Source organism: Thermobia domestica, chromosome 10 (assembly GCF_964235325.1).
Source record: "Thermobia domestica chromosome 10, izTheDome1.hap1.1, whole genome shotgun sequence".
NCBI classification, from domain to species: Eukaryota; Metazoa; Arthropoda; class Insecta; order Zygentoma; family Lepismatidae; genus Thermobia; species Thermobia domestica.
In genome coordinates, this window is record NC_137463.1 from 211,086,882 (window position 1) to 211,158,970 (window position 72,089).

The window sequence follows — 72,089 nt, forward strand, 5'->3', positions numbered from 1 at the left end:
GCGCAATTAGTTCAGTGTGTGCAGTGACTACAATAATGTTTTTAGTATATAGAAGAAAGATTTGGACGTAAAATAAATTTACAAGGAAACAACAAAAAAATACAGGCACGCACCAAGATTCACTACATGAACATGTCTTTGAAAGTGTAAAAGAAGATCCGTGAGCTGAAATGTTTATGTTATTTCGTCATTATTTCATCAAAAATATAGAGTTTTGCATCACAAAAGGAAATATTCCTTATATTAACGCCTAAATTACATAAGAGATTATATGATTGGCATAAACACACCTGTGGGCAATATGCTTTGATTTGGCAATTTACAATTGGCTTACATTTTTGCGCATGAGAGGAAAAAGTGTAATTATTCAATTTACAACTGAAGAATAATAAAATTAAAGAAAAGTTATTGCTTCTCAAAGTTATTTCAAAGTTGTGGAGGATTCGTTATGACAATGAAGATGCAAGGACGCTTCAATACATAACAATCACCTCATCACAAGTTATCAATATCAAAATATTATTAGATATATATTAAACACATTATGATTTACACACATCGGTAACATGTTTAGGTTGTTTCATATATTGCATCGTACAAATACGTGGGTTCATTTCAGAGCTTTGATTAGAACATTCTGAGCTGAAGCGATCGGAGGCTCATTATAGTTGATTCCAATGTCACTTCTGTGCACGCATCACAAAAATCAATCAAACAAACAAACAAAAAACTGAATTGATTAACACCATTTTTAATATGGTGCTACCTTATGGTCCGTCGCCATCATTAATCAAATATGATTGACTAGAGTTTAGTTCTGTTGGTGAATGCCAGGGAAGTATGACTAGATGGGGCCTGGGGGCGAAGCTCTCAACGAGGTCTGGGGGCAAAATCCCCAGAATCGACTTTGATCTTACATTCATCCCAGCTCAATTCAAAAGCAGCACTTCTTCCAGAATGTTTTTTTTTTCTCAAACATTTTCATGCGCTATATTTCACAAAAATGCAAATATTTGCAAGTTTTCTCTTTGCACACAGTAAGAACAATGTTTCCGCTACTACATATTAAAAAATCACAGACATATTATGCCACATTTTCTACTAAAATGCCATTCTATCGTTTTATCATAGTTTATATACTTTCAGTACCACAACATTTTCCAAATATGATATTAAGTAGTACTACTACACATCACATCAGCATTCTAAATATGCAAAACGAACATACATATGGGTCGTGTGACCATGTTTACCAACCACTGAATATCTACACGCAATGTAGGGATAGTCGCATTCAAAGTCAATTTCCTTTCTTCTGTCACTAAGCGGCGCCTCTCCGGCTTCGGCGGATAACCAAGTTTACACGTGCCATGAGCTCATCGTAAGCTGCTATCACTTCCTTTCCTGCACACTATCTTATGTGTGCACTATTAACTAACTAACTAACTAACTCTATGGCTTATGGAACCCGGAGGCTCAATGCCGCGTTCACAAAAGCTCTCCACTGACTTCTATCCTTAGCTAACTGGATCCAGTTTCTACTTTGTATTCCTATCTCTCCGAAATCCATCTTAATATTGTCTTCCCATCTGCGCCTAAGTCTTCCTCATGGTCGTTTTCCGATTGGTCTTCCAGTCAAGACTTTGAAAGCGTTTCTACTTTCTTCCATCCTAGCTACATGACCTGCCCACCTTAGCCTCCTAGACTTGATGACCCTAACAATCTTTGGTAAACTGTATAAATTATGTAGTTCCTCGTTGTGAAGTTTCCGCCATTCCCCATTCCCGTTCCTCTTGGGTCCGAATATTCGTCTCAGGGTCTTGTTCTCAAATACTTTCAGTCTATGTTCTTCTTTCAAAGTAAGCGACCATGTTTCGCAACCATATAGAACAACAGGCGTGATTATCGTTTTATATATTTTAAGCTTCAACTATTAAGGTTTCATTATAACAAATTGTATCGAGTCCATCATTATTTCATTTTTCGAGTTTTTGCCTGGTTTGGCCCCACTATGTGGCGTAGTGGTGATTAAAGCATGTGAAGAGGGGAAGGTAGGCAGGTCGGAATCATATGAAGAAGGGGAGGTCTCTGCCACAAAAGTACGCTGGCACTGAGGACTTAACAGTTTGAACTTTAACAAACGATAGGGAAACGATAAGGAAAAATACTAGATATTTGATTGGTATGTATGATATAAACCAGAAAGATCAATGGTAGCATAACAAATTTGTGAACAATGAAAACTCTCCTCCAGGACACATCAAGTAGAAGACGTCCACAAGGAATAGACAAGACGGTGCTAATTAGGCAGAAAATGTTCAAAACTATTTGGAATTGGATATTCAATTCCATGCCAGAAACTTCAATACCTTAGGAAATGGTATGAACTAGTGTAACTGATGATTTCAGAAGATTTCGCCCAGTGATACTTTCAATATACTCAGAGTCAATGTAGTACTGTAATAATACTGATAACTCACATCAAGTACAACCGGAGATAGGCTCCGAGGAGATAGGCAAAATTTCGTAACTCCGGGGCGAATTCCCTCCTCCGGATCATCCTGTAAAATCATCACATACTAAGACCATGAACAAAACGGACGGCACCGAAAAGCATTATAAGTTAATATCTCTGTTTGGAGTTAGATGCCAACAATTGATTGTTTTAGTCCTTATTCTCATTGATCCTAAAGTGATAGACGTTGGATTTCTGTAGTTTGAAAGTTACCTCAATTTCACGGTGTGAAACGAAACTCACTTGTTTTGTTTCATCGTAACGAGTAATCTTCCATCGTGACATTCGTGTGTAGATCTTATTTCTTCAAAAGAACTTGATCAATTGGGAGGAAAATTGACTTTCTATAGAAGTCGATCAAGAACAAATTCCGAAGCCAGTAGCAGCGAGCGTGACTGTCTCATCTAGTATCTCGTCACGTAAATGTCTCTTTTTCCAGCTTTAAACATTCAAAATGTCTACAGAAACAATAGGATATTATAATTACCTTGCTTATAACTACTTTGGTCTATATTGCTTTCAACCCGACTTCAAACGGAGAGGGTTCTTAATTTGACCCATTTGTGGTCTCCATGTTGTGAATATGTTTAAGTATAAATCCGACATAAGTTCACCAATATTCATCATTCTTTGTTTGTTAAAAGAGTATATTTCCCAGTAGACTGAGAACATAATTCATTCATCAGAATATAATTTCCCAACTAGACCATGAAACACACCAACGACTTCAGTGAAGTGCGTTAATAGAGGGTAGCCCATAGTTATGTATATGATGTTTGACTGACTGTACTATTTGTAATTCTGGATAAAAGGTTTTGATATGGTAACACTGCGTAATCTGAGAGTGAGGTTAACGATCACTGGACTTAGAACCGTTAGTGTATGTCAGACAAGATGGCGAAACGGTTGTCTCTGGAGCAGCGTGTACGTTGTGTGGAACAAACGTATTCTGCAAAAAAACAATTAAGCGGAGTTGAGATGGAGAATTACATAGGAAATAGACCCTCTATATTAACAATTACAATAAATAAAAATTAGATGCTACTAGTAATGTTTTGATGCGAAGGGACCCTGTAGGTCTCGGCGTATGCATACCGATGATAACAGAGCATGTAAAAACGTTGTTCTGAGTCTTCAGGCATGTATTGATTTAGATCGTGCATTAGTGGACTATGCCATGGAGAACAGAAATTAAATTTTTTGTAAAGAAAGATACGGAAACAACATGCTTATATTCGAGTTATGTTGCTAGTTTCTTAACCGCAGTCTTTAAGACATCATAATTATGGGTCATCCTGTACTTTTTGTGATCCTGATCCTGATTTTTTTCAAAAGTTGTTTTGTTATACTTCATACTAAAGGAAATAAAAGATAATTAAACTTTCTGTTCTTTCAATCAAAGAAGTGTTACGGAAAGCCAGATTGCTTTAGGGTGATACGTAGTCAAAACATCAAGTTGTTATTTGTTTCTCTTGACCTTGAACTTAATAATTCATACACTTCTTTAATTTTCGTACTATGCTAGCCAACTCGGAAGACAATATTTCCAATTTGAAGTGCAAATAATATTGATAAAAGTATATATTGAATCACATTTTATTATGAAATGTATATAAAATGTTTATAAACTAAATTATATACAATATTTTACAACAATCTTAACAATATCATTTAACAGCATTATTAACAATAAGTACGTTTTAACTTAATGATGAGATGTTCATACCAAAGTGACCTTGTACTTCTTTTAACATGATCATATAAAACATTACATATATGACATTTATGTAAATGTAATGAAATAATATATAAAATATGGCAATGATTGCAGTATGACAAAATTATATTAAATCTAATACTTTTTAACAGACAACATATTTAGTCATTCTTGGTAATAATATTTTACGTGAAATATCTGAAAGATTAAAATTAACATTTAATTGTAAGTGACAAAGTAATTTTAAGTCACTGACTAGATTTTGCATTTCATATGTTCTATTATTATAATCCTTGTTTGTCTTTAACAAAAGTATTTTTACTTACATGGTTCATTCTAATGTTATGACGTTTAACTAATCATTATAAAAACAGTAACATAATTTTTTAATTTAGCATTTCCACGTTTAAAGATTTTCTTAACAACACAAAGTATTGAAAAAGTATAAGATTCACAAGTTAATATTACAGGTACCTTTTAACAGTTCTAGACTCAGGTCGTGGTACTTGTACCAGTAATGTACTAGGCCCACCAACTACGACGTGGATTTCTGTCGGTATTTTAACTTTTGCAGGTTTTTTGTCAATCCTGTCCTCGAATTTTCGTTGAGATTTCAAATATAGAGGAAGAGCCGGAAGTCTAAAGTTATCCCCATAATTTGATTCGGGGTAAAGTTCTACTTCGCCGGGTCTTTGTTGTAAAAACACATCACTTGGTTCATCCACAGGCTTTGAGTTGGAAGGCGCAATGAATTGATCGTGCATAACTCTTTCTTCTAGTCTATAATTATTATTACTATTGTACGGTTCTGGTTCTTGGTTTTCAAGAGCGACAGATTCAGATGAGTCCATGTCAGAAACACTTCCTTTGCGGAGAGCGTTTGAAGGTCCAGGAATGATTCTCCAGCCTCTTTGAAGCATGCTTCCATGCGGAACATCTTCGTCATCAGGAGATAGACGGAAAGGATGTGGTTTAATTACTTCTTCTTCTTGTAGTATGTCACGTCTTTCGGTGTTGTCACGTCTCCTATCTGTGCTCACAACAACTTTTATATGGTCCCTATCCTCATGAATTCTTCTAGTTTGTGGACCTTGAAATCTTCTTCTGTTTTCAGGTTCTTCTCTATTTTCTCTGTCTGCTTCTTGAAAACTTACATATTTTGGATCCTGAAAACGTTCGTTTTCTGATTTTTCCATCATTACGATTTCTGCTTGCTGGAATTGTTCATTTTCTGGGTTTTCAATCATTACCATCTCTGACGGTTGGAATCGCTCGTTCTCTGGTTTCTGAAACATTACAATCTCTGATGGTTGGAATCGTTCATTCTCAGGATTTCCGATTGGAATGAAGTCTGTTTGAAATTGAGGTGGTTGTTGTTTCTGTATTTTAGTTCCAAATATTTCATTTTCATTTTCAACTATTGATTGTGCTTCCTCAATATCTTTCTGGTCAAAATCATCTGCAGCATCATAGTCAGGTTGAACTACTTCAAAGTCGGGTTTTCCTTCTTCAAATTTTAGCTCCTGGTTAACATTTTCCTTTTCTTTAGGTATATACTCATCACTTCTTTCGATTGGAGTGACAGTTGTGAAGTGTTCTTCATTTTGGGGCTCAGGAACGCGCACGAATTGACGTCTTTCCATTGTTCTAGTACCAAATTTAGAATTTAAATCCTCAATGAAACTTGGAAATTCAAGTATTTCTTCCGTTGATTGTGTTCTTTGTGTTCCAGTCGATTTGTCATCGTTATCTGCAAACACAACGTCAAAGTGTCTCTCTTTAAAATTATGATTGTTAAGTTTATCTTCAATAGACTTCTCCATAGGGCTAAATGTATCTTGATTTTCATCCAACTTTCTCTCTTTCAAGCCTATGCTTCTGTTGGTTTCTTCGGTAACCTTCTTTGAAAAAGGATTAAATGTGTCTTGGTTGACTTCAAATTTTCCCTCATTATTTTCCCGAAACATGTCATCAAAATTTCTTTCTTTAAAGTTTTTACTTTTGATATTCTCTTGGGTTACTTCTTCTCTGAAAGGATTAAAATCTATAACATCTCCACCAAATTCCAATTTTGGATTCTCTAACTCTTTGCGTACAATATCTTGAAACTCTTTCTGGTATGTGTGTTCAACTTTCCCATCAGCTTTGTGAGCTATATGTACCTTGTGGCGTTGTTCCGTTGGAGCTGACTGTTGATCTGCAATTGAACCTTCAACCTTGTCTTCCACTTCCGCGCTAGATACTGGGATAAAGAGTGCATGAGAAACTCTTTCACGAGTTGAATGTTTGTCACTGCTTTCAGTTTTTGGAGTATGTAATGGAATGTTAGTATGTGGTATATGATGATCTTCATTTTCAACTACTTCTTTAACTTGGTATCCAGTGCTGAGTTCTGGAAGTTCTTGGACCACATGTGGTTTAGTAATATGTTTCGAAGTCAAAAATTTCTCCTCATCCTTTTGAAAGTTATTTGATGAAATTTCTTGGGAACGAACGTTTGCATTGCGTCTTCTAGCATAAATGTTTTCTCTAAATGGAATTACATCATCATTGTACTTATTTGTGGGTGGTTTATCTACAGTTGTTTCCTCGACTTCATAATTTCTGTTTATAAATTTATGGTGTCGTGGACGATCAATTTTGTAAGAAATGTCTCTAGGTAAAGGTGGATTTTGATTTCTCAATTTTGATTTATGGAAGTGGTACGAGCGCTCGTCATCAATAGATGCAGAGGATGGTCTGCTATGCCTTTCATGTTGCTTGATGTAAGAGTCAGATTTTTCTTCATGTATTTGCTTGATAGTTGCGTCGTGCTTCTCACTTGGCACTGTACTATCACCCACAAGAGGTTTCCGTATTCTGTGGTGTGTAAATTTAACATCTATATTAGCATCTTCATTTGTAAATGAGTCATCTTGATAATTATGTGCATATCTGATTGGTTCTTTTTTAACATTGTAGTTTAAAATGTCACTTTTCTTCTGCTGACGATCAGTATTTTCGTTCTTATGAATTACTTGAGGAGCTCTCTGACTTTCTTCAAAGACGCTGTCATTTACATCTCTTAGTTCACTCCAGTGATGTCGTTCATTTCCTTGCCTTCTGGATTTCGGTCTTAACGGATAAAATACCTGAGGTCTTCTATCATCAAGAGAGGAATGTCTGTTACTTCTACTTTCGTGTAAGGTCCTTTCTCTCTCGTACGGACGTGCACTAACTCTCCTATGTGGTTCCAATACTTTTCTATCTTTGAACAATGAACTCTGTACAACTTCTCCTTGGTCTTCAAAACTTCTAATGTATGATCTTTCCTCCGGCTGATCTGAGGAAATTTTCGGAACGTGCATTCTTACTGGAGAAAGTTTCTTCATAACCCTTCTGATTGTAGGTCGACGATTAACTTCAGATGAATCTTTCTCAGCAATTCGTCTCTCAGCTATGTGATCTTTGTCTTCAATTCTCTCTTGGATTTGATGCGGAAGTTCCCTAAAAGACATTATTTTCTTTACCCGAAATTCTTCAGGATTTTCTTCAGTTGCAGAAAGATAAAATGTTTTGTAATTATCTCTGTCTTCTGATTCTGGAACCCGTACGGTGTCCCGACTTGAAGAGCTACCATAAACAATCCGTTCGTCATCTACGTTATCTCTCTTTCTCTCAAAATTAACATTGCTGTACACGGTTGCAAATTTATCTTTAAAATTAGATTTATCATGTGATCGTTGTTCATCTCTGATAACATCTTCAGCTGTGATTATATCCAGTTGGCGATCGTGTCTTTGTTCGGGCTTGCTACGGTCGGTCATGGTATTGTATTCTTCTTCCTTAGAATTTCTAAGACCAAAGACTTCGAAATCTTCTTCATCTGGGCTGTAAAAATTGTCTCTTCGATACGCTCTGTCATGGTATGCTGTATCGTCAAGTTCGTAACTTCTACCATGGTTGAATTCTTCTGGATGGTCTCTCTCTAATAAAAAGAAAAAAGAAGTTAATTAGAAAAATTATCTGAAGCTTAATAATAAATATATTATAAACAAGTAATATTTTAGGAAACTGAAAAGACTTATGGAGGTAATGTGTAAGGAACACTATCTTTTTCACAATTGAAAACATTCAGTGCAAAAAAAGTAAAGAGCATCTGCTTAGAAGTGTCAATTTCGTCCGGTAGATGTCACTGCAGGAGGATGTTTACTGCCATCTAACGGTATAATATGCAACTTATAGTATTCTAAAATTGTACACCTTAGTTTCAATAGTAAGTAATGGGATATGGATAGCTATAATTAAAGTCACTTTTACACATGAACCGTGTGCGTGGGTTTTCTCGGGGTTCTCCCGTTTCCTCCCACTTTCTTCATTCCACCATTTCATTCATTACTCATTATCACCGTCTCCTTTAGCCTAACTGGCATAACCGTGGGACGTAAAACTCAAAATTTCATTTCATTTTTTTTTTTTTTTTTACACATGAAAATGTTAACGGATTAATCCCATATAAAACTCGGCCAAAATAATCAGTCTAAGGTATGTATTGCAAAATAGATTGAAAAATTCGCTTTCGTTCGAGAGTTATCGTGTGAATAACGGACGTAAATACATACTAACATTACAATCTTATAAGTCCCATTTACATGATCCTAATAAACAATTATATTCATTACACTTAATATTTACTCCAGTTCCATGTTTATATGTATAATAATACATTACTGCCAGCTTGAAAACCATGCAATTTCAGACTGGCAATAGAAGCATATAATTGGAAATTAGATTAAATTCTGTAGAAAGCTTAAGCGGCTTAATCACTGCGAAATTAAAATGCCGTTAATTTTAGAGTAATTATATGATATCTTCAAACACAGAAAAGATAATCGAAATCTGGAACAATAGCGCGCTAGGATAATATTTTGCATGAGGTACCGTTATCACGAGTCACCTAGTAGCTGTCCGTTTGCAGCCATTTAGAAACGCGAAAATAAATGCAGATTTTCTAAATGGCTGGAAATTGGAAACAGATAAGTGAGTCGTGATAACGGTATCTCATGTAAAATAATTTGTCTAGCGAGCTCTTGTTCCACTTTTCGATTATCATTTATCTATTTGAAAATATGCCATAATTATTGTAAAATTAGTGGTATTTTAATTTCGCCGTGATAGAGCGCCGTAGTGTACATTAAACAAATTTTGTAACAACAACAATTTTTAATGATAAATTGTTAAATATATTACTAAAATTCAAAACAAATTCTTGATATCAAAAGTGAAATGCAAAAATTCATGTTTCTCAATAATAGGGATCATACTAGCTATACTGCTGAGTGTAATTAAAAGATTCACTCCATCTGAGTTCCTAATGATAGCATATTTAAAAGATAATGGATAACGGTAATGAATTCAGAAATAACAATATCCGCGCACCTTGCACCCCCCGAAATAGTAAAATTGAAGCCAATGTTCAGACCATCCACTTTCCAAATGAATATAGCTTTTATTATGTTTTAAAATAACTGGCTCTGTTACAGTACCTATATTTTTGGAATGTTTTAGGTCAAGATTTACATCAGACTCGAAATTCAACTCTGCAGTTGATTGAAATTTATTCAAATTTGCATGAAATAATAAATGGAATGTTGATCATCTACATATGGCACCTCACAGTAATCCTTCCGTATAATTAATTTTCTATAGTTTTGTACATTTGTTGTAAGGGTCTAGTAGGCCACTTTATCTTTTCATTTCTTCATACTTATTCCTCTAATTATTTTGTTGTATTTACTTTTCGTTTAATTTTTGACATTTAAGGTGGCAATAGCTTGAAATTATGTTTTTGTTCAGCTATAAATCGAAAAGAAAATTACCATTTAAACAATAATAAACAAATAAAACTAAGTGATACGAAAGTAACATGGATACATTTCTTCGTCTTCATCCCACATCTAAAATCAATTAGTTGTGTTAAAAGAAAAAGATAAATTAGCGGTTTCAAACAGCCAGCCGCAGCAGAATTAATTAGCTTAGTTTCTAATGAGCGCCTTGATAAGATGGCAACCTTGCATCTACAAAATTTGGCAATGTTATACAAGGTCTTGAATGCACCTATAGTATATACAAGTTTAATTTGAGTTTATTCTTATGTATGTCCCGTATCAGCAGTATTTATTTAAGGATACTAAGACAAAATGAAATGAAATCTTTAAGTTTTACGTCCCACGATTATGCCGGTTAGGCTAAAGGAGACGGTGATAATGAGAGATGAGTGAAATGGTGGAATGAAGAAAGTGGGAGGAAACGGGAGAACCCCGAGAAAACCCACGAGCACGGTGTTTGTCCACCACAAATTTCACTTGGCGGAGGCTGGGATCGAACCCGGGACCCCAAGCACCAGAGGTGAACGCTCTACCACTGAGCCACCGCGCCCCCTGGATACTAAGATCTGCTACATTTTGCTATCTGTTAAGATTTTTATTCGAGTTATAACTTCAAGGTGCAATGGATGTAGTAGAGTGATTAAAGTGTCGAAAGTAATTCACTCATCTGTGTTCGAATTTAGGCCATGTTACTTTCTGTTATTTCTATTTCAACAATTCAACTGATTACCCTTCTTAATTCTTTTGTTTATTTGTTTCTATATAGCTTGTTGTTGCTCCTAGTGAAAAAAAAATAGAAAATGGGCAAAAGTAAGCACTATCTCCTTCTACAATGGTTCGCTAAATACAATGAATATAGCAAAAATGTTTCATAAAGAGAATACTTTATAAATACTTCTTAAAACTCTTTAAACGAACATTCATCGTTTATTGTAGTAAAATTTATGTCAAGAACATTCTCAAAATTTGGAACCTGATTCATGGTGTATCCTGATTTTTGAAAACATTTAATTGCAATTTAGTATATTTATTTTAACATGTTTGTGTGCGAATGAAATCATTCACATGATGATTATTCGATCATTAAATTTCAATTTATTGTTGTCACCGTTAATAATTTTTACACAACCTGCATTTCTCGCACGATAACCTTGAACTGCTGAAAAATAATGTAAGTATACCTGATTATGATATTTTTTATTATATTATATTATGAACAACAAGAAGCATTATACAAACATGTAAACAAAATAAATAATAATGATAACATGTTGGAATGTAAAAATACAGGCATAAGGTAATAGTACGAGCTAGATTCGAACCAAGATCTATAAATCATAAATCTGACGCTTAAAACACAATACTATAGAGGAAATTTTGGGTTATTATGAGCTCACAAGCACGCTAATGTCAATTTCAATTTTATGCTTTGGGAAGAACTTCCACCCCACTATTTTCTTCATCCTTTGAGATCGATTATTTGCCACTTCGTAAGTGGCCTTATAAATATCAACACCATAATTATAATATCACCTTAATATATTCAACAATAAATCCAATGAAACCTACATACCTTTAATACACACATTAGTTGTGTCAGGATACCATGAACTATTACACTGTTGCGAAACTTTGCAGATACAATGTTGCCATATCGTCAGGATGTACATTAGGGTGGTAAGACAATTAATTCCGTGAGTGCGCCAATGTTCTGTTTCATATTAACATTGACGATATTGCCATCTACCGGACAAAATTCAAATCAACACCTAATCAACACATAAGGTACGCTGATGGTGTGAAAGATATATGCTGTTTTTTCTTGAGGCGATGCCTACATCACGTGGGATGAATTGAAATCAGTAAACAAAGTCCCATAAATCTTCCATTCTTGCTTGATCATGTGCCAAAAAACCGAATGAAAAATCGAAACTAGATTGAAAATTCTATATACACACGAAATCATTTATCTTCTTTTAGAATCCTCCTCTACTTGGTCAGTGTACTTCCTACCAATCCTATTGTTTCTGTTTTAAGATATAAGGTCAAGGATTTAGTGTTTAATATCGCATATTAAATGCAGGTGACCTAAGTTCGATTTATGATATTTTCATTTGAATTCCGCACTGTTGAAAGAGATTATAAACATCAACTAACCCAACTACATTATACTTGTTAAACAGGGATAGTTCCGAGTCATAAACAAAGATTTATGCATCAAAGATAATAATTATTTCCTGAATGTTGTGTATCCTAAGTACTCCAAAGATAAGAGGATCTACGCAAGTGATTATATTGACATTTTTGGATACCTTGTACAAAGGATATGTTTCTGTCGATCATAGAATTGAAAGAGAATAAACTGCATTGTTGTTACTCACCAACAATATCGAGCCTTTCTTTAGGTAAGGGTACATCGCCATCATACGATTCTTCTACCAGACTTGCATCAGGCCCTTCCTGTGAATGTGACTTGTAAAATGTTTCTTTGTTTGGCACATGATAGAGTTTTCCATTTCGCATCACTTTCCACGTACAACCATCCTTTCCAACAACTGCAATAGAAAACTTATATTATATGAATCCATTTCCATACACTGTATATGATGGAACATGTTAGTAAATTAACCAGATTGAACATTTAAGCTCTCTTTATGACTAAATGTTTACTTCGTTAGTATGAAAATCTTTCTTGAGTTTTTAATGTGTATTCCCGATGTTCGGGAATTTCGTAAGAACCAAAGGCCGGACAATAATAAACCAACAAAACAAAAAAACTACATGCTATTCGTTCTATACCAATAAATATTACGCTAAGCAGCAATGTGTAATAAGCAAAATTGATCTTGGCCGTTTACCCATTTGATTTGACTTGATTTTTAGTTTAGTGTCCTTTTAGCAGCGAGGCTATATGAAACGTGGACTTATAGTTTAACGTGGAATCCGAACGACATGAACTAACACCGGGAGTCGAAGCAGGGTCTCCAACGTCAAAGGCGCGTACACTAACCGCTTAGCCACGAGGAAGCTCCCGTTTATCCGTGATAATAAATTAATCAACCAGTGCAGTTAAAGTAATTAAGTATATTTATGCACAATCAGATTATTGTTGGTATGATTACTCTTCAACCGTTAGGAAAATCAACTGGATAATCACTTCATTTTCCTCTATTCATTTTTAGAAGTATGTGTATAATTAAAGAAACACAACTGTCCTAAAAGAATTAAAACTTGCACCTTAACACTTACGAGATATCCTTGCCAAGAATTTCTAGATAATGCACAATTCTATGTTTACTTGTATTATGTAATTAATATTTAAAATATTCGAATAATTAATCAAAGCTAATTATAAATACCTAGCACCGTAAACGATATCGTAATAGATTGCTGTCAGAACTGCAACATCTCTCATAACATCATCAATAACAAATTGACACTTACAAACTGCTATTTTCATTTCCTAATTTCCAATAAACTTTACAGTACATCGTCATTATTTTTTTTTCCTGTTGCAACTCTATTTTTCCTGCTTCTATTGTCTCTTTCACATCTTAATTTCTCAACAGAACGAGAGATTCTTAAATTCTAGAGTGCGTATACCCTAAAATGTACGCAAACGCGAGCAGTTTTCAAAAGAAAATGACAGGATAAAATATATTCTTCCAAAATCGTAAGACTTTGAAACATGTACGTGGTAATTGTGTAAATACAAGCGAAAGTTGTACAGGATAGCTGACCTTAATATAGTAAGTAGAACTGTAGCTAGGTCTGTTACTAGTATATTTCACAAGTCTCTGTCGTGACACACGTGGAAAAGGATATTTTCAAAGGAACATATCGCAACAAACTTTGAGTCTATAATAGTTAAAACATTTTTACAAAATAAAACTAAAGATCATATTTCCCTGTTGCTCTTTTCTATCTCTTCAGGTATATAGAGTAGTTAACTTAATCATTGAACACAAAGTATTTAGGTGCCTCTTTTACCCCATGCAAATACTCGCCTTTACTGAAAAGTAGTCATTGGAAACCAGAATTCAATTGTCGGCGGGAGCTCATATTATTTGGATCCCTCGATAAAATAAAAGTCTACGTCTCATATAGCCACGCTGCTGAACAGAACGCTCAACTTCCACTCAACTCATCTTAAAACTAGTCATTTTCAACTCGTATATGACGTAGGAGCGGTTTTTATGATCAGGGCTAGGAGAAAGACAACAAGTTAAGGAACTTAGTAGATGGAATGGAATAAAACAACATTGACATTGTTCGATTAGTTATGAAACTAGTAATAGTGAATCTGCAAGAGCATCGAACACTGTTTGTTGTTACCACTGTTTTATTATTATTATTATTATTATTATTATTATTATTATTATTATTATTATTATTATTATTATTATTATTATTATTATTATTATTATTATCAACGCTAGATTTGCTGGTTTCTCCTTGCTCTGTATGGGTGGCTTGTTAAGGATTCGAACATCACATTGTGACATTATAGACCATCCGGTTGTAAATGATTCTTTAAAAGTATATTGCATTTTAAAATAGGTCTTCTAGACAAGCAATTTAGGACAATCTATTTTGGTCTATAAAAAATAGTAAATAGATTGTTTACGAATGCCTACTCTGTCTGCTCCAAATTGCTGTAACTGCTTAGACCTACCTCACCACACATTAGATTATATACGAGAGCCAAGAATCAAGAATGTGCAACAGTTTCTCTAATGATAAAGAATCCGGATAATGCGAATAATTATGTCTGATTATTGTGGCATTGAACTTGTACTGAAAGTGTTAACAGTATTTATTGTGGAAAAAGGAAGTATGCCCCAATGACCATAGTCGGACATTCACTTATTGTAGTGAGGAAAAGCTCGATAACATCTTTGTAAAAGCACACACACACGAATGCTTCACGGTTGGAGATTATTTTGATAAGAGGAGAGTGAAACAAATATTAAAACAAAATTCTCTGTCGGTCACACTCCTTCAAATGTAATTATTAGAGCGCTTCAGTAATGTTTCGCAAAGGAGAAAGTAACAAATAAAAATGAAAGAAAAACTTCTTTGTAAGTAAGTACTTTACATTTCATTTTTAGGCAAGGCTGGAAAAGTATACTAATAACGACATATAAAAGGAAAAAGGTTGCAAATCTCGTTAATTTTCTAATCGACTGCTAATAGTTTTCTCGTGGCTACCATGAGGTACTTAATAAGCTTCATCGTAAAATTAAAAAGAAAATGGATTACTAAACCGTGATTGATTTGATTGTTTTTGTTCTTACTTAAGAGGGAGAAGGAGTGCGCCACAGCGGCCGGAATATTGGTGTTCAATTTAACATGGGATCTCAACCATTTTTTAGACAAAACATGGTTTTATTTCATTCTTTCGCAAAAATGTCTCAATAGCGCACTCAATATGATGCATCTCATTTTAAAGGTGCAATTTGAACGCTGTGCGTGATATTTTCTTTTTATAAATACAGATAATTATAATCCAAATTCCCATAAGAAAATTATCAAAATTAGAGGGAAAAGTCTTCTGTTTTCTTACAGTAAGGAAAAGAGCTAAAAACTTCGGACTTTTTTGAGAACGGAGTACTATCTTTGTATTTGTGCGCTACTGTACTATTTTTTCGCGGTTTCCAAAGACATCCATTACACAATCAATGAGAAATTATATCCTTCATTATTGAATCTACAGAAATCAGAAATCAGATTTTTTCGTGTTCACGTACTTGGCCGTCTAACTGCTAGATGGCACTATAGTCATTCCTCATCCCACTTTCCTTCTCAGCGGGAGCCAGTCCTTTTGAAAACCTACTTTGAACTTCTTAACAGGGGCGGGAGGAAGGATATCATTGTGAAGAACGGAAACTTCAAACACGAGGAATTGCAAAATTCAGACCTCTTTAGTTGATGGTTTCTGTTTCAGCAGTACAGTAAATGGTTTCTATGAGAAGAAGTAATTTGTGTTTGTAGCGATAAAGTCAACCTTTCGACAAAGATTTGTGAAGGAAGCCGAACCAAAGTCTTCGTTTATCTATTCCAAGAAAGAAATGAAAATTTCCTACAGGACTGAGAATATACATGCAAGAGAAAAGATAAAATACATTATTATAATCTTTAGGGTAGATTAATCCCCGAAATATTCTTTGTTTACCTGTCAAAAAATCAAGAATAATATAAAGCTCTTTCATTAGCTTCCATCGTACAACATACTAGACACACACACATTATAAACATACATAAATACATACATATTATATATATATATACAGTGGCGGATCCAGGATAAGATGAGCTAAACCATAGTTTACCTCTTTATTCAGAGTAAACAGGATTGAAGCCCATTTTATCCAGTGTATACCTAAGCGTTAAGGGAAGGGGGCTATAGCCTCTATAGCCACCCTTGAATCCGCGCCTGTATATGTATACTATTTACAGTGCCGGATTTACGTATAAGCTAAACAAGCTATAGCTTAGGGCCCCACTCTCTCGGGGGCTCCAGAATCTAAAGAAAAATTGGATATACATTTCTAAAATATAAGAAAATTTTAAAAAATAAAATAAAATTTATATATACATAGCAACAGTGCTTCCTGCTGTGTAGCCTAAGTTCATGTAATTAATGGAGCTCCTTCTGCTAGTCTGATTCCTAAATTATCTCTAGTTTCTTCATTTCTGTATGTAGGGTGCCTATGTTGATCTGAACACATAAAGGGCCCCATTACCTTAAACAGCTTGGGGCCCCACTAAATCTAAATCCGACTCTGACTATCTCTTTATGCATGTTTGCTCCCCCTCTTTTCGAAGCAGTGTTTCTTTGATATTGCTTCCAATTCCGGCAGGTTTTGCCAAGGGAAGAAGAGTCCTTACTCATTCCAGGCATTCAAACTAGGGACTGGACTACTGCTTCCAACATTCTGTCCCCCTTGTATCCCAGTCTGAATCAATTGTCTAAAGCCCATAAAAATATTCAAATTCAAATGTAGATGTTGCTCATCAGTGTCGTCACCTAAATATTTCTCAATCAACGGTAGGGGTGTTTGGTGCCCTCAATCTGTCTCCCTCTTACTAGTGGAGAAACACTATATTCGGTAGTAATTCTTAAAGAAAAAAAAGTGTTGTTTAATGTATGTAGTTACGCATAGGAAACTAACTTTTAATATATCCTAATAATATAGAAACGCACCATACGGTACCTTACTAAAATAAACACCCATGCCAAGCATGCAAACATTAACAATAATAAAAAGGATAATAATAAACATTTTAAAGACATTCTTTCATTAATCAAGTCGCACTTAAAAGTAAAAAACAATTTTGTTTATGCATACTAAAAAAAATGGGATGCGCTCTAATATAGGCTTACAGTTACTTTATAAATTCTTAAAATGACGCGTCCCATTCTTTTTATTTAGTCTTGCATAAATAAAATCATTTTTAACTTTTTAGTGCGAATTGATTAACAAAAGAATGTCTTTAAGAGGTGTTTTATCATTTTTTTATTCGTTGGACACATTTTCCAAATCCTAAAGTGATATGCAACCAGGGAAACCAGAGCTGGTTAAAGACTAGTATTTATTTTAGGATAAAGAAGTTGAAAATAAAAACATATTAAAATTTGCTTTTAAAATAAATAGATATATTACAAAGTATGAAAGTAACAATGGAATATTGTATTGTCACCGGACTTACGTCGCTCTGCAACAGTTCTTAGTTCAATGACGTCAGGAAATAAGTTCAATTTATACGAACACTTATTTAATGTTTGAAACAAACACCTGTTACGTCCTTGTACACTCATGTCCAAAATGATTGTTGCATATCTATAATTGTCTTCTTGTAAGAATATAATGTAATAATGATTTTGCTGGGTACTTTTAATACTGATACTATGTGTACAATCGGGAAATGTATATGTGCTAAATTTCATATTATATAAATACGAAAATTAGAATGAGTAAAACAAAATGTTGCTAAATGGACACGAAAATTTTAATTTCGTTTTATTGTCTTATTTACTGCTCTTTTGACATAAAATTTGCCACATACATGTCTTTGCCGATTGTACACATACTAACATTATAAGAAATACCGGGTGAATTCGTTATCAAATTATATTCCTACAACAACATATTTATAGACATGCGACAATAATTTTGGACATGAGTGTACCTTCCTGAAGAAGGTGACACATCTTTTAATTCTATTGTTAATGAAGTGGTCTATTTCCTCAAATAAAATCCAAAACCAAGCAGGGCATATGCTCCCTCCTGTCCCCAAGGCTAAATGTAACATTGCGGCCCTTTCCTGTTGTAATAGGAAACACTCAGGATGGTCAGCCACTGGTATCGAACGCAGGGCCATTCAAATGCGAAGGCGAGAGAGAGGGTAAATCTGGTGGTTATATTTGAAAAGAAAATAAGGAAATGGATTCCACTAAAAAGAGTCACATTGTCAATACATTTCAGATCTATGTCTAGGTTTTCTGCCTTTCAATTCCAAGTTTTTTTTTTTTTTTTTTTTTAACCACGCAGGCCGTAAATAAATTAGAATATCGACTCTCCTGTGTATTTTAATATTAGCATGGTTTTTCATTTTATATCAGACTCTTCCCGCACTATTCTGTTATTCACCATAGGTAGAATCATTTGAGAACGAGACAGGCGACAAGTGCTTCTCTATGGTAGGTTAGTGACCATTGTAGATATTTGAGTGGTTTCTCTAGACACAGGGCTGACGGATGATATCATGTCCGTCCCTCTTATTTATTTTTTCTTCAGTTCTGTTTCCCTTTTAGCCAAAAGAAAGGAATTTCACTCTTCTGTCCCATTTACAGCCGTAACCATCCCCCTCCTGCGCTGTCCAACTTTGACCGCATGCAGAGGAAAAGAAGGAAAAGGAGGGGTGCCATTTGCTTTGACGGCATTTCAGCAAAAACCCCATCTGTTCCCAAAATAAGGAAACACTTTGCATTGCAAGGAGAAACTGAGGAAGGCTGACATCTTCGATTTGTCAAGGTCACTTGAGTCCCGCCGACTCTTAATACCGAGGTTGTGAGAGATACTTCTTACTTTGATGAAGTTATTTACTGGAAGTACAAATTTATACATACAACAAATTATGCAGAATCTAAAACGGTTATGTTTCCAGTGTTTCTTCCACACATGTTTTTGGGGGACACTGGCCTCGCGCAGATCTGAGAATGTCTCCCGGAGAAGACCAAAATAATATGTCTATAATATAATAATAAATAGAATAGTACCACCGGTGTCCCAGCGGAATACTAAGTGTGTCCCCAGAAACATTGTTTCTGAAAGAAACTCTGTATGTTTCTTACAACCATTGTAATTTCAACAGTACAGTAAGAATGCTGAAATAGCTCTTGAGAACTAATTAACTCTATAGCCTATGGAACCCGAGGGTTCAATACCACATTCACAAAAGCTCTGTATTGGCTTCTGTCCTTAGCCAATCTTACACTACTTGTTTCTACTCTATATTCGTATTCCTTCTAGATCTATCCTAATAGTGCCTTCCCATCTTCCCCTAAATCGCTCGATTCCCTCTGGGAACTCATGTGGTTCGGATTCCACGTTAAGCTATACGTCCACGTCTCATATAGCCTCGTTGCTGAACGGAACGCTAAAATAAAAATCAAATCAAATCATATCCATCTAGATCACCCTAATAATCTTAAATTTCAGAAAGATTTTTATTGATCTGAAGAGCATAATATATTTTTGATTACAATAAAGAGAGAGAGAGAAATCATGTAGCATGTAGCTCTTTCCTTGTTAGTCAAGAGTAATTAAATTTATTCACCAGATACAGTATTATTGTTTGAAGATTCCGAACGCTCTAGAATTCGAACAAACTCGTAATATGAACGAAAAAATTCGAACAAACTTTGTCCGGATATATGAATCCTGCTTCAGGATCCGAACGCCCACCACATTGTACGTGAGTTCTTGTATGTTTACCCCAGCGCGCCGACCACCAGTACGCTTTGTAGTTCCGTTCATAGTCGGAAGCACTTACCCAAAGCATCTCATATGATTTTGGTTACTAAATTTGGTTTTTGTTCCTACTCGGTATTAGTTTCACTTTAGTAATTTGTTTAATTATTGAACACTATCAATTTCAAGTTTACAACAAAAACATCTTTATTTATTGATTTACTCAAAACATACGTATGAGAATTTACACTTATCTATACCATTTTATTTACCTTAAAGAGATCTATCGACCGATAGATGTCTTTTGGACAGTTTTTATATGCTGATAATTTTGTAGAAATTCTTACTTCATTTATTTTGAAATTCGATGAGCAATAGGGTAATTAACGGAAGTACAAGAAATTATTCCTTTTATCCTCTTCCTTAAAGAGATATATAGAGTTGAAACGACACAATAAGTCGATCGAATTAGGTATCGACCATGGACATAATTAGTAATGATATCTTTCCTCCCTACGATTGTTGTAATCTTCTTCTTCGTTAGCATGCTAAGAACACCACTGATCCAACTTTTATTAAGACAGCCATCTTAGAAAAATGACAGACGGAGCCTTTAGTCATTCTCTTAAGAAAACGCTTACTGCTGCACCAATTTGTAAGAGCAGAATGTTTCCAATAAAAACCGAGGTTTGAAATATTTCCCGAGACAAACCATTTTCCAAAAATAATGACCACGTTCCGGAAACTTATACTTAAAAGATACTAGAGAATTGTCAGTTTCGTCAGAATGTTAAAATGTATTCAGGATTAATGGAAATCGCCTGTTTCCAAACAAGGTTTTTATTGTGAAAGTCAAGTGAGGTCGACAAACCAGCCGCGAAGCGACTCAATGGTTCGCACGAAGCGTAAGAAAAATTTCAAAAATAAACCCTTCTTTTCCTTGATTTTGAGCACTTTTTATTACTTTATTCCTTTCATTTTATATAAACGTTTCTTATTTTCATCCCGAATTTTGCGCTCCCTTACTTCGGCACGGCCCCGCTCACTCTCCCCATGGCACGGTACTGAAGGGGAGACGGAAATTTAGTTCGTTCTTCAGAATGTTCCTATGATCATGTTGTTAATATAAGAGCTGTACCGAAAAGGACAATGCTCTACCCAAACAATGATTTATTTCTCTTCTTTGTTATTTTTAGAAAAAAAACACAAAGCGTGGTAACATTGCTTGAAAATGTCATACCAATGATGATGACATTTGAATTAATACCACAATGACAAATTGAATATTCTCTATTTAAATTGGTGCTTAACGTTTTGATATGCTCCCTTCGAAAATATCGAGAAGAAGATACTTGCTCCCTCCTTCACAAATTTTCTATATACGGCCATGGTTTATACAAAGAATTCCACTTTGCTTCTCTTAGTATGTAGAAACGATAATTGACAGCGAGAAAATTTGACAGATTTTATTTACAATCAGACTGAGAAACCATTCTTGCATCATTGGCATTCATACTGAATTTGGAAGGCAGTGAATAATCACCCTCAAGTAAAGTGGGAATACGCACATAGTCGAAATATAGAGGTGATAAGCCTTTGATGTAAGTCATTGCATTTCTTATTAGCTAGTAACGGTGAAATGTTACGGGTGCTGTTGTTTGGATGTGTTATCTTATGATTTAACTAGTTGCTATAACTGAAAAAAATAAGCAGTTCAAAAAGATCTGGTCATTATCTTCAAAAGCCTCATTCGTTATAACTGTGGAATCGTTTACTCGCCAATCATCGCAGCGTTTTGTACCTAATTTCATTTTTTATAGCCTTTCAAAGTTCATTTGTTGTAAATTGAAAAATGAAATAAAATCTTTAAATTTTACGTCCCATGGTTATGCCTACAGATGCGCACGAGGCAAGATTTGTGGCTGTCTCTTCTCGAAAATGTGCTGTAAAAGTGATGTCTCGACTCGAAAAATGTATATTTCTCTATTGGAAGAGCCGTGTCTCGACTCGAATTTTGTCAAGAAAATCCTGTCTCGACTCGTCTCGTGCGCATCCCTAGTTATGCCGGTTAGGCTAAAGCGGATGGTGAGGATGAAAAATGAAGGAAATGGTGGAATGAAGAAAGTGGAAAGAAACGGGGAGAACCCCGAGAAAACCCACGCACACAGTGTTTGAATACCACAAAGTTAATTTGGCGCCAACTGGAATTGAACCAAGGACTCCAATCACCAGAGGTGAACGCTCTACCACTGATTGTTGTAAAATCAAAATCAACCTTTATCAAGCTGCATATGTTATAGAATGCAAACGAAACCTCATGGTATTCATGTCGTTCAACTCATGAGTTCTTCAGTTTGTGGATATAAGTTGTTCATGCATATCTCGTTCTTCCTCTACGAAGCATGAAATGCCCAAAATATGGCTTATGATTTTCTTCCCCCTCATCGTCTCTCTCAGCAGCTTTCTTTTGTACTTTTGGTCTAAATGTTACTGTACTTACTTTCCAAAATTCCCTACGTGTTCTTATTAAAAAAAAAAAAAAAAAACTTATCCTCGAATTCTTCCCAAGATTCTTTCCTAATAGAAGAGTTAAAGTTTCTTGAAATCAAAATAGAATTTATCTACCCAATTTTCTTATTTATCCTTTAAATGCTGAAGGACGCAACTGTTGCGTCAAGGATTTAAACCTTAATAACTCAGCTACTAATTAAGCTAGGAAAAATAACTTTGGTATTAATGTGTTTCTGAAGGATGAAGCTTGCAGCTGATATGCATTTTATATGTGTGGGGGTAACACGGAGAGGGGGAGGGTAAAGTTTGTGTTTTTTATTTCTTTGCATCATTTTTGGAGGTCTATTCCCCCCTTGGGAGTAATCCATAAAAATTGGTATGTGAAGCAATAAAGTAGTCCCACACACGCTAATACTCTGCAAAATTACTTGTTGGTTATATGAGAGAGTAAGGGAGGGGCAAGGTTGGCCATTTTTTGTCTCAGTTTTTTGATTTAAATTTATTTTCTGGATGGTTCCATATAAGACAAGATATATTTTTACTGAATTAGTCTGCATAAATGTTACCTGTTGGAATTAGAGTTCCATAAGCTTTCAAAGGATATATTAATCATGACTTTCTGATAATTAGGGAGATCACCAGGGCCAACAACGTGAAGGACTGCAACAACCCTTCAAAAATGATATAAAGGACGTTTTTAGATTAATTTTGTTCTTTTATTTTATCTCGCTTTGTATTGCAACACTGGCTACAATTTTTATATTATTGTCAAAAGTATATTGCCTACATATTAGCTTCATTTTGTCAGCGTAAAATGACTGTAAGGGTTGCCAAGGCTTCCACAATTCTATTTTGATTTCATATTTTTGAATGATTTTTGTCTGTTCTTCTTCTGTTAATTGGGTGGGAATTGCACAAGCGTTATCTCGTTTGAATTACTGTTCGATAAGCTTTCCAACGAGGTATTAATGAAAAATTTTCACTTCATTCTCAAACCCCAAACTAATGAATAAGATCTTTGAATTATTTATATTTTTTAATTGGAGAAGGTAATTAAATCATAAGATATCACATCCCAATTGACGCACCCCAAAACGCTTCATTTTTAATACGGGAATATAATGTTATACCTGATTTTCATGTACTAACAAATAAAGAATATTACATCGTTGCGATATTAATTCCCGTGTGATCTTCAGTGCTACGTCACTTTGGTGTATTTCCAAGCTATGTGAATATATAATGTGAATTTGAATATGTGAATATATAGATATAGATATATATATTTATTTGATTAGGAATCATGGTCCCTTAGGTCTCTTCTGGGTACAGATCTGATATGATATTAACGATAAGATTATACGGACATTTTGAAGAACAAAACAAACAACATTCGCGTTTCCGTTTTAAAAAATAACGAAACACAAAACATAAGTAGCTTTAGTAATAGAGGTATTACGAACGCATTGGGGAGAATAGTTCCTCGATCGCCAAGAAACAAGAAATATTCTAAAATTTACCTTTCCTAAGAAATACATCATTTGGAGACGAAATAATGACCATTTATCCTTAAAGTTCACATCATTCCGATAAAACTAACAACTGTCAGACTTTTTTTAAATATATTTTTTTCAAAAGTGACCGTAATATCTGGTGAAAGGTGAGTCTTGGAAAAAAAATAATAAGAAAAATATATTTGAGGATAAATTTTCTGATATCTCCAATTGGTGCATTATTTTTTTTTCTAAAGTTAGCCGTTTTTTGAGAAATTACTTTTAAAAACCAGTCGAAGTGCCTCTTTGACAGCCATTTTTCCAAGATGGCCACCTTATCATAAATTGAGTCAAATTAGCTCTTTTACTATGTTTATAAAGAAGAAAATTACGATAATACTATAAAGAAAAAAATCATTACTATTTATGTCTATGAACACCAAATAACCTAATTCTAATTAGACTGGCCTATAAAATATTTCTAAGTTAGTTTATTACATAACTATTAAATATATATAAATAATACTTACCTAGGCTAGAGTCACTAAGAGCATAGTTGATGCACAGCAGAAGAATAGCTGCAGAAGATATCTAGGTAAAGAATAAAAAAATACTTTATTGTGGTTGTTTCATCATAAAAGGTCACCCACCCTAATCTATTTACATGAAACAAATACACATAATTGGAAGAAAAAAGCTTCTCTATAGCTAAATAAATACGATACAATCTTGAGAACATAATAAAGTCTGAAAAATTTCTTCTTCTTCTTCTCTTTATACCTAAGATGAACAGTCACTGAACTGTTTTGTTTGTTCATTTGTTTTAATTGCAATATTTTTTTTTTACACTACCATACTTACAACTTTTGGCATTGACCAAATAATCTCAAATAGTTTCATGATATCCGATTTTTCTAAAAATCTTTAGAATTATGTTGGAATAGCAGACATATGATAACTTTATAAATACCATACTTCAGTAATAGAACATATTCCTTTATGCAAAAATTTGTGTATTATTACGAGATATAACCCTACCTGTTTTAGACATTCTTAAATACGGAAAAGAAAAGACTTCCTTTTTTCAAATGTATTAGTAGCCTCTCCATAACGAGCAAGAATTGATTTATTTCCATGAGTATTCAAAATTTTTTCCGGCAATTTAAAAATAAATCCGTAATGCTGTACAATAGATAGATAATTCTTACAGCATAAAATGTCTTTGCCATAAGTCATTAGCATACTTTTTTTTTTTTTTTTTTGTCCACGTAAACACATTCTCTGCGATATTTTTGTTTACAGAGGTTAGTATATCTATCAAGTCCTCTCAGTAATTCAGCACTAAATTTTATAATTAACGAATTTCTTGTAAACTTCATACTACTAAAACTCAGACTGAATAATCTACAATATATTTGGTTAACCTCAGTAAAGGGCACTTCTCACTTACAGACAAATACCAATTTTTCAATTTTGTTCGTACTTCAGAGGTTTGCCATATGATTTCTGAGACTTCCTCATTCCTTTGTGGTTTGGCTCGTTAACATTTTCTCGTTTCTCTCTCATTCAACGACTTCAAACTCTTCTGGGAATAGCTGCGCATAAGCATAGGGTTGCTCCACGTTTATTATAATTTTTGTCTAGTTAACTGCGTTTCAGTTTTAGAAACCCACGGTAATTCAATATGTTTCCTGCTTTCACAAACATATTTACATTCTTCTTTGTTTTACGGTTTATGTCTCTTTGTTCTATTATCTTTCCTTTACTCTTTACTTTCTTTGTGCTTCTTCAAATGCTATTATACATCTCGTTCAGATTATTTCTTAATTTGTTTATTGTCGTTAATTTGATCATGAATTGAATCTTGCAGAACTCCTAATCGTTTACTGAGCATAGGCCTCATTCCGTATGAGTCTTCGCAAAATATCTACTAAAGAACTTGGGGAGTCTGTGGTGAAAGAAAAGTAGCCTAGCTACAGGTTGCAAAGGGTAATTTATGTTTCAATATGCAATATATAAGAGGATCGTAAAACGTAGAATTTGGATCAGTGACATCATATCAAAAACGTAATATATTATGTCGATTAGCGCGAAGGAAAACTCAAATATTATGTTAAATTGACGCAAGCGGCTACGGAATGTGGTCTCCCTAATTATTTCCTTATTCTAGCAACAGACTTGGCAAACCCTAGGTGGGCTAATGTTTGGCATAGTTGAAAGTGGAAATTTGCATAAATAAAGTTAAAATACATTGGCTCAACGTTGGCAGTTGACTAACCGATCACTTCCCGCTGTTAAGTCTAGTGCCTGTGCCCCTGGAAATTTGATTCCGAATTTCCAGTGCTCCACCGTAAACATTGATTAGTTCATTGCTTTCAATGATTTTCTTTGTTACCTAAAATCTATTAGAAAGGGACTGTGATTCAAGTCACACTCTGCTCCTCTGTATAGAAGAAAATTCTATGACGTCAGTGTGTCTCTGTTATCTACCTAAAGACAAAATATACCAAGTTACAATATTGTGCCACAGAAGACTGGGATTCTCGTTCATCTGTGATACCTCAAATTTTCTTGGAATATCCGCAAAAATAAAATATGTAAAGCGGGATTAGTAGTTAATGGGTTACCAATCATGACTTAAATTAAGCCGCCTAAACACTGGAAACTTCATGCAAAAATATCTCACAGCAAATCGGATTTTTTACACTGTACTTCTGGCCTTAAAGAAACCTGGGTTCACATGACTGTGAAACAGGGCTTAGACAATGAACATCCTTAGATTTATAGATTACATGAAACTTAATTATACCCCTATATGTTTCCCAACAATTGCACGCAATATTAAATTATTCCCACGAAATCATAATAATAATAATAATAATAATAATAATAATAATAATAATAATAATAATAATAATAATAATAATAATAATAATAATAATAAAGAACGATACCATATCTTAAATATATTAATCGTTCACGGTAACTGAACACTAACTTTGCAGCTTCATATAATTCTTTATTTAAAAATTGTAGGATGGTTATCGAATATATTTCTTGCAGGAAAACAGTTTCTTTGTTTTACATATCCGAAGTTAGGGATCTGTTAAACTCCTGACTCGTTTCATATTGAGAAATTTCATTCTTGTCGTTTGTGGCTTGTTTCGGTTGATTTCTGGGGTAACTAGAAACGTATACAAGGGAAATTTCGTTACAGATCAAATATAGGTTTTTGTATTATATGAATATAATACTATATTATACTAATATAATATTATATGTTATATATTATACTAGTACAGTCAATAAATTCGTGGACTGATAACCAGAATATAGGCAACCCCTAGAACCCATGGTTGCTGTGCTCAATGTGAACGTCCACACACACAGATAATTACACAAAACCACACTGACCTTCAAAATAGTTTAAACATAATTTTCTCTTTTGACCCGTCGTGTCTCGGTTTTTTGCGTTTTGGAGATGATGGCGATTTCCAGGTGGCTGCTTGTATCGCTAGTTGTAGATCGGAGAGGAGACACCATGTTTCAATTCCTGTTATTATCCGGTTGGGGAATGTTCCATCAGCGTCAGCACTTCTGATCGCTGTTCTTGTGTCAGAATACGTTGGACACGGTGCTGAGTGAAACGGACATGTTCAAGTCATCTGTCAGACTGTGACACGTACCATGGCTGATCCGTACTGCTGCTGTGATGTCATCTACCGACTGGGAACAGTTAGCCTTCACAACAATTGCAACCTCTTCGATCTTGCATTCTGTTCGGACTGTTGTTGGCCGACCTACTGGTTCATAATCCTCTAAACTGTTTCTCTCCTCTGTAAAACGTTGAAGCACGGTCCAAGGCGTTGCCATTCTACACTTGCGTGATCATCTGCAACGTTCATGCAGCTGATTTGCCTAGTTTTTGGCAGAACTTGACGTTTGCCCATTGTTCAAACTGCGACATTCTTCAAATCCGCCGCGGCGCAACCAACTCCTTTCACAACAGAAAGAGTACGTCTGTTTACACTCTATGCACAAACCTGCTTCTTGCTGGGTCGAGAGATGAACTTCCACTGCTTCCTCCAGGATATCATTTATCAACTGTAGTATACCAATGGCGCCACACTGCGTCGAGTCTACGAACTTATTGACTGTAGTAGTACATACAGGGTGTTTCCATTTAAAATGTTAGTAGAAAATATCTTAGAAATCCTATAAGGCAGAGAAGCGAAGTTTTGAACCCCCCCCCCCCCCAAAAAAAAGGAAGTGGGACAACATCCTGGGTATTTTGTAACATCACCGAATGAACAGTGTTGTTAACCCAATATAAATATATATTTTTCAAATGGCACTACGTCAGATTATCACATATTTCAAATCAACATATCAAAAGAAAACTTAAAATACTACATTTATTATTCAGTGTTGGAAGCTGAGGATGTTATAGTATCACAATCATCCAAAGTGTGGAAGCCTCTAATACATATACAGCACAATGGAGATGCACATGATAATACGTATCGAAAGTACCTTAGCGTTGGATACCATGATCATGGTATGACTTGTTTCGAATGAATAGCAACGCTTGAAAATTTGATTTTTTTAATGCTTTATTTTTTTCTATTTCGAAAAAAGCGCTAAGATGAATATCATATCTAGTTACTTGTATGGTTTGCAATCGACGTACAAATTATTTTGCCGTTTCGATCTCTCAAACCGTTCCAGAGATATGATAAACGTTGCTAGAGTTCGCAACATTGCTGAAAATGGCGTATTTGTGAAAAATATTTAAAACGATTGTTGTTTTCCTTCTCTTTTATAGCATTGGAGCAATAGCTTTTAGTAGCTATAATTACAAGTTCTAGCAATTGCATGATTTAAGCAGTGTTGGAAACTTCAGCAATATTTATCATATCTCCGGAACGGTTTGAGATATCGAAGTGCTGTAAACGACAATATGATTTACACATTCATTAAAAATCAAACAAGTAACTAGATATGATATTTATGTAAGCACTTTTTCGAAATATAGCATTTAAAAAAAATTAAGTTTTCAAGCCCTGATAATTTCATTGCTATTCATTCAAAACAAGTCTTACCGTGAACATGGTATTCAACAATAAGGTACTTTCGATGTGAATTATCATGTGTGTCTCCGTTGTGCTGTATATGTATTAGAGGCTTCCACACTTTGGATGATTGTGATACTATAGTATTCTCAGCTTCCAACACTGAATAATAAATGTAGTGTTTTAAGTTTTCGTTTGAGATGTTAATTTGAAATATGTAATAATCTGTCGTAGTGCTATTTGAAAAATATAACTTTATATTGGGTTGACAACACTGTTAATTCGTTGATGTTAAAAAATACATAGAATATTGTCCCCCTTCTTATAGTTTCTTGGTGCAAAATTTCTCTTCTCTGCCTTTTACGATTTCTGAGATATTTACTATTATTATCATTATAAATGGACCACCCTGTATATAAAAATACTCATACTTTTCATATTATAAATAGAACAGTATACGTCTAATAATGTTGTGTAAAAAGATTTATGCAGTGATTGTGTATAATATAAAATAATTAGTTCAGATATTTTTAAGTTAAGTGTTGTCAGTAAAGAAAATGTCTTTCCAATATGTAATTCCATTTGAATTCTTTGTTTGTTGAGGTAACTAAAGCAATCTAACTTTCTGGTAACATGCTGGATAAATCTGTATTTGAAATATTTGTAACTAGTTGGTTTTGATTATTTTCAACACAAATTTATATAGGGCCTATTGGTTCTTTCTTTCTGTTTAGAAAAATAAAAATTACTATCATGTTGCCCTATAACGGAAAACTAGTAAGCTTGTCTGTTGCAGGAAGAATTCCATCCTTTATTGTTTATTTTTTAAACACATTTTTATTATAAAAGAACATTCTATTTACAACATAGAAAATCAACTATTTCATCATTTTCTTCCCTCGTATCGTAAATTAATGTTTAAGAAGTTATTTGTATCATATTTTTTTATTCTAAAAACTTTTAGAAATTTATACATTTTATTTTATTTAAATTTGCAAAAGTTTGACTAAGCCAAAATTCCAAATTTAATGACCCCTAAGTTGTCAATCAGAGATTTGTACTATACATCATAATTTTTAATGTATTCACTAAAGTCTCCAAACTCTACCATCACGCCGCGTTTGGTTAAAATCAAATGATGTTCAAAGATCCCGTACAGTTGTCTACTATCAAGAATTTTTAGTTTTGGATCTAAAGATCCAAAATATGTCAATCAAAAATTTTCTTGTACGCCTTATATCTGGAGAACTACATATAGTGTAACCAAACCCAAGCTATCACTTAACTCACTATGATGTGTTTATTCCGCAAAAATACGAAAATTCGATTTAGGGGTCGTTCAAAACTTTTGTGGTCCCTGATCCAAGATCCAATATATTTCAATCAGATATTTTCTTGTAGGCCTTATATCTGGAGAACTACATATAGTGTAGCCAAACCCAAACCATTACTTAACACAGTATGATGTGCTCATCCCGTAGAAAATACGAAATTTCGATTTAGGGATAGTTCAAAAAATTTGTGGCCCCTGATTCAAAAACTAATTATTGACCAAGATCGCAATCTTTTGATGTATTTTTGGGATATTTCTAAAATTCTTGCCCAACATCGCAATCTTTTGATCATTCTTAAACTCTTGTTTTGTTTATTTTTTTCTTAGAACAATCAAATTAAGGTCGGATATCTCTCCACCCTAAAAGTAATTAAGTTTGCACTAGATAAAATTGCATTGAACTCACTAACATGATAATAATTTATTTATCCTTATTTATTCAGACAATAACTCGCCCTTGGCATTCCCACTGGTCTAGTGGCTAGCATTTTGAACTTAGGTGTACGTGGTTCCAGTAAAAGATGCTTCACAGTGGTTCGGATTTCGTATTAAGATCTTGATCTACGTCTTATATAGCCTCGGCACTGGAAAAGAACACTACATTTTAACCAAGCTGTAAACAAAATTGAAATAACACTTCTTCCTGAGGAAACTTAAGACTAAAATATTCGGATACTTTAAGATTTTTCGAAAAATACTAGATTAAAACCTATTATCAGTTATGAATAATTCTATATATCTATTTTGCAATCGCTGTGTAAATTCCGTTCACAATTCAAAATATAAATAAATCAACGTGACTCACCTGTCTCATACTCTTGTTTAGTTTCTGCCACACTGATGATTTGAAGTGGCTCACAAGTTCAAGGACACGTTCTTGGCGGGTAGTCTTCCTTGAGAACACTGTTTGTAATATGATTTGAGGTAGAACAACTCACAGAGATTTTATTAACCGTTAGGTAAGTCACCGGAACGATAATGGCGTGTGGAGTCAATGCATGACGGAAATGCTTCCTTCCATTTTCAGTCGAAAGCGATTGAAATTCTTCTGCATTTCCTTTCGTGAGCAACACTTTTTCTACATACACTTTTCTACCATACTTTCTCCGGCTCCCCCGCCACAAGAAAGCAAAGCAAGAAAGCAAATATGTTGCTTCCTACTCGATCATTACTAATTAGTATATTTTCCTTTTGATTCGCTTAATGAACTCTGCTTTTCTTTCTATAAGTTGTGGATGGTTTCCTGTCACTTGTACCTTCACAAAATTCAACATTAATATTATATGGTACCAATAAATACTTAAGATGTTAGTAATCTTAATTTAAATCTTTCATTGTCTGGAAGATTTTAATCCGCCAAGACAAATTGTGTTATCTGTGCAAACATTGATAATGATCGGTTTATCAATCCCATTCATCTAAAGGTTAAACGTTTTACAAGATCATACCATTTGAGAATTAAGTTATAAATATTTTTGTATATTGTTTTAAGGAGTTTATCAAGCAAATATAAGAAAGTTCACTTTCAAAGTAGTGTTAATTGGCTTGTTATTTGAGCCCAACCTACCGTCGACCCCTATAAAGGTACACTTTCGTCTTTATACCGAATCTTTTCCTTGTTTGTTTGTTAAATCTTTGCGTCCCTATTCTGCTTTGAAGTTATAATCTTATAATATGAGACGTGAGTTTACAATTCCAAATGGAACCCAAACCACCGCAACACGTTCAATAATCCGCTATCAGAAATTCATGGACTCAACCATGGGGGTCGACCGGGGTCCGGACCCCCCAAACCCTTACTCCACATACATTTGTACACGTGGCTCGCAGATTTGATTTTACACTTCATCTGTACACTGTATGTTGCATGACCATTTGTTCTTTTCATTTCATCTGTAGTCTGTCTTTAAAAACAATCTAGTTCTAGCATTTCTTTCTGAGAATATAGGGAGAAGTATATTGTAATTGCTTATCGTGTACGGAATAATACCCGTTCAGTACTACATACACTGGAAAAAAATTGTAGTTTGATTGCCAAATATCAATGTAAAATCATTTCTCTTCATTTTGTAAGTTGATATACATTTTCTTAGATTAAGTTACAAAATTGGCTATTTTTTTTTTTTTTACAAATTTAAAGTAAATTTATAAGAAAATATGATATTTTTATTGATAAAAATGTAATTTTACACTATTTCATATTAGTAATCTTGTTTTATAGGTGTAAATTGACTTACATAGAGGGTTGGCAAACAGATTGCTACCGGTTTTTGTAAATTTACCTATGAATTTTTTTACAGTGTAGACCAGTTCAATACCCATAATGGCCTGCAGTATTCGACTCCTCAATGCTTGGACACCCGGCGACAAAAATTTCTGGGTGCGCGCTTGCTGGAATCGAATCCACTGCAACATTATTTAGTCCGATTTCTAGCTATTGACAACGTTACGTTCTAACTGAACTATTTCTTTAAATCATCAAATAATAACAATTAGAGTCTAAATTGAATGTTCTTCGGCGGGGCTCATCTGCTTCCTGTTACTGCGGGACTACAAGGAAAAATCGTGAAGTTAAAGGCGTCATTGACATTTTAGGGAGACAAAAAACAAAACATTTAAACAGCGATGTCCATGTCTTCCCAATGCTTGAGAGCAATCCTCCCAAATTTATCTTTACAACCTCCTCAAAGAAAGATGTAATGGAGCAAAATCGTGTTGGTTGACATGAAAGCAAGTTAACTTGTTTTATGAACTAAATTTTATCCAATTTTGTAACTTTTCATTGTTCTTGAAAGTATGATTATAATATAAATTTCAGTTGTATCATTTTCACTGGAAAAGTATCTCTCTCTCCCAATGATAAGTTCATGATTACAGAAATAAGAGTGTCTTTAGTATTTACGAGGGACTTCAAGCCAGGGGTAGAAGTGGATCTGAAAAGATAGGGGGACGGTAGATAGAGGCATGAGGTTACGCCGTCCCCCTGTCTATCTTCGCCCATTGTATTTTTGTAGTAACTGGAGGGACGTCGTACATATTTTTGAATGTGTGGGGACGACGTCCCCTGGCGTTCCCCCTCACTTTTTTCCCCTGCTTGAAGGGAAATCCATATAGTTACCCCAGTATTACTCGATCTTTGCAGTTATCAGCCTTCTAGCAAGTATAAGACCTGCCACTACATGCAATGAAGACTCCCGAAAGTTATAATATAATCTTATCTCAACCTTGCAGAGCATAGCCCGAAGTTACCGAATCCCACGGTGTGACTACAACTTGGTAGAGTCTGGCCCTACTCAAAATCCTCAGGCGAACTTGAGGGTAACTAGGATCCTGGTTATCCCTATATACATGTTGTTCAATCAGCACTAGGAGGTATCACCCAGACGTCCAATCAAACACCTCCCGGAACCAAGGGCACACTTTAATCGCCAATTGGGAGCTATTTTGAAGGCTTCTCTTCCCTGGTATTGATCACTGGGTCCTAACCCCTGTCTATCCCATTTTACGGAAGAGGTACATGGTAGATTACCGGTACAAATGCGTGATGTAGTCAATTTACATAAGGAAAATATTACCATTTAGAGGGTAAATGTTGCCACGTAGCTAATAAGCTCTGAATACCTGACTCACTGCCCACTAAGACACCATGGTGAGGTACCACGCACATCCCTGAGTTTAATGGACACTGTTATTGACCCAATAGGAGACAGACAGTTTCTTCTGACTCCTTGGCTCCTTGATTCCTTACCTCTTCAAGTAGAGGATTCTATCATCTCCTCCATCTGTGTCCATCGCTTATCGACTCGGACTCTATGAGGAAGAGCCGAGTACAGAAGGCGATGTTTCAATTCTCTTAAGCCTATATTATTTGTCAGCTCAACAGGAGTGCTTGACGGTGCCCAGCGCATTTGACTTGAGTCCCATCCTTCTTTCTGAAGACGGGCTTGGGATTGGCTACGGGGAGAGGGGGAAGCGGTTCTCAAGAGTAAAAACTGCGCCATTTCATTTAAACTAATTAGCAATTAATAAACGTATACATGATTTGCTGAAGAACAACGTTTACAATCAAGATTGTGGGACATAGCTGTTGAAGATCACAATCATTCAGAAAGTTTAAAAGTATGTACCTCTTGTGGGAACGCATATCAGGAGAATTTAAGAGTTGGTGCATGTTGGACCTGGAAAATTTGGCACCAAAGTAAAGAGACATATCAGTAGAGCAGCAAAGGGAGAACTACAGAGTGAATACGATTTTGTTGAACACTTAAAACTAAACTAGGTCCATAGACCAAACTATTTCGAGAAGTGCTGAAAACTGATCTAGTGAACTTTTACTGTAATACTAGCGTCTAATTTTTTCTTGATTTTCTCGGTGATAATAGTATGTAAAACTAGCTTCTTAAGGAAGCATGCTAAGAAGTAAACAAATCCAGTCCAAATTGTATTTCTAAAGTTAGATTAGATTAGGTTTGAATTTAGTTTAGCGTCCCTTTCAGCAGCAAGGCTATATGAGACATTGATCTACAGTTTAACGTGGAATCTGAACCACCCCACGCCAAAGACTCGTACAATAAACGCTTAGCCAAGCGGAGCTCTTCGAAAGTTAGAATAGTAACATGTACCCGTATATATATATATATATATATATATATATATATATATATATATATATATATATATATATATATATATATATATATATATCATACTTTGAAGAGTTGCTACGTAGGTATACAACTTTCAAACCGACAAAGAGCTAAAACATTCTAGCGCTGAAACAATGTTTATTTCATCCGTCTGCTTACGATTGATAGTATAGAGTGTTTCAAGATCGCTTTACAGTTGCCAACACTACGTATATCCGGACATTCCAGAACATATCCGGACATATTATTATTATTATTATTATTATTATTATTATTATTATTATTATTATTATTATTATTATTATTATTATTATTATTAGTAGTAGTAGTAGTAGTAGTAGTAGTAGTAGTAGTAGTAGTAGTAGTAGTAGTAGTAGTAGTAGTAGTAGTATTAAGTTGTGTTTTACAACATGAAACTACGTTAGAATCCCTACAGTGCCATACACAAAAATGTATCAAAGCTGAGGGAGTGTTTCTTCCAAGTTCATATCGTTTCAAGATTTTTGTATATATATCTTAATATTGTAAGGGTTATTTCTTCATAATATCTTATCGGATGGGAGTTAAAACTCGGAACTCCCTTTGCGTTCGCCGCTGAAATCCTAACAATAGGAGTCCAATATTGTAAATATTTGTGATATATTTACTAGTTCCGCTTTCAATACAAGGATAAGGGGAAGACGGAACTTGCTTTTCTTGGAACATTTTGTGGTGGAAAAACACCATATGCGTGGGTTTTCTCGGGGTTCTCCCGTTTCATCCCACTTTCTTCATTCCACCATTTCATTCATTTCTCATAATCACCGTCTCTTTTAGCCTAACCGGCATACCTGTGGGACGTAAAACTTAACGATTTCATTTCATTTTTTTTCTTGGGACATTTAAATCACTTAAAAGATATTGGTATCTCTTATTGATATTACCGGAAGGGAATTAAAAACAGACCGTATGGTAAGCACGGATAGGCATTTATTCTTGAAGTCCTGAAATCATTTCAGGAAACATTTTTCACTATTTGTATTTGTTTTTACCCTAGGATCATCAATTCTGAAACCAGGATCTTTTATAGAAATGTGGCTAGCTCTATATTTTAATGCGTTAAATCTAGTGCATGAAAGCCCGATGCAATATTCAAAATTGTCAATTTAATCAGATTTAATGACTCGAGAAATTTTCAAAATATATGTAAAGAGGCTGAGTATGTATAGGGCTCTTCTCATATGAATAGAGGGATTAGGGCCGAGGTTGAACCTACTATTGTAACAATAAACTAATATGAAAGTACCGTCTTTGCTTAGTGTTCGTAATTTGAGAGAAATTTCCCTAATGTAGGGAAAGTTTGTAGTTAAATTTAGCAAAAAGGGAAAAATGTTTTTTTTTTTTTTTAATAAAACGTGAAAAACCAGGGAAATTCTGGTGCTAACTCATTGACCAATATGAATGCTTAAATTTTTCTTTATTCTTGAAAGACAAACCAATACAATACGTTGGTGTGTGTGTGTCTGTTCAAAGTAGCATAATTTGCACTCATTATTGACTAAGTTTAGTTGTGTCTATTAAAAAAACGTGAAGGAAAAAGTAAAAAATAATAAAATATGAAATCAAATGAACGAAACAAATGTAGTTGGCACTTTCTTTAATATAGCTAATTAACATCACGTAACTTCTGTATAGGAATTACAAACTGAATAAAATAGGGAAAATTTGATAAGAAAAGGGAAAAGTTTGCTTATGTAGAGGGAAATTTTCTTAAAGAAACCTACAAACTCAATGGTATCAATGTTAAGATCGGAAGTTGCAGAGGATTTTTAAGATTTCCGGTTTCAAAAGAAGGATTGTTCAGAATCTTATCGAATCCAAATCTATATCAGAAAACCGTTAGTCTCTTACTTTCGAGCAAAGATAGGAGCGAAGAAAGTATGGTGATCATGTAAAAATCGAATTCGAGATTCCAAAGGATTTACACATTCGATGGGCTCTACATGCCGAGAAATGTGCTTTTGGATGCCAGTCCGTCTATTTGTCCGTTTTTCCATTCCGATATACATATTTGATCACTGACGCTTTAACGTACAGAGCAGTCGTTCCTTTAGAACAGCGTTTCCCAACCGGTGTGCCGCGGCACACTGGTGTGCCGCGAATGGGCCGCTGGTGTGCCGCGAGGAAATGAAAAGAATTATTAATTATATAGGATCCAAATTGCAAGACAGGAAATATGTGTATTTGAATTTCACATTACTGTGAACCTCTACAATGGAAAAAATAATGTAATATATTATTGTACATACATTACTATTACATAGATTGTATTTCGAAAACAGAATTTTATTAATGTTTAAAAATTGTGACGCATATTAACAATGTTAATAAATTATAATTTTCACACTGTATTACTTATATGTACATTTTTAATGTTAAAAAAAGTATTTATCATTGTTATGACCATTATTGCTTCTTTATTGTTACAGGTTATTTCGTAACTTGAAATTTTAAAATTTCATTCTATCCTTTCGACAAAGCAAACACTCATACAAATTACCGCCATTCTGTTTTAAAAGTACAAGAGATTTGTTTGTTTGTTCGTAATTTAGTGATCTTCCTTAGTGAAAGGTTGGATACATTCTTCAAAAAAGAATGTGTATTCTATTTTTTGAATTTGAATGAAAAATAAGCATAATGGTTTACGATGGAGGAAAACCAGTGAATGAGCTTTATTCTCTGTGAGAAGAAGGCCAGTAATCACAGAATAAAATACGACGGTATTTTCTACTTGCAAATAATAATAATAATAATAATAATAATAATAATAATAATAATAATAATAATAATAATAATAATAATAATAATAATAATATCTATGAGTGTGCCGCGAGAGTTCAAGTTAGACGCGTAGTGTGCCGCAAGTTGAAAAAGGTTGGGAAACTCTGCTTTAGAAAATAATGTTCCGGGGGGCACTCTTATTCTGGGCGGCGTTGCTGGTACTTTTCTATTTATTATTATATTATAGACGTATTATTTTAGTGTCCTTGGGGGGGGGAGTCACTCTCAGAGTTCCGGGGGACAGTGCTCCCCAAACACATGTCTGGAAGAAACACTGGTATAGAGACGGGCAATTTATTAAAGGGAGTTCTTAATTTTCTCGAAAGCTGTTATAATGGTTTTGTTTATATTTTATAAATCAATGTTTTATTAACAAAGTTTTAATATGCGAAAAGTATAAGCTGTTTTGCTATGAAAAATCCAGAAATGGTAATTTACTCTTAAGAGTTGGTTCTTTCTGGCCGATTTCAACCGAAATCACTCAGATGGTTTTATTTATTTTTCAAAAATAAATTTTCTTTAATACTCTGAGAATGTGGCGTAACTAATTTGTCCGGAAAAATTCACATGAAGTAATTTATATTAAGGATCGGGTTTTTTGGACGATTTTTCTAAAAAATGACAGGTGTTTTGTCCATATATCACAAAATAAACGTTTCGTTTATAACTTGACAACATGCCATAAATAGTTTGTCCTGAAAAAGATCCACAAGGGGTAGTTTACTGTAGGAAGTAAGATGTTTGGAGGATTTTGTTTATATTTTGTAAATAAATACTTCATTGGTAGCCTGATAACATTCATTTCTTTTGAATGATCCACAAGGAATAGTCTACTCGTGGGGGTAAGATTTTCTCGAACGATTTTCTGATAAACGACTCCGGTGATTTTGTTCATATTTTATAAAGAAATGTTTTATTAATAATCCTACAATATGATTGTCATTTCTCACGAATAAATTCACAAGGTGTAGTTTACTGTTGAGGTGACTTTGTTTTTGGCCGATTTTCTGAAAAAATGACTCCGATGATTTTGTTGATGTTTTATTAATAATCTTATGATTTTGTACCTGATCTTTTCTTACGAGAATATCCAGAAAAGGGTAGTTCACTTGTTTTAAAAAATCCTCAAATATGACCCATGTGATTCGTTGATATCTCATAAACGAGTAGCTTATTCCATGATTAACGCAATATATGACATAACTCATTTTTAACGAAACTATCCATTGTCCACAAAGGATAGTTTACTTTTAGGAGTGTTTTCTTCGGATGAGTTGTCAAAAAATAATTTTCTTCGTATTTCATAAACAAAAAGTTTCAGTAATTACTGCAACATAGTATGATTTAGTTTAAGAAATTGGAGCGAACAAATTTACTGGGATAGCCAGTATTTTCTACCACTGCAAGTTACTATACAAGAAGCATTGCCTATTCTTGAGACTCTAGATTTATATGAAATTAATATTGAAACTGTAAGTTGCTGTAGATTTCAACCTCTTCCGGTTTTATAGAAATGTTTTCTGCGTACATTATTGTTGGGACTATGAAATAATATCAAAAATTTAATCTCCGCGTCTGTTACCGATTTTCCTATATAGTGGTCAACGATGGAACCGAAAATGCTCCATTTTTTCACTTCCGGTTATAAAAGAGTGATAACGACAGAAATGAAATCTTTTTAGGGGGGAAGCTGGATCCATATCAAATCACTGTCTCTCGCTCTCCTTTACTGTTCGTGCTCTAATCTCGTTTAAGTTAAGTATCAGCAGACAGCCAGACACTGATATAACAATGCAATAAGATTTTTCAACTTATGTAGAGCACAATTTGAGAGTTTAAAGAGGGAAACTATGCTCAAGAAACTAAATGTCGACTAAAAACAGGGAATTCGTGTTATTATTCAGTTCAAAATCTTTGGTTTTCTCGAATTCTGTAGAAGAATTTGAAGCTTAAAATATATAAAACGATAACTATGCCTGCTGTTCTGTACATGATTGTTTACTCTGAGGGAAGAACATAGACTAAAAGTATCTGAGAACAAGATCCTGAGACGATTATTCGGACCCAAGAGGAACGGGGAATGAGGAAACTTTATGACGAGAAACTGCACAATTTATACCGTTTACCAAACATTGTTATTGTCATCAAATCTAGGAGGCCAGGTCATGTAGCAAGAATAGAAGAAAATAGGAACGCTTTCAATATTGAACTGGAAATCCAATCGAGAAACGACCATTAGGAAGCCTAGGCGCAGATGGGAAGACAATATTAAGATGGATCTAACACAAATAGGAATACAAAACAGAAACTGAATCCAGTTGGCAAAGAACAGAAGTCAGTGGAGAGCTTTTGTGAACGCGGTATTCAACCTTCGGGTTCCATAGGCCATAAAGTTAGTTAGTTATGCACAAGGAAACCGTTAAGGATAAAAGTTAGCAGATAAAATAGCAACTCGTGAAAAAAAGTGATAATATAGTGGAAAAAAGTGATAATATAGTGATACAATATATAAAGAAGTGAAAAAAAAACTGTGTATGTGAAACATTGAGTATGTTTCTTTTTCTTTTTTTAAAAAATTCTATTCTCATTCATTTCCATTATGCCTTTGGTAAAATATTAGATGTCTGCGGGTTGCAATTGTAACAGAAGAATGTATCTCATCAAACATTACGCGATTCTACACAATGAAGTACTGTTTGCCAGACTGTAGTGTTAGTAGATTTTCTCAACTAGATTTAGAAATTAGGATTTTGATTTCTGGGTTTTCAGCACCTAAGGCCATTTAGCCCGTCACATTTTTAGGGATGACATCCCTCGACGAGCACTGTATCCACGGAAAGGGAAGGAAGGAAGCGACCTGGGACCTATAAGTTAGGTACCACCCCGACATTCGCCTGGTGTGAATGAGTTAAAAACAGGAAAACCTCATTCAGGGTGGTTGGCCTGGAAAAGCATTTTACACTTTTTAGACCGAGTGCCCTTACCGGGAACCGAACCCGGGTCCGCTCGCACCGACTTTTTCAACTAGAATTTCCTTGTTATAGTCAATAAAAAAAACACTTCTGTCTTGGAAATTTTCCTTTTCTCAATATAATTCTGACAGGATATTGTGGTAGGAGCTTTCCACATATTGGTTTTAGCCAGGAATGTTTTGATTATGTTATAACGTTCTTAAGTTATCGTCTTATATTCAAAGCTGAATATAACAACAGATCGAGCTGAACTTCGAAATTTCACGGCTGGTTTGAAGTACTATAAAATCATCAAGATATTTCCATCTTGTTAAGATCGTTAGGCGAAATAGGAATTAGACTAAATGCGAATTCGCATTTTGTCTAAACTGGGTAATCTCTGAATGATAGGTAATAAATGGTTAGACAGAATAAGAATTAGGTGAAGTGGGAAGACTCCAAAACAAACATGTCGAAACCCTTTAGTCCAACGCTCGCGAGTCCAGAACTAGTATGCGCTCAGTTATTTAGCACCAGATTAATGAAAATAAGTGAAGGTAACTTAGTATGCTCGAACCCTCAAGAAGATAGTGAGCGCGAGCCCGATCAAAGAACACAAGCCTGAGAGAACGCAACGCGAAATGGCCATCAGAGTGAAGTACTAACTGAGTAGGAAAAGATTAAGCTTTGTTCCAGATTGATGTGACCACATAGGTGGAAAGATTTCTAGTGAAGAAACAAACTGTTGATGCCAGCAAAGATAAGAAATGTGTCTATCATTTTGCCATTAGTGTTTCGTTTAATTTCACTTTCGAGACATCGTCTCATACTACTAGCGTGCAAGGAAGTGTAAACGCTAATTTATCGCCGTCAAACAAATCTGAATAGTAACTGACCATCATCATCAGAATTTCTTCATCACTGGCCTGTTGCTGCGAAATAAAAAGTCTTCCATGAATTTTGGTTCCACAGCATTCCTTTTCGACGTTATTGTTACATGTAGTATGTCATTCACTGTTAGTTGTAGGAGTGTAACTGGGAACAGTCATTCATTAAATCAAGACGGATTATTATTTATCCACCATCGTGGCTATCCTTTACTAAAGCGTGTCACTATTACGAGATCTCACAGAATACAATGTGCTACTTAACGTTCTTTACATATACGCTGGATAAATAAACAAACAATGTGATGCAGATCAATTAAAAAAATTTAAACTATTGAATATTATTGGCAAGTAACGAAACGACATACCCTTTAGTGCCTACAAAAGTCTGTTAATTTTTCCTTAATTTTCTTCCCAAGCGCAGAATGTAATTTGCCCTCAAAACATATAATTTTATTCAACTTCAGCTTATCTATAGATCTATATGCGACTCATTTTTACACAATATAATAACAAAAATTAAAGTCTAAGAGTCAATAAACAATTTTGTAATATATTATTAACAATACTGTGTAGTATTTATCTTCGTAGTGTTATAGAAACAAAACTAATGATGATTCTTTTTACTATCAGTTTAACCCGGATCCGTTAACATTTTCCCTTTTCACAAAAGTTCTCCACTGACTTCTATCCAGTTTCTGTCTTGTATTCCTATCTCTGCAAGATCCATCATAATATTGTCCTCCCATCTGCGCCTAGGTCTTCCTAATGGTCGTTTTCCGATTGGTCTTCCAATCAAGACTTTGAAAGCGTTTCCACTTTCTTCCATTCTAGCTACATGACCCGCCCACCTAAGCCTCCTAGACTTGACGACCCTAACAATGTTGGGTAGACCATATAAATTATGTAGTTCCTCATTATGAAGTTTTCGCCATTCTCCATTCCCGTTCCTCTTGGGTCCTATATTCGTCTCAGGATCTTGTTCTCAAATACTTTCAGTCTATGTTCTTCCCTCAGAGTAAGTGACCATGTTTCGCAGCCATACAGAACAACAGGCATGATTATCGTTTTGTATATTTTAAGCTTCAAATTCCTCGACAGAATTCGCGACGACAAGAGATTTTGAACCGAATAGTAACACGAATTCCCTGCTTTTAGTCGACATTTAATTTCTCCGTGAATATGATTTTTCTCTGTTAATATTGATCCTAGATATTTGAAAGTATCCACTTTATCAAAAGTATTATTTAATATTTTAACGCATCCATAATTTGCTGTATTCCGGTCCCGACGCACTTCCATGTATTTAGTTTTCAATACATTTACTTCTAAACCCATGTCCCTGCAAGCGTTTAATAAGATCTCTGCATTTCTTTCTATTGCTCTGCTATCATCCCCTATTAAATTTACATCTTCAGCATATGCCATAACCTGGTGAATACCGTTCAACTGTAGGCCCTGGTTGCTATCTTTGATTTCCCTTATAGCGTATTCCAGAACGAAGTTAAATAATAATGGCGACAACGCGTCTCCTTGTTTCAGGCCATTTTCGACGTGAAAGCTCGTGGACAAAAATTTTCCTACCCGGACTTTACTATTGGATTAATTTAAACATATCTTAATTAATCTAATTAGCTTTCTCGTATTCCAAGTTCTGTAAGAACGTTATATAATGTTTCTCTCCTAACCGAGTCGTACGCCTTTCTAAAATCAATAAATAGTTGATGTACCGGGGTATTGTATTCCCACTTTTTTTTCGAGTATTTGGCGAATGGTAAATATTTGGTCGATAGTTGATCGATTTCGTCTAAATGCGCACTGATAATCTCCAATAATTTCATCTGCGTATGGGGTCAGTCTTGCTAATAGAATATTTGAAAGGATTTTATAGGATGTCCACAGAAGAGAAATGCTTAGATAATTATTACGGTCAGTTTTGTTGCCTTTCTTGTGAATTGGAACAATGATTGATTCTTTCCACTCTTGTGGCTATTCTTCCTTGTTCCAGATAAGAAGAATGAGTTTGTGTATCTTGTTCCACAATTTTTCGGTTCCAGCTAAAATTAACTCAGCCGGAATTTCATCTACACCCGGAGATTTGTGTTTCTTTAATTTTTTATAGCGGTTTCTACTTCTATTCGGTTGGGCTCTGGAATATACGGTTCTGCGGTGTGTATCTCCTTTTCTCCACGCACACTAGTTTTTGGTTGCGTGTTAAGCAAATCGTCAAAGAAATCTTTCCATCTATCTAAGATGCTATCCGTGTCAGTGAGAACTGTACCGTCAGATTTCTTTAATATATAAGCACGAGGTTGATAGCCTTTCTTAAATTCGTTGATTCCCTTATACATGTCCCGGATGTTTTTATTTTTACTATTATATTCAAGCTCCTTAATTTTAGCTTTCAGAAAATCGCGTTTCTTTGTTCTAAAAGTTTTGGAAGTTTCCCGCCTGATATCTGCGAAATTTTGTGTAGTTATTTCATTCGGGTTTTGTAGCCAGCGTAATTTTGCCTGTTTTTTCTTCTCTGCTAGTTTTATGCATTCCTGTTCGAACCTTGGTTTGTTCCTACGTATTTCCGCTTGTCCCAATTTTTCTTTTGCTGAAATTTTAACGCTATCTCTAATTTCAATCCAGGTATCCTCAGCACTACTGCACTTCAAATCTTCTAAAGCCGAGAATCTATTCGAAACTTCAATCTGGTATTTCTCTCTTACCTGGCTCTCTTCTAATTTCTTTAAATTGAATCTATCCGTTTTCGGACAATGAATATTACCTTTATTCAACGATAACCTCTCTCGTATTATCGCTGCTACCAGGTAGTGGTCAGTGTCACAATTAGCCCCTCTAAACGACCGGACATCAATTATGCTAGATTGCCTTCTTCTATCTAATAAAACGTGATCAATTTGATTATGTGTTTTCCCGTCTGGTGATGTCCAATTGTATTTATGAACGTCGCGATGTGGGAATTTTGTACTCTTCACGATTAGGTTTTTGGATGTTGCAAAGTTCACGAGTCTAACACCGTTGTCATTACTTTCCTTATGCAGACTTTCGTTTCCTATAATCTGAATATAACCTCTTGTAGTACCTTCGCATTGAAATCCCTTAATAGAATTTTCATATGGTATCGCGGGAGTTGGTCAAATATCCGTTCCACTTCTTCGTAAAAACTTTCTTTTATATCGTCATCCTTATCTTCAGTTGGGGCATGTAAATTTAAAACAATAATATCACACCACCGTCCCTTAAGAGTAATAAAAGAAAGTCTGTCAGTAGCAAATTCAACCCGTTTAATTGCTGGTAATATACTATAACAAAATACTTTGGTTTGTGTAATATTTACCTGTACCTTGGGCAGAAAGTACTCATACATGTGCACTATACTTAGTAGAATGTTAATTTCATATTAACAAAAGAAGAATGTTTTTAATATATGTAAGTGATTATTATGGGATAGTTGTTGCTATGGACATGTTTTATGGTTACCTAGTCAGTGAGTTTGTGTACTTAACAGTTTTAAGAAAAGGATATTATAAGTTATATCAAATAATAAACCAGTTTAGCACCGTTTATAGACGTTGTCATTTTTATTAAAAAGGTGAGATTAATGGTATTTAAATATCGAAGCTAATATTTTCATGTCAAAGAAATACTACCACTTCGAATTTTTATCTCAGTAAACGAACCAGGTTTACGACTATCATTTTGATAAGTCGTTGTAAAAATTTTGGTTTACCTCACCCGGGACTTTGTAAATTCAATTCCCGAAGAAGAGTAAGGTTGAATTTACTTTTATACTACAGTTAATGAATACGAACTTAACCATATTGCGAAGTGGTAAAGTGATCATAAGAAAAATGGACAACGAAACAATGCAGCAGGAATCAAATACTAGTGACAAAGGTGAAACTAGTGTAACACCAGGATTGACATCGGAGGATCGAATCTTGTTAGCTTTACAGCGACAAATGATGCAGATGTCTACCGAGATAAAGCAGACCATGGAACAGAAGTTCAACGAATCTAACACGACCATGGAACAGAAGTTCAACGAAGCTAACAAACAAAATGAAGAATTAAGTAGACGAATGGAACAGAAGTTTGACGAAGCTAACAAGACCATGGAACAGAAGTTCAACGAATTTAACAAGACCATGGAACAGAAGATAGAACTGAGGTTTGACGAAGCTAACAAGCAATATGAAGAATTAAGTAGACGGATAGAACGGATAGAACAGAAATCAGATGAAACGAAACAGACAATTGTCCACGTGGTGAACGACATATCCTCACAGTTCGAGGAAAAGTTAAAAAGGATATCCGATGATTGTCAAGAAAAGCACGATCACCAAAACCAAGAAATTAGTGCTGTAAAAAAAGATTTAGAAGTAATAGAATCTTCCGTTAAACAGCAAAAGATCCAGGTCAGCAACAATTCTAATAACATACGTGTAAATACACAGTTGTTAGCTACTATTCAGGAAGAGATTAGAACGTTACAGGCTAAAGACAACATTTACCGTAATAACTTGGGTAGTGATCGCTTTGAGTTGCCCCACTCACCAGAGATGAACTCGCCTTCGCCGGGGTCTGATGAGGATATTATACTAGAAGAAAGTTGTCCGAAGAGTACTGATGAGCGAAACGTAGATGGTGCGACGACACAGCACGTCATGGATAGGAACTATCACTCAACAAGAACAAGGAATGAGAAAAAGAAGGTAAAATTAAGTGTTAAGATGAGTGAAATTCGAGCTATGAGCAAATTCAGTGGTAAGTGTAATGAGAATGCTACTTCTTTCTTAGAGAAATTCCAAGACGAATGCAATATAATGTGTATAGATCGATCACAATATATGAAATTAATACCCCATGTATTACTCCCACCTTGTTCCTTATGGTTTAAAGCAATACGTGATCACATTAGTACATATGAGGAATTCAAAGCGGCATTGATCGCAAATTATGAAAATGACTTTTTGCTGGCAAATAGAGATGCCACCCTTAGAAATCAACACTTCAATCCTCGATTGCACAAATCTGTTGTAGAGTTTGTTGTAAATGTCTACAACGAATTAAAGGTCGTTAATCCTTTGCAATCGGACTCGAGAATAATAGCATCGATTCGAAATTTGCTTCCATTTAAATTGCAACAGATCTTATTTTCCACACAGTGTATGAGTTTCAGCCATTTATTGATGCTTGTCCAATGCTACGAAACCCAATACCATGCCATGAATCCACAATCAGGAATGGGTAAAAATAAGAATAATTCAGATCATTTGGTGCCAGTTCGGAATTTAGATATCCGAAGTGTGAATGATATGAAACCTAACCTAAGCCGAGTATACTCTAGCAATCAAAGTGAGCAAAATAGGCAAAGTTATGTAGGGAATCCGCCTAATCTAACTAATCATGGTAATTATGATGTCAGATCACCCAACAGCAGTAGATATAAAAACAATCGAAGTACCGAGAGAAATTCCAGGAATACAGCGAACTATGTGGATAGACGTAATTGGAGATCAAGAGATGGCACTTTATACCAAAATCAAAATCACGATGAAAGACATGTACAACATAATGTAGAACATAATCATGATTGTGCGGTACAATGCACTTTATTAGATTCATATGCAAGTACGAATGTAACATGATTACCGTCAATGAAATTAGGTTAAACCCATATTAGTTATAGATTCTTGTAAATTTTCATTTTAAAGTTTATGTGTTAATATCAATAATGAAAACGCTTCTTAAAAATACTTGAAATGCTTAAATAGAGTTTTAAGTAGACTGGAAAATTGATTTTCAAATGATTTTTATTCTTTCTTGTTCATGTGAAGAATCATAATTCGATTTATAATTAATTAAAAGCAAAGATTATTTATATTAGATTGATTTGTGTTGAAAACTTAATTGTCAAAGATTATGTTAAGTAGAAGATCTATTCTATAAAACTAATTATTCAACGACTACCTTGAATGAGATTCTTCTTTATTATAACATCTTAGTGCTACGATGTATACCTTTAAATGCAACATCTGACTTATTTGTTATTTAATGCGCCCTTAAAGATTAATATTATTTGTAACCCACGTTTGTCCTTTACATTCTTTGAAATCGTACCTTTCATCGATTAATTAAATAAGCGACGATATTTTTTTAATAAGAAGATATATTAATAATATAGTGAATAATAATGAAATAAATATAATTAATGTAATTAAAGATAAATATTGATGAAATGTAAGATTTGTTTAATGTATATGTGAAATGTAATGAATAGATATACAAGGTGCGATCAAAATATGATGGACATATGCTATGTAAGAACACTAATGTAAACGGACCAGTGGTTCTTGAAGATAAAAGCCAAGCCTACTCATGACTTTTATATTCAGTCCCTTTGTCGAGCGACATTTTTATATAACAAAATACTTTGGTTTGTGTAATATTTACCTGTACCTTGGGCAGAAAGTACTCATACATGTGCACTATACTTAGTAGAATGTTAATTTCATATTAACAAAAGAAGAATGTTTTTAATATATGTAAGTGATTATTATGGGATAGTTGTTGCTATGGACATGTTTTATGGTTACCTAGTCAGTGAGTTTGTGTACTTAACAGTTTTAAGAAAAGGATATTATAAGTTATATCAAATAATAAACCAGTTTAGCACCGTTTATAGACGTTGTCATTTTTATTAAAAAGGTGAGATTAATGGTATTTAAATATCGAAGCTAATATTTTCATGTCAAAGAAATACTACCACTTCGAATTTTTATCTCAGTAAACGAACCAGGTTTACGACTATCATTTTGATAAGTCGTTGTAATACGTTTATGAACGAAAAACCCTGTTCTTAACTGGTGATTTTTATTTCCTTCCCCGTAAAACAACGTAAAATTTCCGGAATTCACAGACCCATTTCCTTCCCACCTAACTTCGTGAACTCCTACTACATCCATCCTGTATTTCTCTAACTCACTTGTTACGGATTTTAAGGCGCCTGCCCTATAAAGAAGTAATATACATAGTTAAAATATGACATGGTCAACATAACCATAATTCTTATATAAATAATTAAAACTACATTATCTAAGGTAGCATGGGGGCGCGGTGGCTCAATGCTAGAGCGTTCACCTCCGGTGTTTGTGGTCACTGGTTCGATCCCAGCTCTCGCCGTGTGGACTTTGTGGTGGACAAACACCGTGCTCGGGGTCCTCCCGTTTCCTCCTACTTTCTTCATTCCACCATTTCATTCATTTCTCATAATCACCGTCTCCTTTAGCCTAACTGGTATAACTGTGGGACGTAAAACTGAAAGATTTCATTTCATTTTTTCTAAGCTAGCATAAACAAGTTTTTTTAAGTATCAACATCTTCGCTTTTCTATTTAAGAATGGAGACCAAAGAGTTATCTCTTCCATAGCAGCGGACTTCCACCAGTGCCTCTGTATCAGTAGATTCAATCATTAGACGTTGTTACTTCGGGAATTATTTATATCGTGCTAAGTATGTTTCAAAATAACGTTGTTTATAATTAAAATGTGAGATGTTGTTGCCAGATTTCCGTACTAGATACCAAGCAATTTGGAAACCTAGGTCAATTAACTAAGTGAAATACTTCATCACCGTATTTTTCCTCTCACAAAAGTTCTGCAATCTGTAGGGTTTCTGTGCATTCTATTCCATCTGTGCCACTCATGGTTCTACTTTATTCGAAAACCAGGTTTGCTGAAAAACAACAGCTTTTTGCAACAGAGATCTACTTTTTGTGCTGGATTTACACTGTGGCATTTCAATGTTATTGTTACAACAAGGCTAACAACCCAGTAAGCAGTACCAATTTCATTATTTGTGACAAAATCATGCCTATTACAAGTTTCTTTATTATTCACTGGTTTTATCGGGTAATGTTTGGGAATTCTATTCCCCGGAATAGTTATTCTTCCTTCGAAACCTCACAATTTCAGATCTGTGAGAATCCTCTATCCAGTGAATAAACTATCAAAGTAAATATTAAAAGGTAATCTTCTGTTCATTTCTGGAAGATTATCAAGCATTGTCACTAAAAGGGAAACATACTTTACTTAACACATGTCACATTGCAATTTATCGGTGAATTACTCCATTGATAAGCATCAAAATCTACATGAAAACAAATTGATTTACGCTTATGCTATATCTTGTAGTCAAACTTGATTGGTTTTCTCCAAACGTATTACTTACAAAAAATCACTATGCACTCCTAATTCAGATTTTGTATCATTACGAAACAGTCCCGAAGTTGATGTCCTGTCAAACTATCAGTGAGTCCACTGTCATTCTATCTTGATCTTCAACATTTGCTGGATGAATGATCCAATTAATATTCTTTGCATGTCGTCGCCATCTTAGGATTCAAAAATTTCTATTGCCTTACGAAAGATTATCATTCTAAAGGCAGAGTAATATCTCTCTCTCTCTCTCTCTCTCTCTCTCTCTCTCTCTCTATATATATATATATATATATATATATATATATATATATATATATATATATATATAGACTGAGGCATATGTAGTGTACACTGCAAAATCAGAAGAGAAAGAGAAATTTACGAAGATGTTTTTGTTTAAAAATTTTAAATTTCAAATGTTTCATCTGTGAAGTCCATGCCCAATTCCGTGTTTACTTTGTGAGAAAATAAGTTTATTATGTACTTAAAAAAGAGACTACTATCCATTTCATAAAGATAGGCCCCTGACTTCGTGGTGCTGCTGTGACGTTCAGTCAAAACTTATATTGCATTGTCGTACCTCGTTGGAATTCCTGAAATGTTGTCTTTTCAATACTTAAGACATAAAAATTTTCTTTGTACTATGTAGTGAGAAAAAAATAGAAATTAATGAAAAAGTGCGTATTTTTTCGTACTTTTTTGGTAGGTCAATGTTTATAGTACTATATCTCAGAAAAGAGATCACGTGAAATAATTTCCTGTGTACAATATGTAGATGCATCCATTAACTGTAAATTGTGAGAATTTCAATTTTCATCACTTGATACTTTTTGTGTAATTAAAACAAATGTGCGACGCTCTGATCTCCTTTACCATGGTAGTTAGAGAAACGTACAAAACACTGCTCGAAAATTTGGAAGTCTAGTGTTCCAAATATTTGGAACTATTAACAAAAAAGGGTTTAGTTGTAGAGTATTTATTTTTAAAAAAAATTCTTTTACTTCAACATGTTCTCTGCGTTAAGCGGTGAGCCATGTTGCAGCCCAATCTTTAAATTCCCCGCGTTTATATGAAAACAACATACAGTAAGTGGAAGTGCGGCAACGCTGTCGTGCAGTGTTGTCGCGTTCAGGAAGCTTGTAGCGCGAAGCTTACTTCATAAGAATGTAATAGGAAAAAGTATTTATTATAACCTTTCACAACATCATAAAAATAATAATAATGCATTACACATCTCAATTTAATTGAAATAAAACGTTGAAGTAAAACATCCAAAAACTCATCTCTTAATCTATTTACTTCATTCACTTTCGTAATGGGTTTGTTGACTCATCGCTGCTCCTGTTACCTTCCTGTACACTTATTAACAATGGCTCCATTTTTACCTCAAGATCTATCAGTATACACACTTTCCAGCTTACGAACATGTTAAAGGTTAAAAAGAAATGTATCCTTGGCAATCACGTGTTCACCCAAGTTCTGCGATCAATTCCCCTGCCGAATGTATACAATAACACAGAATGGGTCTTTTGTTTTCCTTCAACGAAAGAAAACTATGCAATGTGTAGGTGACGAGGGCTGTATTTGCGTCTAATCACGTTGCACTGATTACGCCTTCAACACTTCCCTTCGGTTCGTAGGCGTCAAAAACTTAGACAATCACTCACACCATATGGGTTCATTGCAATGAGATGGACGAATGGGCATTTATATTTTCCTTAGCATATGTCGTGGTTTTTGATTTAAAATATATATATATATATATGGATATTCCTTTACGAGCGGCGGTATTACAAAAAGAAGAGGTAAAATTTTTAGCGATAATGAAATTGCAGAACTGATGAATGACTCCGACTCAGACGGTTATGAGTTAGTAATGAATAGTAATGACATTGATTATTCTGTGCTCAGTGGCGTATTCGGGAGTGAACAAGATAGTAACTCTGTTTCAAGTGAACCTGCGGCTGCGCCGGGAAAGAGAAAAGAAAAACGTGTCGTTCCTATTCAAAGACAGATTCTGATGTAGCTTGGAGCGATAAAATTCAAGTAAATGCAAAACCCCTGTTTAGTGGTATCCCGGGAATTGATCAAAATGCTGGGTTATCTACAAAGTATTCCGCATATAAAGTGTTTCAGTTGTTTTTACCGATGAAGTTTTATAGTAAAAAAAAAAAAAGTTGAATTGATTTTGAGTTGAACGTCCTGTTCAGCAGTGAGGCTATATGAGACGTCGACCTACTGATTAACGTGAAATCCAAACTACATGAGCTCTCCCAGGAATAGTAGTAAAAGTTATGAATCAATACGCAAAACAGCAGATTGAGAAAAAGAAAAAATACTAAAACAAAAATCTTTGTTTTTTAAATGAAAGCGTGTTACTTTAATTAAAAACCAGGAACTTTTTACACTAGTTATTCACATAAGCCTTGCACGGAAGCCAGCTTTACGCGATTTTTACAAATCAACTACGCAAGAGCTATTAGTCCAGGCGCATTTGTTAGTCCTTGGGATTTTGAATGAAGGGATGTTGCGGGTAGGTGGAATATCTTTATTAGGAGGTACCTAATCATGTGGTACCAGGTGGCAAGCCCAAAACCGTGGCAGAGGACCGGGAGGGGGGAATCAAAATGGCCGCCAGTGACAGTGGTCTCTCTGGCTTTAAAGTGCTATAATTTATACAACTTTTATATTAAAACCTCGAAAGTTGTGCAAATATGTAAATAACACATCAAACATTCCATTTTAGAACAATCTGGTGTAATGGCGACGCCATATTTTAAATATGGCGCCCTTAAATCCCAAAATTCGGTATTATTTATTTCCTTTCTTTATATTCAAACGGAAATAACTCGTAAACTACCACAGATAGGCGAAATCACCCTGAAACAAATGTTGTGGGTCTGTGTAAGGGCTTTCCAACGAGGTATATGCCATTTCTTTATCTTTAAAACTAACAGAGCTAGACTAGTTTATGTTACAGTATGTGTATACTTACAGCTTTTAGTATAGGGCTAGTAAAATTAGGCGAAACCTGCATTTGTAAGTTCGTGAGTTTTGTGTGAAGGATCTTTACGGGTTGAGGGAATGCCTTCACTAGAAGGTACCTCATCATGTGGTGCCAGGTGGCAAGCCGAAAACCCTAGCAGGGGACCGGGAGGGGGAAACAATATGGCCACCGCTCTCTCTCTCTCTCTCTCTCTCTCTCTGTGAAGTTTTATAATAGTTTTTATTTTCATTATTACTTCTTTGGCATTGAAAGATTTTTTCTTTGTTGCAGGCATGAACAGTATAGTAGAATGAAATAGGAAACTGGAAGAGCATGAGAAAAAATTCAAAAGTCATCTGCAAGTGCAGCTACCTCCTTCGGCGAAGAAAATAAAATTAAGTACAAACTATTCCATGTGTATTTTCTGTCAATAGGAAACAAAGAAACCACTTGTGAAATCCTCCAATTATGAAAAAGCGCTACATTGTATAAAATTGAGAGCAGAATGGATGGACAAAGAATACATTGAACTGAATAGACGTTTGGGTGAAGTAACAAGTGAAGATCTAAGAAATGAAAATGCATCATGGCATGCTGATTGCTATAAGAACTGCACACACAAGAAGATGATGGAAAGAACTAGAAGATCGTTTGAAAAAGAGCAACAGGAAATCCCCATTACACATTATGAAGACTCGGAGGCTTCAAACTCATATATTACAAGATCACAAACACCAACTTATGAAAAATCAAAATGTTTCTTCTGTGACGAAGAAGGAAAACGAAGAAACCCGCTGTATGCCATCGCCTACGATCGATCCGGTAGTCGTTTGAAAGAAGCAGTAAGTTTGTCAAAGAATGAAGTGTCCAAAATACGATTAAGTAACTGCATTGATCCTGGAGATGCTCATGCACAGGATATATCCTATCTCAAGTCAAGAGGGATTCTGGTCTTAGCTCTGTGAGTGAAGAGGCTACCAAAACAGAATTTATTTATTCACTAAGCAAATTCCTTCATGAAGGTCGTGTTACGTCAATGGGTGAGGTAGAGAAACTTTATAATTCCATTGCTAAAAGCAATAATTTGAGTGACGATAAACTTCTGACTAGAAAACAGTTGAAAGCCTTGATAGAGGAAGAATTGGAAAATGTTGGTGTTGTTTTTTCCCATTCGAAGAGGAAAAACGAGTCAAAGAATGTCTTAAAAGATTACAAACGATATTGCTCTAGCTAACGCTGAGCAGGATTCTGATGATGGAAGAAATATGAAGATTCTTTTTAAAGCAGCAGACATTTTGAGAAAATATGCTTTCCAAAGTGAAAAGTGGTCATTTACTGGGACTGTGGGTGAAAGTGATGTAAAGAAGTCTATTCCAGAGGAGATCTCTCATTTTTTCAAATGGTGTTGCAAAGGAGAGAATAAAATCGGATGTGAAAACGCAGATTTTGCAATCAATGAAAGAAGTCAAAGACTATCACAGACGTTCATATATGAAATATTGTCTCCTCGTCAAGTAGCATATACAAAAAGAAAGCTCTAAAGGCACTGTACGCCACACTCATGATCTACCATTACAAGTGGCAGTTGGGCTCCTTATGCACTCAGCAACACGAAGTAAATTTATTGTACAGTTTTTACATCACACAGGTGTGTCTATCGAATATAACAAAATTCTTCGTATCGAGACTCAAATAGCAAATGAAATTATCAAGAGTATGGATTCCTCAGGTGGACATTATATACCATCAGAACTTGTTCCAGGAAGGTTTGCGTATTGCACGGCAGATAATATTGATTTCCAAGAATACTTGTCATATGGTAAAGGGACTTTACATGGTACTGTTATGGTTATTTATCAAGAGAAACAGGAGGAAGATGTATCTTCTCAAATCAGTTTGTCAGGAAAACCTACGACTAGATCACTCGAGAAGATACCCGAATCAATGTCTAAAATGCTACCTTGCGTCATCTCAGGATCATTAAGAGCGTCAAATCCCTCTCTGGTAAGTTCAGCAAAGTCTCCAGAAGAAAGTTCTGAGTTAATTCAAAGATACGAACGAGATGACATAGTCTGGATGATGGCAAGTTTGCATCCGATCGCATGCTGATGATGATTTTGAAGATTCAGAAGAACAGTATAAGAAATCTTCTGGAAGAACTACAACAAACTCTGAATCGCCTGTGGTGCCGACATGATCGGCTTATAATTCGATTCTTAACAAGACCATGCCCAAAACGAGAGTTTGTCGACTACCTTTGATTGATAGCAGTCCTACCAATGCTTCAACTCAGCTTACGTTTATGAAAAGACTTGAAGATGTTTCAACGTCAGTTATGGGTCCAAATTCAAAGACAATTGTTACACTTGATGTTGGTTTGTACAGACCTACTTTGAAACTATCGATGGCGAAGAAAGAAGAATCGAAGAAATGGATCTTACGACCCGGGGAGCTTCATATACTAATGGCTATGCTACGAAGAATCGGTTCTTTTGTGGATGGAACTGGACTTGAGACATTTTTGAATGAACTTTACGATGAGAACGTACTTTCTAAAATTATTGCTGGCAAATATGTGAGGAGGGCTGTGGATGCTCACATAACATTGAGAACGGTTCTTTTCAAATTTTTCTCTGATGTGTTTTTCGAAATGCATGTGGAAAGTAAAGCAGAGATTGAACAGGAAATTAATAACATCATAATAGGTTTGCAGCTTTCGAATAACGAATTAGTGAAGAAAAGTCACGAAAATACGGCAGAAGCATTGGCTCGTCTTCATATTCTTTACAAGATGAGAGAGTTTGCAGCTGCTAAGTCGCATGAAAGTCCGACATTCAAGGTTATGTGGCAGTACATGGAAATGGTGAATCTTATGATTCTCTTCATACGATCTGTAAGAACTGGTCATTTTCTGCTTCATCTTAAGGTACTAGAAAAATTTGTGAAGTATTTCTTCGCTCTTGACCTGACCAACTATACAAGCATGATATCTTGGTACTTGGCTGAAACGAAGCAGGTAAACCTGATGCATCCAGATGTGTGGGCTGAGTTCCTAAAAAGAAATTGGGTAGTTAATAAATCAGCCATACCATTTTGTGCTTTGGGATCCGACGAAGCACTTGAACATGAAAACAGGAGTATGAAAGTTTTGGGAGGCATCAAAAATATAACCCAGAAGAAAAACGCACTAACAAGATTTTTCTTGATTGCCCCTGAACTGCCCCTGGTGGCTATTCACGAAAAGGGACATTCAAGGCTCAGGTCTTCCTCCAACCAGAGCGGCTCTTACACCTTTCATTAAAAGGGTGAACTTCCAAGTACTATTGTGGAAAAGTGCCGGAAAATCACATCCAAGTCTGCCAAGCGCACTAGATTGTGGATGGGAAGAAGAAACCAGAGACGAAAATAATATTGTTCCTGTGATGTGCACACTACCTTGCGCTCCAGAGACTGTGTTGCAGTTGATTCGCTGCGGTTGCACAGTAAGTAAATGTTTTTTGGCATGCAAGTGTCGATTTCGAATCATGCGATGTACGGAACTGTGTCTTTGTGGAGGAGATGAAGATCAGTGTGTAAACCATGACTTACGATGGGAAGATTCAGAAGATGATAGTGATGAGACTCTCGATGACTAGTGACAAACCATACGAGTTACATCGTAAGGGAGAACCTTAGAAATAGTATATAAGGAATGCTCAAGTGAAAAACTATCGGTGTGACATCATAAGAGAGAAACCTTAAAAGTATAGTGTAAGGAGTGCTCAGGTGAGAAACCCTAAGTGCGACATCGTAGGGGAGAAACCTTTAAAATATGATGTAAGGAATGCTCAGGTGTAAAAGCATCAGTGTTACATCATAAGGTAGAAATCTTTAAAATATTGTGTTAGGAATGCTCAGGTGAGAAATCATAGGTGTGACATCTTAGGGGAGAAATCTTAGAAATATAGTGTAAGGAATGCTAAGGTGAGAATCCAAGTAGTAAAAACCGACTAACGAACTGAGTGTTTTTTTATAGTACCGATTGGGTCAGGTAGAAAGTGGGTTCTCTAAATAATAGATAAATGAAGTAAATCAAACCCCAAGGTTGATTTAAATGAAGCAAATCAATCTATATTATAAACAATAGTATATACTTATTAGTTACAAAAGAATCTCACAAGAATAAATATTTTCTGTAGGTGTAACTCTTTTACATCCAAAACTGTGTAACTCAAGGATATGTTTCTAAACTAACTGTATCACAAAGCATCATATTAAAGATATTAGATATAAGTACGTAAAGCCAAGGTTAATTATGTTGCTTTTTTTTTTTTTTTTTTTTTTACAGTTTATGTTTGTGTTGTGCTTTCGCTATTAAATTCCACAAATTCTGACACCTACCATTACATTAACTAGTTATTTTGTGTTAGTTTTAAATATACGACATCAATCTCTCATTTCAAAGCCACCAATCTGGCCTATAAGTTTATTTCATGCTGATTCCGGTTACCTGTGACGGTTTACAAGTTGTTTACCTTTGAATATAAGGAAATGGATAAATAATAATAATCTAATTTTGATACTGAAGCACGCCATATTTAAAATATGGAGTCGCTGTGGCAGCAAATTGTTCTAAAATAAAATTTATAATGTATTATTTACATTTTTGCACAATCAAGAAAATTTTAATATATAATTTGTAGAAGTTATAGCACTCTAAAACCAGAGAGACGAATTTCACTGGCGGCCATATTGTTTCCCCCTCCCAGTTTCCTGCCTCGGTTTTCAGCTTGCCACCTGGTACCACATGATTAGGCACCTTCTAGTGAAGGCATTAACTCAACCCGTAAAGATCCTTCACACAAAACTCACGAACTTACAAATGCAGATTTCGCCTAATTTTACTAGCCCTATATTAAAAGCTGTAAGGTATACACATACTGAAACATAAACTAGTCTAGTTCTGTTAGTTTTAAAGATAAAGAAATGGCATATACCTCGTTGGAAAGCCCTTACACAGACCCACAACATTTGTTTCAGGGTGATTTCGCCTATCTGTGGTAGTTTACGAGTTATTTTCGATTGAATATAAAGAAAAGAAATAAATAATACCGAATTTTGGGATTTAAGGGCGCCATATTTAAAATATGGCGTCGCTATTGCACCAAATTGTTCTAAAATGGAATGTTTGATGTGTTATTTACATATTTGCACAACTTTCGAGGTTTTAATATAAAAGTTGTATAAATTATAGCACTTTAAAGCCAGAGAGACAACTGTCACTGGCGGCCATTTTGTTTCCCCCCTCCCGGTCCCCTGCCACGGTTTTGGGCTTGCCACCTGGTACCACATGATTAGGTACCTCCTAATAAAGATATTCCACCTACCCGCAACATCCCTTCATTCAAAATCCCAGGACTAGGAAATATTGACATATGCTCCTGCACTATATTAGTATGTCTGTCAAGTGGTGGAACAGATCTTCTGTGAAGTGTAAACTCAATATTACATATCAACTAAGGTTGTATCATATAATAAAGTTTATGCTTGTATTTGTTTCTGTGCAAGTGTATTTTGTACTGCGTGCAGTAAGTGAAAAACTGACAAAAAGCAACAAAGTTTCGAAGACCATCACATGCAAATCCAAACAAAATAAGAGTTCGCTTTTCTAATTTTGAACATTTGGCACATTTTCTGTATATCCTGTTAATTTCTAAGAAATTGGTTTAAAATCTGTGGAGACATAAAATTTTAAAAATATATCTAAAAAGTGCCGGACAGTGTGCGTGACAAGTTTAAATAGCTACCCGTCTGTCTGAGAGTGTATACGCACCAGGAAAATGTGGCAACGCAGCACTCCGTATAAACTGTGATAGCGAAGGGCGCAAAGCTGAGAAAATCATAATGTCATATTTGTGATTGTTTATCTTTTAAAACAAGTCAAAACAGTTTGGTTGAAAAAGCTACTTTAAGATCTTTCTAAAAGTTTTTTAAGATTGTTAATACACCGCAGCAATTCAGAGATAATGATGTCTCACTTTTTACTAAATAACAAGAAAACTACTACGTGTTCAGTAATGAAATTTTCAGAACTTACAGGTAACATATGCATCTACATATGGTGCACAGGAAATTATTTTATGTTATCTCCTTTCTGAGATATAGTCCTATAAACATTGATTTACCAAAAAAGTACGAAAAAATACGCACTTTTTCATTAATTTCTATTTTTTTCTCACTACACAGTACAAAGAAAATTTGTATGTCTTAAGTATTGAAAAGACAACATTCCAACAATTCCAACGAGGTACGACAATGTAATATAAGTTATGACTGGACGTCACGGCAGCACCGCGAAGTCAGGGGCCTATCTTTATGAAATGGATAGTAAATCCATAAGTTATTTGCAACTAAGTGTTCCTAGACAGAAATTACTGAAATGAAATTACAAAGTGTGGTTCCATTAATATTGCGTAAACATAAGAATTTCGGGGATTTCTCACCCCTTAATTTTCCTGTGAACGTTCTTGTACACACAAAGAAAAATTAGTTCTCCGGACAGTGGTATATTCTACAAATATACGGAATTCTCTTGCTTACTATAGAAATCAGTACAGAGCATACGTTATCCGTATGCTACATAGGCACTGCCCTTATACGTTACATGATGTCTGACATCTAACAGTTGCAGGATGTCTGACATCTAACAGTTGCAGGATGTCTGACATCTAACAGTTTTCCGTATATCACATGCATATACTTATGTTACCTTCGTCAACTATATGTTATATACGTCCATTTGTATGTGAGATCCTGATCATACGGAAAGTACGTATAGATGGAACACTTATACAGAAAGTATTATAAAACATGCGTTTTCAGTTATACGTCTGCTGTACCTTAAGTTCAAAAACTACAGGAATTATGCATGTAACCTATCTTTTAAGTACGCCACCCATGGTGGAAAGACTACAAGGTGGATGCAATGCAGTGCTACATTCTTGTCGCTCTGGCGCATGACGTCATACTAGTCGCAGACGTGGCCAACGAGAGTCAGATGAACTTTTAACAAGCGCTTGCTCGCTGGTATCTTACACGCAAACTTCTCTTCTATTTATAGTGATCTTCAACGAAGTAAAAATTTTAGTACAAACAATAATTATATGAACGTAATGTAATCAATGTTTAAGCTAAGTGAATTCAAAGGAGGATATTTACAATAGCAAAAGAAACAGCAATATCAGTTCATATTAAACAACTTTGAAGCTTGAACAAGCCAATATTGCTCATTACATTTTCTGCTTTTAATTTCTTTCCTTTTCTTTCTTTTCTTTTTTAAACATCTGAAGTAATACACTCGAGTATGTATAGGCCTGAATGATCTATAACACAGTGTGTCGTTAATGCATTTCATTATTATATATTTATGTATGCTCAAGTATATTTTCGTAACATTGATCGGTTTCGATTTACTGTTATTATTTTGCTTGAAAGAGAATCCTTTACTGATGACCCCATATAAATTGAGAATATATCAAGGGAAAATTCATGGCTTTCGTAAACAGAGATGCACCTACATATATTTTCGTTATGCGTGCACAGTTTTTTTTTTTTAAGAGGTTGCTCCCACGTAATTTTCATCAGAATCTCAGGGGAGGTTAAAAACTTTATTGGGCAGGGACACACGTATTTAATATTTTAAACATCGTTTTTATTTTTGATTTATATATATATATATATATATATATACATCTTATTTGAAATCGCTGATCGCTTATTTATGAAATTTGTATTTGAACAAGAGGTTTGGTGAAATTGACAGTTTTCTGAATATTAGTGTCAAAATTTACGCCATAACAAACTGTATTATTAAACATTTGTACGAAATAAAACGTTGCATATACTATTGTGTTCTAAAAATATATAGAAATAACTATGTATATACAAAGCATCTCAAACAAAGAAATTGCAACAACATGACTATCTCAAGCAAGAAACAAAGTACTAGGCGTAGATGAAGACGATGTAAAGGTGTTACAGCTAGACTAAAAAACATAGAAAAACATAAAATTACATAATTTTCTTAATTTTCTTGATAAGTTTTCTCTTTTCTGTCCCGTGGACTAAAGAAGACAAAAGATAAATGTAAGTGAATGATTATATGGAGTTTGGTGGAATGAGAATGCGGGAGTACCCCGAGAAACTCACGGACACGATGTTGTCCACCACAAACTTACTTGACCGGGAAACGGACCAGTACCCCTTGCTCCAGAGGTGAGCCTTCTGCCACTGAGCCACCGTGCTTCCTTGATTGGTTGAGAATCTATCATATTTTTAAATTTACTGCAGTCATTCTTAATTTTGTAATTCTGGAGGGGGCCCCTAAATATGTATATATAATTATCCAAACTTATGATTCAAATGAACAAAAATTTCAATATCTGAGTGTAAAAATGTCCCGACAATGTCGCCCTGACATGGTAGGCGGATACTTATTCTCTTGATCTAATACATTGTTATATATCTTTGTAACCGTTAATCGTTATTACGAACCTTCCATTCGTTAGTTAATTTGAAGTGCAACGTCCCGTTTTAGCACCGAGACTACAGGGAATGCAGACATCCAGAATGAAATGGGATCTACGCGTTCAATGCTCTCCATATGCGTAACTCCATATCGTGCCTCCCTTCTCGAGTTACATGCCTGCCTCTGTGGGGAAAATTTTGTCTCAATATCTTATGTAGAAGGAAACGATGATAGAAATGATAACCTCTGTCGCTCCCCCCTCATGATTTCGAATCCGGGTCTTGCCTCAAAGTTCGTCTTTTTAAATCGTACTATTGGATTTTTGTATGCAGAATCAACACAAGCTACTGTAGCCCTATATACTACAGGGTGCGGCACGTAAAACCGGCCCGTAAAGTGAACACATAAAATGAAATGTAATGTATTGAATATGATTAACTACAACACATAAATGAAATGTAATGTATTGAATATGACTACTCACCTTCACAGCACCCTTCACAGCAGGTGCTGAAAGTGTCCTCCACCCACTTCAACACACATGTGAGCACGATTGAGGAGATTCATATATACCCTTGTCAGTTCTTGTGTTGTGATGCTATTGGTGACATCCTGGATCCTGGTCTTGAGTTCTTCAATTGTGTGTGGATTTGTCGTATACTCTTCCCTTTAACAGTTCCCATAAGTAAAAGTCACACGTGGACAAGTCTGGTGACCGAGGAGGCCACAAGCCTTTGCTGATTGTCCTCTCTGGTGTAAACACCTCATGCACAAGGGACAATGATGCAGCTGATGTGTGGCATGTTGCACCGTCCTGCTGAAAGTAACATAACTGACGCTCCTCTTCGGTCAAGTGTGTATAAAACTTCTCCAGGATTCCCATATACACGTCACTGTTCACTGTCGTCTCAAAGAATATGGGTCCAATAACGCGTGTGGCGGAAATGGCACACCAAACACCAATCTTCTCATCATGCAAGGGTACCTGGTGGATTGCGTGTGGATTTTCTGTCGACCAATACCGGTTGTTTTAGGAATTTACGTACCCAGACAGGTGGAACCACGCCTCGTCACTCATGATGAGCATTAGTGGATCCAAGAAACCACTGGCAACATTGCTCAATAGCCATGAACAGAAATGCACCCTCTTCTGCAGGTCAGGTTCCTTCAGTTCTTGCACAACACTTATCCGGTACGGTTTTAACTTCAGTCCCCTTAAAACACGTCTGCAACTTCTCTCACTCGCATGAACCTGTTGACTCAAGCTCCTGGTTGACTTTCGAGGACTTCTTGTCATTATCTCCTCCACCTGCATCTTTAATTCAGGTGTGCAGACAGATGGTCGTCTGTTCCTGGGAGCATTTTGAACCGATCCTGTACGCCGCCATTTTTCAATCAATTCCTGAATGGTGCTTTTTGCTGGCACAGAACGTCCTGGATTTTTTTTTTGCTAGCCGAAGCTAGCCCCACCCAAGGGTTACGCCCTCGACTCGGGAAGAGATGAGCAGGAAGGTGGAATATCTGGTACTGTTGTTGGGATAAGTGATATTTATTTATTATTTATTTATTTATTTATTAGGAGCATATTAATTCACTTTACTTTATGATCTTTTGATCATAAACATAAGCATAAGGTAATGATGAAATGAATGAGGTATGAAGTAATGAATAAGTGCAATACACATCACAACACATAGGTAATGTTAGAATAACAAGTGAAGTTATCTTCTCGCCCCGGGGCAACGCGGGGCATTGATGTGAGACAGTTGGTGCCCTGTTAGTACGGTAGGATTACTGTGAATGATGTGATGGAAAGACGAAATGAGAATGAATATCGAGATGAAATGCATCTAGAAGAGGAATGTCGGGATGATCCGGAGGGACAGTGTATCGATAGAGAGTAAAAAGCAGAGAGAGAGGGGTGGGGCGTAATGGTGGGAAGGTGACGAAGTCGGCTGCAGTATGTACTGTGTCCATGAGTAGTGGGTGGTTCATTGTCAGTCGATCAGTGATATATTTCAAGCGAAGATGTTCTATATGTGAAAGAAGCGTGGGAAAAGTAATACGACATAGAGATCGGCAGTGGGGCTAGGTAAGTATATACGGTAAGCGATTCTGAAGGCATGACGTTCTAAGATTTGTAGTTTTTTATAAAAGAAAGGTTCTGCAGGTATCCAGGCTGTGAAACCGTAAGTCAGTACTGGTCGGAGAAAGACCTTATATGTGGTGAGAACTGTAGAGGCTTTAAGACCCCAGCTGGTGCCAGTCAGGCGACGCAGTAAGTTGATTCGATTATAGGCTTTCGATAGAATAGATTTTAAATGAGGTCTCCAGGTGAGATGTTTGTCCAAAAGAAGCCCTAGATATTTGGCTGTGTTGGAAGCGTGAATTCGTGTTCCTTGAACATGAATATTTAGCAGCGTTGGATTGCGGTGAACCCTAGTACGTTTGCCAGGAGGCACAAAAACAATTACTTGAGTTTTATCGGCGTTGATTTTAAGTCGCCATTTGGAACACCAGGATGTGAATAAATCAATAGCTGCCTGAAGATGTTTGTTGATCTGTTGTATGGTTTTGCCTAGTGCCAGAAATGCAGTGTCGTCCGCATATTGAAAAGTACTGACAGTTGGTGGAAGAGGTGGAATATCTGCCACATAGAGAAGGTAAAGAAGTGGAGACAAAGCAGATCCCTGTGGTACGCCTGAATATAGAAAGACTGGATAAGATAATGCGTTGTTAATAGAGATGTAGGCTATGCGACCGGTGATAAAATTGAATATGAGTCGTATGTAGGTGAGAGGCAGATTATATTTCGTAAGTTTGTAAACCAGACCCTGGTGCCAAACAGTGTCAAAGGCTTTCTCTAAGTCGAAGAGAACCAGACAAGAAGGTTTTGTGGAATGAAATTGGTTGTAAATATGGTTGACAAGGCGAAGTAGCTGATCATTTATACTGAACTGAGGGAGAAAGCCGGCTTGATAGAGAGGTAAAAGGCGATGATCTGTGCAGTAGGTGTGGAGGCAAGTAACTAGAATTCGTTCGAAGATTTTGCTGAGTGTACTGGTTAATTGAATAGGGCGGTAGGAAGATACGAGATTGGTAGGTTTGTTCGGTTTCGGAAACATTAAAGTTTTGGACATTTTCCACGTGAGAGGGAAGAAACCGGTGCGGAGTATGAATGTGAAGAGTAGAGCTAGAAAATGAAGAACACAGTAAGGGGCCTCTTTAATATGCCTGTAAGAGATATTGTCCATGCCAGGTGCACTATTTCGTTTTCGTTTGGTTACATTTAGAATGTTATCAACTGTAATCGGCGATGTGAGTTCTTGATTGTTGACCAAGGTGTGGCAGAGTGCAGGCTGGAGGTGTGGAGATTGGAAATCAATTCGATCGACGGGATGTCGATGGGGATAAGGATGTGCCAGAGGCGGTGTGAAAATATCCTGCAGGTAATTGGCGAAAGCATTTGCCTTGTCAGTATCTGTGGCAAGCGGTTGATTATGAAGAAGAAGTGGATATGTTGTGATACTACGTTTGCCACTGAGTTGATTGAATCTATTCCAGTATTGCGTCGGATGAGAAGTATCAGCCAGTGTATTGCAGGTTTTAGCCCACTGCCGATGTTTATATGTGATGATGTAATTGGTGACGATGCGTTGCATATACCGGTGGTGAACTAATGACTCTCGGTTTCCCGTACGCTCGTAGTCTCGGTAGAACTGACGAGATCTACGTGTGAGCGGAAGGTAATGCGGAGGTAATTTCGGACTATACGGGTTCGAACTGGATGTAGGAATGTAAGTATTGGAGGCCTGATTGATCGCACTGGTGAGGAGATCAAGAGAATTGTACATACTGTCTTCTGATGTAGGTTCGGGAATATTAGAAAGTTTTGCAGTTAAAAACTTGCGATATCCGGTCCAGTCTGCTTTGTTGTAGTTGAGAGATTTTCGTGTTAATCGTTCGTGGTTTGAGGCTCTAGGATGGGAGCGATTAATGATAAGTTTAATTGGCAAATGATCACTACCTATTGGATCTAGCACTTCTATGGTACAGGAAGATAGTAAGTTTGTAGAAGTAATTACAACATCAGGTGTGGTTTGAGAGGATGGCCGGGTGTGCTTAGGTAGCTGGTGAAAGGTACCGGTGGTATGAGTTGTAAGGAAGTTGAGAAAAACCTGTCGCTGCTGAGGTGTTCTGCTGTGGATATTGATGTCGGCCATTATGATATAATGTTGGAAGTTATTTGAAATATACTGGAAGAAATCTATCGGAATAGCATGACCAGGTCGAATGTAAATGGTAGCAAGAGTGATATACAAGTGTTTGAAGTATAGAGTTGTTATTAGATATTCTGGAAGGTTTTGCTGTGGAAGTTCGTAATGACGACACGGTATAGAAGGTGAAAACCCTATTGCAACTCCGCCGTTTGCGCGTCTAGCTGGCATCGTACTGTCTTTCCTTATGATTGAATAGCCGGATATCTTGCAGGAGGTTCGAGGTGTAAGGTGAGTCTCATTGAGAAGAAAACCGGAAGTGCGCTGTTCTTGCAGTAGAAGTGCAAATAGTGGTTTGTGCTGGATGATAGAACTGATGTTAACAAATATAAAGGATAGTGCCATGATGATATGTGAAAAGAGGAGGATGGAGTTAGACTTCGGTTTCAAGTGGACTGACATGAAAGTATACTTTACGTCCGCTGTAGGTAGCATGGAAGTTCATATGGAAGATTGCACGTGTTGAATATTGGAGCTGCTAGAGGATGTGAGGTCGGTGAAAAGGATGTATATTTTGAAGTGTGAGTGTGATGAAAGCAAGGAATTGTTCAATGGTGACAGCCTGGTGTTTGTCAGCAGGTATGGAAGAAGATGGAATGGACTTAGTGTAATGCTGCAAAGGAACAGTCATTTCAGGCTTGGTTGGTTCCGGAGGAGGCCGCTGCTTGCACTTATAACTAAATGCTGGATGCTGCTCATGACATGTTGAACAGGTTGGAGGTTGTGCAAGATTTTGGTATTGGCGCGTATTGTGTGGTCCGGAGCAGCATCCACAGATTGGCTGGTTCGGACATTTATCAGTAGAATGAGCATTATATTTTTGGCATCTTTCACAGCGTAAGGGAAGAGGTGGCTGAGATCTGGAAGGCTCGACCCTATGTCGTTTACGATAGATGTATGCTCCATTTGACAAAAGATCATCGTTGGTCTCTTGAGAGTGTGTAAGTACTCTCACCATATATGTTATTGTTTCGAATGCGAATGCATTTAGATATGGTATAACCTTCTAATGCAAGTTCATCAGTGACTTCTTGATCCGTAATATCTGTGTCAACGCCTCGAATCACCACTGACAGAAAAGGCTCTTTACGTGGTGGGGGCCGTTGTTTTAGCGGTTTTTCAGTGAGTCGAGTAAGTGTAGTGCCTTTCCCAAAGATTTGAAATCCATGTTTGTTGAGCAAGGTTGTTCGAAAGTTTGGATCTGGAGTCCGTAAGATAGTGCCGTTACGTGTAGGTATGATTTGACTTATGTTAGCGCGTGGCATGTATTTAACTAGTTGTTTATATAGATGATGTGCCTGCGAGTACTTTGGATCAAAGTTAGTCAGCAGAAACTGATAAATTTGTGGCCGAGTGGTCTCTGTTAATTCGGGAAAATTCTCAAGGTCCATTACAAGACCTGATTCACTTGCTGTGTCTGACATGTCGCCTTGGTGAATTTTCTTTGGTGGCGGTGATTTATGATTGTCAGTATATGATTTCCCGATTAACGACCTAGCAGGACTGGTGTCACGACTCGTACTCGGATTGTTGGCACCTTTGCGCTTTGCTCCTGAAGCAGTGGCAGAAGGAGCGGCTACTACCATAGGTAGACCTTGGTGATGCCCTAGGTCGTGAGATGTATCCAGGGACATGATGCTAATCTTTGGCCCGAAGGCCGAAAACAAAGCAGTGTGGCCCTAACTGTGTGATGACGAGATGAGATGATAATACGAACAAAGGTTAGACTACCCGTTTGGATAGTAGTCTAGGTTGAGTTGCTCCCGTTGCCTTTACAGTAGAACCAGAACGTCCTGGAAAATTTCTCCCGAAACAAATTCTTTGTTTTCACAAAAGATCCAGTGAGAATGAACCCTTCAACAATGGCAACACGCTCGGGTATCGAATACGGCATTATCACACACTGACACTCACCCGACTTAACATAACGAGGCCTTTTTCTCAACTGGTTTCGACAAGTTTCACTGGCTGCGGCTGCACGTGACTGCTGCAGGTCACGTAAGTCGACCCGACCTCGACACGCCATCTCTTGGTAGGAAGGTAGATTATTTAAGTGTTACCAAAAACACAATATACCAGAATATTACGACGGGCCGGTTTTACGTGTCGCACCCTGTATTATTCCATACTATTAGTACTAAAAAGAAACTACATAATGAAATCGCTTTTTATAATTTCATTTAACATTGCATTTATTTATTATTTTTATGTAAAACTTACCATATTTTAGGTTTATTTTGTCCTGTCGCCTGCAAGCTAAAATCCATTTCTGGAGACATTCCCCCTCTTTTTGAAGAAATCTAAAGTATTTTATATTAGTTCCTTTAGTTTTTCTGTAATAATTACTACAGCCGTACACTGCACAGTTAGGCATTCTCGATATCATTTAACAGAACAAAGTAACAAAGAATTTCCACTTGTCACTTAAAGCCGCGCCTCTTCCCATTGTCTCTTGCAAACCAGATGACGTCACAGCCACGACAGCGCTCCAGGCGACATGCGCATGCAACCACCTTGTAGTTTTTCCACCATGACGCCACCTACAATTTTTTTCTCAGTGCAGTACCATTATTTATTACTGAAAAATGAACACATAACTAGGGTAATAACGCTAAAAGTAACACATCTTTCTGCGTAAAATCAAGAACATAAACAAATACGAGAAGAAAGCTGTCTGTGGACCATAAGTCCGACATGACATTAGCGTCCAATGTAACACATACGTAACAGCATAATTTACATAGGCAGCAAATGTAAACAGGCGATCTAGAAATATAAACTTCTCTCTAAATACTTCTATGATAAGGAGCCCACAGATATTTATTTTATAACCAACAAAGAAGTAAAGTTCAATGCAAATAGCACTACATTTGGTCTACTTCCCCTCGTAGCAGATAGAAACCCGAAGTGACCAGTGACTTATTTTTATCCGAGGAATCTTCTCATTCATATTTGCTTGTTACTTGCGTTACATGTACAATGCTGTATTTTCAGCAGATATCCTTAATATCGCCAATCAATCAAAATACGTAGTTCCACCTCTGGAATTTATCTTTACTCTACTTTGAGAATTACATTACTGTAAGACAAGATTCTAATCAAATAATTTCCTTAGCAGTTTACTTAGGTTTTTCACATTCTTTCTACAACGTTTATCTAGTAACCCCTTACAGAGGCCTCATCCGATTAGTTATCAGTGGAAATGAAAAATTCTTTTTCCCATTCCATAGTTTCCAAGCTGCTCCAACTATACAACCTGAAAATTAACGACAGAACATCTATACGTATGAGTTATGAGTCAATTTACGTGTCTTGTAAAAAAAAGAAAAAAAAAATAATTACACCTTCAGTTACATCTGGCAACACTGTGTGGTTCCTAGTGTACTTCAATCGCTGCTTCCTAATTTAAAAGTATATGCATGAACAAGGCTTCATTTTGGTATAACCATTAATTGTGTACCGCTTCCGGTTCAAAAGTTCTACTATCCCAAACTCCGGGTTGCATTGTATATTGGACATCCTGTAGTAAGTGGTAAAAGTTGATCATCGGAAGAATAGTTAAGAAAATGAAGTAAAGGATTAGAATGTTATGTAGATAGCGATACGACAAGTTGAATGGGTAGTTTCTGAATTCAGTACTTATACAATTGATTATGATATTTATATTCTTATTTATTTATTTAACAATCATCAGATACAGCTCGAAGCTCATTTTACACTGGGTATCTAACAACAAAAATAACACTAATAAAAGAATTTAAACTCTGTTATAACAACATTTATATATATGTCTGTATTTTCATTAATTTCGATCGTGTCTGAAGAAGGATATGCTAGATATCCGAAACAGTTACAAATTATAATTTAAAATAAAGTAAAGTTTTAAGCTTTGGTCAGTGTCTCTTTTGTTAAAAAAAATAACACTGTAAAGGATTTAGGAAGGTATCGGCCAGGGCTTGTCTAGTAGGTAATATCCGTGCATTTCCCTAGTAGAACTGAGGAAAAACCTGGATAACCCCATTCAGGATGGTCAGCAGCGGGAATCGAACCCACACCCATGACCTTCCAATGAGAGCTGCTTCACTCAGTATAATTATCACAGACGTTAACGTTCATTTTTCATCTGTACATGAATATTACTAGTTGCTATAATGTGCATAATGAGCGAAAGAATACACGTCTAATTTTCAAGACTGTATCCAACTTTTGTTAATTTTTCGCCATTGGTTTTTTATTCCACACACAACCAGCTAATTTTGACTGTTCATTTCCCAAATACAGTTTCCACATTTATGATAGTTTCTCGTCGCTCTTTAGTAATATACATGTGCTGTAGAATAATATACAACTCCAACTAAACAATGATGAGTACCGTAATTCCTTATTTAATGAATCACAAAATACGATATTCTTGTTTCTAAATGCTTCTTTCTCCAATTCTCTTTGTTTTTATGTATGATCATGTTTCAGATACAACTAATAATGAAAACCTAAATAGAATCTATCTAAAACTATACTTTTCTACTTCTGCCTCTCCTACCTTCGTTGAAATCACCACATCTCTTGTCTTATCATCTGCTTTGTTTTCTCATACTGTAACTTTCCTACATAATTTTTATTTTGATTTAGATCTCACAAAAATCATTCATATCTTTCCAAAGCTAATATCTTTTGCTTCCTATAAAAATACCTCCAATAAATAGTAATCACTTTGTGTCTCTTGATAACTAAAAACAGAAATAACAATATTCGTGAAAGAAGAAAAAACTTTTTTTTTTTAAAAAAATAAATATATATGACGTATTAAAAGAAGTAAGTAAGTAGCTTCTCATCTCCAACAAGTGACCTGCCAATAAGGGCAGAATAGCTATGATGATGATGATTTTTAGCTTTTGTTTTCCTAATTTTGTAGTATATGTTTCCTGTTTGAAGTGTCTAAATTTCCGCAGCCTACTTTCATCAAACCTATAGGGAATCACGATTAAACCTTGGTAGAAAGTTTACAACTGGTATAAGGAACAGGAGATTTGATCCCAGGCCATGTAAGTTCATGGCGGATGATATTGAAAGAGAGAAAGAGAGATTCAAATGCGAGAACACAGACTGATACATTCACATATGAATGTTTAGAATTGAAAAAATTGTGATTTTTATGAAGCATAGTTTCTCAGTTGAACATGTACTAGAAATTCGAAAAATCAAAGTTTTTAGTTTTACTTCCCGCGATTGTTACTTTATGCTAAATAAGAGGGATGTTTAATAAACGTAAATGATTGTAAAATTTAAATTTTGTACTTTCTTACTGAGAATCGAACCCGGGACCACTTGCACCAAATACATATGCGCTAGCCAATAGAGCAGCAAGCAGAGCTTGTAAAAGATCGAGACTAACGTGAAAATAAGATTTATCCATACATTATAGCGTTATCTTTAGATCCTTCTAACTCCTATAACCTTCTATCAGTTGTCATATTCTTACTAATGTAGGTTAGTACTTTACGAATATATATATCTTGTCTAGATATTCGATACTTGGAGGCTTTATAGTACTTGAGACGTTGAACCTTCTCGCTTCCCACTTGCCTTAATCATTGTGTCTTCGATACATTGCAACACTTGTTCGAGTATGTATAATAAATAACCATTCCTAATAGAAGTAAAAGTATATTTTCAATTCTAGTTCCTCCTATGTATTTGTATTCTTGTATATGCAAGAAAAACATGGTTTACAACGACGTGTCTTCGTAATCAAAAAGTGGTTGGTTCGAGGTCAGTCATCGAAATCTGTAAACGTTTTAAATCTTCAATCTCTATATACTAAGATTTTTTCTCACTGTGCAATCACTTGATGCTTTAAAAAAAATAATTTTCCACTTTAATTCAACAATCCCGGGTGTGATGTTTAGAAGTTTTACTGAGAACCTATGACTCTTATAATGCTTCAGAAAATCACAATCTTCCTCATAGCATCGATGTTGTCCGACGTCCCCATTAACCCCCCCATTCATTCATTCATTCATTCATTCCAATTTTAAGCTTCTAAACGTGAATGTATCTCTCTCTGTCCTCATATTCGAATCTCCCTTGCTTATCTCTCTCTCTCTCTCTCTCTCTCTCTCTCTCAATGTTGTTCGTCACGAACTCACATGGCCTAGAATAAGACGTTCGACTCTTGAAACCAGATGTGTACCTCTACCAATGGCCGTTGTGACTCCCAATAGGTTTATTTTTAATATGTATATATTTACCCACTTCAAACAGGAAACATAAACACAATAGTCAGTATAACAGTCGCTT

At 35.5% G+C, this 72,089-nt stretch overlaps 1 protein-coding gene across 1 annotated transcript; it reads right to left on the reverse strand.

Annotated features, from left to right (window-relative positions):
* Positions 1 to 4,109: 4,109 nt before the first annotated feature.
* Positions 4,110 to 31,374, reverse strand: LOC145662970 (uncharacterized). The gene is made up of 4 exons (XM_081729052.1): positions 31,291 to 31,374; positions 24,611 to 24,671; positions 12,481 to 12,654; positions 4,110 to 8,199 (listed from the first exon to the last, which is right to left on the reverse strand). The coding sequence occupies exons 1-4, from the start codon at positions 31,297 to 31,299 to the stop codon at positions 4,697 to 4,699; spliced, it is 3,747 nt and encodes a 1,248-aa protein (XP_081585178.1). The 5' UTR covers positions 31,300 to 31,374; the 3' UTR covers positions 4,110 to 4,696.
* Positions 31,375 to 72,089: the final 40,715 nt, after the last annotated feature.

What these genes read in the sequence shown, in the direction of transcription:
- LOC145662970 (XM_081729052.1), bottom strand. An exon ending in TCTTAGTGACTCTAGCCTAG is followed by an intron (nt 12,655 to 24,610) that starts GTAAGTATTATT and finishes TTTCTATTGCAG; the next exon opens with TTGTTGGAAAGGATGGTTGT. An exon ending in AGAAAGGCTCGATATTGTTG is followed by an intron (nt 8,200 to 12,480) that starts GTGAGTAACAAC and finishes TCTTTTTATTAG; the next exon opens with AGAGAGACCATCCAGAAGAA.